The 72,089-nt window shown below is 30.9% G+C and overlaps 1 protein-coding gene and 4 non-coding genes across 5 annotated transcripts; all 5 read right to left on the bottom strand.

Annotated features, from left to right (window-relative positions):
- Positions 1-8,755: 8,755 nt before the first annotated feature.
- Positions 8,756-8,828, bottom strand: TRNAM-CAU (transfer RNA methionine (anticodon CAU)). Its single transcript has one exon. It is a non-coding gene; the product is annotated as a tRNA-Met (tRNA).
- Positions 8,829-13,466: 4,638 nt separating this feature from the next.
- On the bottom strand, positions 13,467-13,539 carry TRNAM-CAU (transfer RNA methionine (anticodon CAU)). The gene has a single exon. It is a non-coding gene; the product is annotated as a tRNA-Met (tRNA).
- Positions 13,540-16,284: 2,745 nt separating this feature from the next.
- On the bottom strand, positions 16,285-16,357 carry TRNAM-CAU (transfer RNA methionine (anticodon CAU)). Its single transcript has one exon. It is a non-coding gene; the product is annotated as a tRNA-Met (tRNA).
- Positions 16,358-19,066: 2,709 nt separating this feature from the next.
- Positions 19,067-19,139, bottom strand: TRNAM-CAU (transfer RNA methionine (anticodon CAU)). The gene has a single exon. It is a non-coding gene; the product is annotated as a tRNA-Met (tRNA).
- Positions 19,140-51,154: 32,015 nt separating this feature from the next.
- On the bottom strand, positions 51,155-71,385 carry LOC121132280 (uncharacterized). Its single transcript, XM_040727646.2, has 4 exons — positions 71,205-71,385; positions 57,200-57,874; positions 52,741-53,824; positions 51,155-52,499 (listed from the first exon to the last, which is right to left on the bottom strand). Exons 1-4 carry the CDS (start codon positions 71,246-71,248, stop codon positions 51,816-51,818), a joined length of 2,487 nt encoding a protein of 828 aa, XP_040583580.1. The 5' UTR covers positions 71,249-71,385; the 3' UTR covers positions 51,155-51,815.
- Positions 71,386-72,089: the final 704 nt, after the last annotated feature.

Below are 72,089 nucleotides of genomic sequence, written 5' to 3'. Positions count from 1 at the left end.
CATAGAGCTCATTCAACAAATTGCAGGTCATTATCCGCCTGGTCAAAGCTGACGATATCGTGATTGTAACCAACATATTGTGACTATTTTAAAAGATTATGAGAATCATGAATATTTTGATTATTTACGAACTTTGCTCATAATCAAAGCATTAGTATTCGCAGCTCAAAATTCTTGAGCGAGAGCGCGCTCACCATTTTAGAACAGCAAAAAATTCGCTTGAATTATCACAAATTTGTATAAAATTTGTATTATTTTTTCTTTTCTGCATCTTATGAGATAACATCGAAAAGTTTGAGAGTTAAAGAATAATTTTAAAAATTACAAGAAAAGACGGTTAAAGTTATGTCTCAAGAAAAGCTCAAATATTTTTTTAATTGCAGGTATTTAAAAATATCATCTTTTGCACAGTACAGTATTCTGTAATTCATGAAAATTCGATTCACTTCTCTAGATGTTTAAGAAAGTTGTGTTGTTTTATTGAAATATAATATTTTATTATATCACAGATTTTGGTGTAGGTTATAACATTAATAGATTTAATACTACGAAAAAATGGCGTCAAATTCAGATAATAAATGGGTCATAACTTCCTTAATATTGAAGCTAGAGACATGATTTTGGTATCAAAATGTATTTTTTACCATTATCTGTTAGATAAAACAGGTTTAAAAAGGAAAAAATGAATTGAATTTTGTTTGTAACATACATATGTATATAAAGAGTTGTCATGTTCAAATACGAGCGAAAAAATGAGCACACCCCATTTTTCATTGAGCGGGAGCACACTCATTGCTTTACAAAACGAGTGGGAGCGCGCTCACAAAATTAGTAACCGAGCGGGACCGCACTCAGGATTTCTTGAGCGGACTAACGCTCTGCTCATAATGTTGTATTTTGAATATTTATTTCTTTAAAAATTAATACATGTTTATATGTTTCTTTTATCTCATGTTATATTTGCTTTTAATTTAGAAAATATAAAGTTAATAGAAAATAGATATGCAAAAAAAATCGACTTACTTTATTTTTTGTTTTTTTTATTTGAAATTGGTTTATTAATATAGGTGAGCAGAAGAAATGCCACAAAACGATGCATTTTGGACAATTGGAAAAACTTTATGAAACAACAATATAGGATTTTTCATTTCCAAAAGATTTTAATTGATAGTTTTTCTAATATTTGCAAAAATGAGCCAGTAATCGAGGCTTATTTTTTCGATGATATTATAATCTATAATTTTTTAGATTTTGTAATCTTTTTTTTTTTTTTTTTTTTGGTAGGCTTGTGGTCCTCTTTAAAATTCCAATAAAGGCTATTGACTCTTTTTTTTCAAATTTCTTCACAAATTTCAGTTTTGCAGTTTTTGATAAAAATAAAAATGGACTTCTTATCCAAAAAAAAAAAAAAAAATGGATACATATATTTGGTATGTTACTTGAATTTATAACACAATTTTTTTTAATTCATAATATTAAGTATATTATAATGATCCCCCACACCGAAGGGGTCTAAACATTAAGAAGGAATAATATTGACCATTGCCAATTTGATTTCTCACTCCTTCCTTGGCCCGCGCCACAAATTTGTTTTCTCATAAATGACGGAGAGTAACGCTAAGGAGTTATAAGTGGACTCAGAGGATCGACATCGGACTCATTTCTGCGTATTTCATTACTAGATACGGAGTGAAATTTGTCTTTATTTCCTTCATACCATAGCTTCTTATAGCTAATTGAATGAAACGTCATGACAGGTCTCTTCTAAAGCATTCTTCAAATAGTCATTGTGACCAAGTTAATTCTCGGTTTTTTTTTTGGTTTTTTTCTTCAACATACCTGTAAATATTATTATTTGATCTATGCATATAAACGGTATTAAGAGCCTAGAAACGCCCTCACTTAAGCCAGCAAGTGTTAGTTAACATGAGATTATACATTTGATGTATTCCTTGCTTCTGCCAAAGCAGACGGAAATCTTGTAAGAAAAACTATCGACATGGTTAAAAATCGCCTAGTTCTGTCTCTTTATTGCCAACAACTCCAAAATATTAAAATACTTGCTTTCTCTTATTGTTAAATTTTTTGCAAGAAGAATCTTTTTGCTTAAAATTCGGTGTAGTGTAATCATATCTCTAATTGCACGTCTATAAGTCAAAGTGATGAAGCCAAGTCTTTTGATTTTGCATTCGTAGTTCTCGTTATCTCCTAATGAAGGAAAAAATGACACAAACCTGACTTGTACCTCTTCTAATGAATCAATCAAATAGTTTCTTGAAGGATTCCAGATCTCAGATCCGTACATTAAAATCGGAAGGGCATAAAGTTTATATAGTTTTACCATAAACAAAGGGTCACATGTTTTGAAGCTTCTTTTAATCATTCACAGGTTTTGATTGGCCTTCTTTATAATGTATCGTAGTTGCCTCTTTAATTTCAAATCACGAGAAATGTAGATTCCTAATTCCAAGTAATAATCTACCACCTAAAGACTTGGGTGGATGAACTCTCTTTTGGAGAAAGGAAGCAGGGCATATTTATTGATATTTTGTTGCAACCAAAAATTGAGATAAATCATTTTAAATGAAGGATTTAAGGTAATTGAATATTCCATGGATGATCGATATTTTAATCATTTAATTTTTCTACATTTTAATACAAATTACTAGACTTGGGAGTTTTGAGCGCGAGATTTATGAAAAATGAGGACTCAAAATATCAAAATTGAGGAATTAATATTTTAAGAATAAACCAGCTTCACAATGATAATTTAATGTAATGTGTGTTGTTTTATATTTAACAAATATTAATTTTATAAATTTTACTATATCGTTTAGAAGACTCTAAATTTTGCAATTTGACAGAAAAGTATTTCTTCTTTGTTGAAAGATTGAAGGGGGATTATTAAATTAGTCAATTATGGATCGAATTTCCCATTCCTCTAATTGGCAATTGTCAGAATCTGGCTCACTCACATATCGATTCAAGTAATCATAGCCCTGATCGCAGTATATGCATAGTTTTACCGCCAAAAAGAGAGCTTAAAGAAGGAAGTTTTTTGCAGATGAATTTTATCTTCAAAAAATAACATCAAAGACTGATCAAAAAGCTGTTGTGTAATCTAACTGGAATACAATTTTTCTTTATTCATTTCATACCAGTTTAGAAAAAAAAAAGAATTTTCACTCAGAAAAGGCCTAAACGTGCAATTTTATTCAAATAAGTCAAAGTGAGCAATTTTTGAGTGATTGAGCAATCACTTAAAAACCCTAATTCTACAAATCCCTAAAGTAAAAGTATTCTGTAGCACATTCTAAAGTTGAGATCTCCACATTAATAATATTGATAAATACATAATAACCATTTAAATTAATAAAAACAAAATGGCATGATAGTAACGATTAATAGTTAATATATATTTTTTTTTGGTTTCTGGAACTGAAAAAGGTCCAAAAATGGTTTTGGTTATAAATTTTATTTTAAATACAAAATTTGGATATTTTAGATGTCTATAGAACGTCCACCTCACCCCTTGAGAACGTTTGGAATTCTAATATACATATTTAAAAATCTTAAGAGCTGTTTAAGAACCAAAGAGCGTCTCTTTATAGTTAGTCAAGCCGAACGAGCCAGTTCTCCAAAAAGAGCTGGATTCCATTTACTAGTAACCAGACAAAGTATTTCTGAAAAGTAAAAAAAATCAAATTTTGATATTCCAAACTTATTTATTTAATAGCTCGTTTGGTGCCGTATGATCTCTTACCTACAATTTGACGTCGTGCTTTACATTTTATCTTATTGTTTTCAAATGGGATTCATTGTTAGCTCTTAATGTTGACAGCAAAGGTTGTAAATAAACAGATTATAAATTTTTTTATAGGCCTTTCGATTTGAAATAGTAATTAAATTTACTATATTACATAATATTAAGAATTTTTTTTTTTAAACATTTGGCAAAATGAAAAAATCTTTAAAATTCCTAATACTGAAATACGATATTTTTTTGTGGTTTTTAATATTTAATAAATACTTTTAAACACCCCCATTACAAAAATATTGAAGGAAATTATGTATTACTCGCTAGAAATTTATTAATTCCTATTTATTAGGAATACAGTGAAATTCACTGTATTTATCATTTACTAACGAGATCCCTATACATCCTGGGATCCCTAATTTAAAAATTGTTTCCTGGGAAATAAAAAAATATTTCATCTTCTGGAGCAAAATATAAACAGCAAATTCCTAATACTAACGCCTTAAAATTTGTTTATCTTCCTTAAACTAAAGAAACCCGAAAGCGAGGGAGAAAGTATTTGTATTATCAACAATTACTTTAATTAATGTCTTTAGAAAATTTTATTTTTCTCATTCAACCCTGTCAAAGTTAAGAAATCCTTAATATAGTCCTTTCAGGGAAATGTTTGGCCCCTCCCACCAAAAAGTATTCAATCCTACATATTTGATCCAACATTTAATGAACCATTTTTCATAAAAATATCTCTATTGAGTAACTTTTACAAAATTGGATTTATATTGTCTGGATTGGCGAATAAAATATTTTGAGGATGAGATGCCTGGGGATATTTCGTAGCTTAGTACGTTGAGAACTGATAACTGATTCAAGATATTTATACTGAAAAAAAGGACATGCGACCAAATTATGTGGCGGAGCAATTTTGGAATTTTTTTTTAGAAATCACAAAAACCAACCCCTTCCCGAAATATTATCATGCTAATGCCCTTGATGTGTGGTTTTCTATATAATAAAGTGTATTTTATTTAAAATACATATTAAAGGCCATATTTATTTCTTTTTGTGTATTGTTTAACATAAAAGTATTTTCTCTTACTTCCATAGGAATGTTTAAAGAAAATATGGCTCTAATACACCCCCAAGCCTTGCTAATACAATGTCAAGTTGAAGGGGGTATGAAAAAGCCACATTTTGTCATTTGCAACGAAGTTTTGTCAGCTGAATCGATGAAGCCAACAAAATTAAATCTTAGAAATGTTAAATGAGTTAAATTTGTATCTCCAATGACCAAATGCAATATACCTAGATTTGTCAAACAGATCCAAGCATTCCAAGAATTTACATGTTGTCGAACTTATTTGCTTTCTTTGTAGAAAAGTATGTTCTACATTAAATTATAAATAGAAGAATACTTTCTGCCCAAAATAAACATGAAGATGAAATTTCAAGATATTTTTCTAATTCATCTGACAGATAATTTGCTTTGCTAGAATCCCATTTACCATCAGAGATGCAGATATTCCAGAAGAATGCATATGATGAGTTCATTAAACTCATTACCTGCAATTCAACAAAACCCGATTTTCCACAAAAGTTAGTTACATAATTTTGGATCAAGAGTTTGCAGTCTTATTCCCCTTCCTTTTCCAACATCATACTTTTGTAAAACAGGATTTTAAACTTCTTAGTTATCAAAAATAAATACGGAAACATACTTTTTGCAGAAGATACACCTTCAAATACTCCTCCAAAGATTATAGGTCTGGTAAAAAAGAAGCAAGAAACCCTTTTTTCTGATATTTCTTGGTTTTCGTAATTTAGAACTTGGGAAATCATATCAAGGGGTCACAGAAACAAAAGGAACGTTTGGGAACTGGTGTATTAGAAGTATACAGTTTTGATAGACAGTAAAGGGTAAAGTCCTTTTATAGGTTAGTTTCATATAATAGTTTATCATTTTCTCAATTTCACTGTTAAAAAAAATGTATTTATTCTTCTAAAATTTGATTTTATAGGCATTGAAGAAGTCCAAAACAACAATTCTGATGTCACAAGAAAACGCCCTATAATTGTACTCAGAGTTGTAAATGCTTTGCATTTTTCAGAGTGTGTTTCATTATTTTGATTGAAAACTATATAATTTCAATGAATAGTTATTTTGCCCTTAGTAGATTTTGTTATCATTATTCTTTCATTTTTGAAGAGAGAACATACAAATATAAAGTGGAGACTTTCAAAAGTGTTTGTGCTCATGAATGACAAATGTAACATTGATGATTTGTTGGAACGTTATAATTGTAAATCTGTGTTGAACTCGGTGTAGAATATAAGATTTACATATGAGTAATTAAAGGATATTTTTTTATCCAAAAAAAACAGAATGGGACTTTTTTTTCTTTTCTGGATGCAACTAATCACAGTATACGTCACGACAATGAACTGCTTTTTTCCAACACCATTTTCAGTTTGACAATATTAGCATTATTATTATTTATTTTCCGGTTGCTTTCTTTTTCAAACATAAAGTTCTTCTAAGTTATCACTTTTTGTATTCACAGCATTATTGAGTTTACATATATCTATAGTTGATAATATTGTAGAGAAAAACGCGTGCAAGGAGGAGGGGAAAAAAAGACATATTATCATTGTTTAAAATACTGATGTGATTATCATCTGCCTGCTTTATTATGATTTTTGAGGGTATAACGAAAGTATTTATTAGCAAAATGTTTAATGAAGATATACTACGTATAATTTATTGACTTCGACGTTTTTTATCCGTTACAGTAGATTTAAAAACGTCACACTCCATGAAATTGTAATTCATTATGAACCTTATTCTCAGAATAATAGCTAATGAAACGACAAAGTAGAGTATTTGAAATATATTTGAAGCTCAAAGTTTAAAAAAGAAGGCTTTAATTAAATATAATCTACATACTAAAAAATAAACCATTAAACATTTAAGTTAAATATACAAAATTAAATAATTAAAATCATATAACTATTAATAATAATAAATTATAAATACAGAATATTGAAATAATAGATTGATCCAGATAATTTTTTCTTGTTTTAACATCGGAATTCAGTTAAATATGTCATAACTTTAGGTTGCAATACACAAGCGAGACGTGGAGTTTAATCAAAAAGATAATCACCCCTCTTCTTCATGTGGAAGTTGCTATATACAATTGTGCACAGGATAGATATATCTCTACCGATGAGATCTAACTAATTATTAATAATAAAGTAAATGTCAAAATCATGAAATTAGACAACAAATATACTAATAAAAAAATGTTATAAATAAATGCATCGTAAAGATTTAGAGCAAAAGCTAATTATGTAGTAATGTCCGGCGATATTACTCCCTATTAAGAGCATCAAAAAGATTTTCCCCGTTATTTAGGTATGCTTATATAACAACATACTATTATCATGATGGATATACACAATTGTTAATTATAATGCAACACCCAATGTAACTACCCTCGTTGTTGTGACCATTTAAGCAGTTGTTTTTGCCTTTATGAGTTTTCTGAACACCATTTCTTGGAGCCCATCAACCATAGCTAAGCCTTTAGTGATAAAAAAGTACTATTTATTGACTATGTAATATTGGAAAACCTAATTATCATACCCAAGTCTTAAAGCGAAGTAAGTAGTCTCAGACAAACTAGTTGCAAACCATCCAAAGCTACTACCCCGTTGTTGTGACCCTTTAAGCAGTTGTTTTTGCCCTTTACTGAGTTGTGTGTATCATAATTCTTGATATGTTTAGCTAAAATAGAATCATATTTTATGGTTAGATTAAAAAAAATTGAATACTTACTGTGAGATAGTACAAAATTCAGAGTTCCATTTCGATATTCGTAAATACTTTTTACTGATAACTTGATCGTCATTTGGTGTGGATGACTCAAAAACATTTTTATATGTATTTCTATATATGACATCAGTACCAACATCCTCCATTAATTTAATGATGGTTCCTTGGGAAGGGATATGTTTACCCTTGTATTTCTCCATAAATTTTTTGAACATAGATGATTAGCAATGGATAAAGTTATATTACATGCAATAAGCATCGTTGTGAGATCAAAGTTAAAGTATGACTTGATGTATTCATCGTCAAATTGATTTTATAGATGATTATCCATACTCTTGTTATGAGATGAGGATAATGAGTGGCGTGTAATTCTAGACAGGGGACTAAAGGCACATTTATATCGACAAATCCGACAAACCATCTGTTTCTCATCCGGTAAGTATTTTCCAAATTCCTGGGCCTCCATTTTCATAAATCCAGACAGAAGGCGACGTCATTTTGGGGATTTTATTCAGTTCTCTATCGACTATCACCATCTCATATTATATTAATATTGAATAATAAAGGCGGAATGATAACGTTCTAGATTGATAGAAGAAGATGTATATTATTTAATCAATGATGCCATAAGTAATTCTTCTCTTCTCCTCGCACGCTTTTGTATTCTTACCAAAATTATCCCCTTACATATATCTCACAGGGAGTGGCGTGTGACCACAAAAACTTTTATTTAGCGTCATAAATGGGATTCAAGTGAATTTTGTAGATTGAAATAGTTTTAATATTTTAATAAACAGATAGTTATCTTTATTGAATCTTTCAACCTTTCCTTCTCATGAAAAAGACTACAAAAATACTGGAAATTAAAAGGTGATTTGCCAGTTCTTTCCAACGCAGAGATCATCCTTGATATGTTTCTGGAAACTGTTCACAGCTAATTAATTAATGTGTTCAATACATATAAGGGTAGTAAGAAAATAAAGTGACAAAAATTGCAAGAATTGCTAATGATTTAGGAATACCATTTAAGAAATCATTATTTTTTTTTCAATATTGAATTGTTACATTCTTACAAATAAAACAGAAACACCTCTTCATATTTTCCTCCCTTTTCATGGAAAATATATCTATCTTAGCCTCAACCAAACTAAATTTAAAAATAAGAATGCCCCGGGTGAGGCTCGAACTCACGGCCTTCAGATTATGAGACTGACGCGCTGCCTACTGCGCTACCGAGGCAGGTATCTTACTACAATTACTTTCTAATTTTTATTTTGTAAAATTAAAGATAAGAAAATATTATTCCTTCGATTTCAGATTAACTCTGAAAATCCTAAGAGCAAAATATAAACAGCAAATTCCTAATACTAACGCCTTAAAATTTGTTTATCTTCCTTAAACTAAAGAAACCCGAAAGTATTGAGGGAGAAAGTATTTGTATTATCAACTATTACTTTAATGTCTCTTTTAGAAAATTTTATTTTTCTCATTCAACCCTGTCAAAGTTAAGAAATCCTTAATATAGTCCTTTCAGGGAAATGTTTGGCCCCTCCCACCCAAAAAGTATTCAATCCTACATATTTGATCCCTTTTGAACCATTTTTCATAAAATATCTCTATTGAGTAACTTTTACAAAAATGGATTTATATTGTCTGGATTGGCGAATAAAATATTTTGAGGATGAGATGCCTGGGGATATTTCGTAGCTTAGTACGTTGAGAACTGATAACTGATTCAAGATATTTATACTGAAAAAAAGGACATGCGACCAAATTATGTGGCGGAGCAATTTTGGAATTTTTTTATTAGAAATCACAAAACCAACCCCTTCCCGAAATAGTATCATGCTAATGCCCTTGATGTGTGGTTTTCTATATAATAAAGTGTCTTTTATTTAAAATACATATTAAAGGCCATATTTATTTCTTTTTGGTGTATTGTTTAACATAAAAGTATTTTCTCTTACTTCCATAGTAATGTTTAAAGAAAATATGGCTCTAATACAATCCCCAAGCCTTGCTAATACAATGTCAAGTTGAAGGGGGTATGAAAAAGCCACATTTTGTCATTTGCAACGAAGTTTTGTCAGCTGAATCGATGAAGCCAACAAAATTAAATCTTAGAAATGTTAAATGAGTTAAATTTGGATCTCCAATGACCAAATGCAATATACCTAGATTTGTCAAACAGATCCAAGCATTCCAAGAATTTACATGTTGTCGAACTTATTTGCTTTCTTTGTAGAAAAGTATGTTCTACATTAAATTATAAATAGAAGAATACTTTCTGCCCAAAATAAAATAAACATGAAGATGAAATTTCAAGATATTTTTCTAATTCATCTGACAGATAATTTGCTTTGCTAGAATCCCATTTACCATCAGAGATGCAGATATTCCAGAAGAATGCATATGATGAGTTCATTAAACTCATTACCTGCAGTTCAACAAAACCCGATTTTCCCCAAAAGTTAGTTACATAATTTTGGATCAAGAGTTTGCAGTCTTATTCCCCTTCCTTTTCCAACATCATACTTTTGTAAAACAGGATTTTAAACTTCTTAGTTATCAAAAATAAATACGGAAACATACTTTTGCAGAAGATACACCTTCAAATACTCCTCCAAAGATTATAGGTCTGGTAAAAAGAAGCAAGAAAACCCTTTTTCTGATATTTCTTGGTTTTCGTAATTTAGAACTTGGGAAATCATATCAAGGGGTCACAGAAACAAAAAGGAACGTTTGGGAACTGGTGTATTAGAAGTATACAGTTTTGATAGACAGTAAAGGGTAAAGTCCTTTTATAGGTCAGTTTCATATATTAGTTTATCATTTTCAAAATTTCACTGTTAAAAAAATGTATTTATTCTTCTAAAATTTGATTTTATAGGCATTGAAGAAGTCCAAAAACAACAATTCTGATGTCACAAGAAAACGCCCTATAATTGTACTCAGAGTTGTAAATGCTTTGCATTTTTCAGAGTGTGTTTCATTATTTTGATTGAAAACTATATAATTTCAATGAATAGTTATTTTGCCCTCAGTAGATTTTGTTATCATTATTCTTTCATTTTTGAAGAGAGAACATACAAATATAAAGTGGAGACTTTCAAAAGTGTTTGTGCTCATGAATGACAAAATGTAACATTGATGATTTGTTGAACGTTATAATTGTAAATCTGTGTTGGACTCGGTGTAGAATATAAGATTTACATATGAGTAATTAAAGGATATTTTTTTATCCAAAAAAAAACAGGATGGGACTTTTTTTTCTTTTCTGGATGCAACTAATCACAGTATACGTCACGACAGCTGAACTGCTTTTTTCCAACACCATTTTCAGTTTGACAATATTAGCATTATTATTATTTATTTTCCGGTTGCTTTCTTTTTCAAACATAAAGTTCTTCTAAGTTATCACTTTTTGTATTCACAGCATTATTGAGTTTACATATATCTATAGTTGATAATATTGTAGAGAAAAATGCGTGCAAGGAGGACAAAAAGACATATGGTATCATTGTTTAAAATACTGATGTGATTATCATCTGCCTGCTTTATTATGATTTTTGAGGGTATAACGAAAGTATTTATTAGCAAAATGTTTAATGAAGATATACTACGTATAATTGACTTCGACCTTTTTATCCGTTACAGTAGATTTAAAAACGTCACACTGCCATGAAATTGTAATTCATTATGAACCTTATTCTCAGAATAATATCTAATGAAACGACAAAGTAGAGTTCATTTGAAATATATTTGAAGCTCAAAGTTTAAAATGTAAGGCTTTAATTAAATATAATCTACATACTAAAAAAAACCATTAAACATTTAAGTTAAATATACAAAAATTAAATAATTAAAATCATATAACTATTAATAATAATAAATTATAAATACAGAATATTGAAATAATAGATTGATCCAGATAATTTTTTCTTGTTTTAACATCGGAATTCAGTTAAATATGTCATAACTTTAGGTTGCAATACACAAGCGAGACGTGGAGTTTAATCAAAAAGATAATCACCCCTCTTCTTCATGTGGAAGTTGCTATATACAATGTGAGGATAGATATATCTCTACCGATTATGAGATCTAACTAATTATTAATAATAAAGTAAATGTCAAAATCATAAAATTAGACAACAAATATACTAATAAAAAATGTTATAAATAAATGCATCGTAAAGATTTAGAGCAAAAGCTAATTATGTAGTAATGTCCGGCGATATTACTCCCTATTAAGAGCATCAAAAGATTTTCCCCGTTATTTAGGTATGCTTATATAACAACATACTATTATCATGATGGATATACACAATTGTTAATTATAATGCAACACCCAATGTAACTACCCTCGTTGTTGTGACCATTTAAGCAGTTGTTTTTGCCTTTAGAGTTTTCTTATTGAACACCATTTCTTGGAGCCCATCAACCATAGCTAAGCCTTTAGTGATAAAAAAAATACTATTTATTGACTATGTAATATTGGAAAACCTAATTATCATACCCAAGTCTTAAAGCGAAGTAAGTAGTCTCAGACAAACTAGTTGCAAACCATCCAAAGCTACTACCCCGTTGTTGTGACCATTTAAGCAGTTGTTTTTGCCCTTTACTGAGTTGTGTATCATAATTCTTGATATGTTTAGCTAAAATAGAATCATATTTTATGGTTAGATTAAAAAAAAAATTGAATACTTACTGTGAGATAGTACAAAATTCAGAGTTCCATTTCTGCGATATTCGTAAATACTTTTACTGATAACTTGATCGTCATTTGGTGTGGATGACTCAAAACATTTTTATATGTATTTCTATATATGACATCAGTACCAACATCCTCCATTAATTTAATGATGGTTCCTTGGGAAAGATATGTTTACCCTTGTATTTCTCCATAAATTTTTTTGAACATAGATGATTAGCAATGGATAAATTATATTACATGCAATAAGCATCGTTGTGAGATCAAAGTTAAAGTATGACTTGATGTATTCATCGTCAAATTGATTTTATAGATGATTATCCATACTCTTGTTATGAGATGAGGATAATGAGTGGCGTGTAATTCTAGACAGGGGACTAAAGGCACATTTATATCGACAAATCCGACAAACCATCTGTTTCTCATCCGGTAAGTATTTTCCAAATTCCTGGGCCTCCATTTTCATAAATCCAGACAGAAGGCGACGTCATTTTGGGATTTTATTCAGTTCTCTATCGACTATCACCATCTCATATTATATTAATATTGAATAATAAAGGCGGGAATGATAACGTTCTAGATTGATAGAAGAAGATGTATATTATTTAATCAATGATGCCATAAGTAATTCTTCTCTTCTCCTCGCACGCTTTTGTATTCTTACCAAAATTATCACCCTTACATATATCTCACAGGGAGTGGCGTGTGACCACAAAAAACTTTTATTTAGCGTCATAAATGGGATTCAAGTGAATTTTGTAGATTGAAATAGTTTTAATATCTTTTAATAAACAGATAGTTATCTTTATTGAATCTTTCAACCTTTCCTTCTCATGAAAAAGACTACAAAAATACTGGAAATTAAAAGGTGATTTGCCAGTTCTTTCCAACGCAGAGTTCATCCTTGATATGTTTCTGGAAACTGTTCACAGCTAATTAATTAATGTGCTCAATACATATAAGGGTAGTAAGAAAAAAAAAGTGACAAAAATTGCAAGAATTGCTAAGGATTAAGGAATACCATTTAAGAAATCATTATTTTTTTTTTCAATATTGAATTGTTACATTCTTACAAATAAAACAGAAACACCTCTTCATATTTTCCTCCCTTTTCATGAAAAATATATCTATTTTAGCCTCAACCAAACTAAATTTAAAAATAAGAATGCCCCGGGTGAGGCTCGAACTCACGGCCTTCAGATTATGAGACTGACGCGCTGCCTACTGCGCTACCGAGGCAGGTATCTTACTCAAATTACTTTCTAATTTTTATTTTGTAAAATTAAAGATAAGAAAATATTATTCCTTCGATTTCAGATTAACTCTGAAGATCCTAAGAGCAAAATATAAACAGCAAATTCCTAATACTAACGCCTTAAAATTTGTTTATCTTCCTTAAACTAAAGAAACCCGAAATCGAGGGAGAAAGTATTTGTATTATCAAAATTACTTTAATGTCTCTTTTAAAAAATTTTATTTTCACTCATTCAACCCTGTCAAAGTTAAGAAATCCTTAATATAGTCCTTTCAGGGAAATGTTTGGCCCCTCCCACCTTCAAAATGAGTATTCAATCCTACATATTTGATCCCTTTTGTGAACCATTTTTCATAAAATATCTCTATTGAGTAACTTTTACAAAAATGGATTTATATTGTCTGGATTGGCGAATAAAATATTTTGAGGATGAGATGCCTGGGGGATATTTCGTAAAAAAACTTAGTACGAGAATCAAAGAGAAAATTATCATCACACCTGAGAACTGATAACTGATTCAAGATATTTATACTGAAAAAATTTGACATGCGACCAAATTATGTGGTTTCGGAGCAATTTTGGAATTTTTTTAGAAATCACAAAAACCAACCCCTTCCCGAAATATTATCATGCTAATGCCCTTGATGTGTGGTTTTCTATATAATAAAGTGTCTTTTATTTAAAATACATATTAAAGGCCATATTTATTTCTTTTTGTGTATTGTTTAACATAAAAGTATTTTCTCTTTGACAGGGAATGTTTAAAGAAAATATGGCTCTAATACACCCCAAGCCTTGCTAATACAATGCCAAGTTGAAGGGGGTATGAAAAAGCCACATTTTGTCATTTGCAACGAAGTTTTGTCAGCTGAATCGATGAAGCCAACAAAATTAAATCTTAGAAATGTTAAATGAGTTAAATTTTTATCTCCAATGACCAAATGCAATATACCTAGATTTGTCAAACAGATCCAAGCATTCCAAGAATTTACATGTTGTCGAACTTATTTGCTTTCTTTGTAGAAAAGTATGTTCTACATTAAATTATAAATAGAAGAATACTTTCTGCCCAAAATAAACATGAAGATGAAATTTCAAGATATTTTTCTAATTCATCTGACAGATAATTTGCTTTGAAAATCCCATTTACCATCAGAGATGCAGATATTCCAGAAGAATGCATATAATGAGTTCATTAAACTTATTACCTGCAATTCAACAAAACCCGATTTTCCACAAAAAAGTTAGTTACATAATTTTGGATCAAGAGTTTGCAGTCTTATTCCCCTTCCTTTTCCAACATCATACTTTTGTAAAACAGGATTTTAAACTTCTTAGTTATCAAAAATAAATACGGAAACATACTTTTTGCAGAAGATACACCTTCAAATACTCCTCCAAAGATTATAGGTCTGGTAAAAAAGAAGCAAGAAAACCCTTTTTTCTGATATTTCTTGGTTTTCGTAATTTAGAACTTGGGAAATCATATCAAGGGGTACACCCGTGTGAAAACAGAAACAAAAAAGGAACGTTTGGGAACTGGTGTATTAGAAGTATACAGTTTTGATAGACAGTAAAGGGTAAAGTCCTTTTATAGGTCAGTTTCATATAATAGTTTATCATTTTCTCAATTTCACTGTTAAAAAAAATGTATTTATTCTTCTAAAATTTGATTTTATAGGCATTGAAGAAGTCCAAAAACAACAATTCTGATGTCACAAGAAAACGCTCTATAATTGTACTCAGAGTTGTAAATGCTTTGCATTTTTCAGAGTGTGTTTCATTATTTTGATTGAAAACTATATAATTTCAATGAATAGTTATTTTGCCCTCAGTAGATTTTGTTATCATTATTCTTTCATGTTTGAAGAGAAACATACAAATATAAAGTGGAGACTTTCAAAAAGTGTTTGTGCTCATGAATGACAAAATGTAACATTGATGATTTGTTGGAACGTTATAATTGTAAATCTGTGTTGGACTCGGTGTAGAATATAAGATTTACATATGAGTAATTAAAGGATATTTTTTTATCCAAAAAAAAACAGGATGGGACTTTTTTTTCTTTTTTCTGGATGCAACTAATCACAGTATACGTCACGACAGCTGAACTGCTTTTTTCCAAAACCATTTTCAGTTTGACAATATTAGCATTATTATTATTTATTTTCCGGTTGCTTTCTTTTTCAAACATAAAGTTCTTCTAAGTTATCACTTTTTGTATTCACAGCATTATTGAGTTTACATATATCTCACAGGGAGTGGCGTGTGACCACAAAAAACTTTTATTTAGCGTCATAAATGGGATTCAAGTGAATTTTGTAGATTGAAATAGTTTTAATATCTTTTAATAAACAGATAGTTATCTTTATTGAATCTTTCAACCTTTCCTTCTCATGAAAAAGACTACAAAAATACTTGAAATTAAAAGGTGATTTGCCAGTTCTTTCCAACGCAGAGTTCATCCTTGATATGTTTCTGGAAACTGTTCACAGCTAATTAATTAATGTGCTCAATACATATAAGGGTAGTAAGAAAAAAAAGTGACAAAAAATTGCAAGAATTGCTAAGGATTAAGGAATACCATTTAAGAAATCATTATTTTTTTTTTCAATATTGAATTGTTACATTCTTACAAATAAAACAGAAACACCTCTTCATATTTTCCTCCCTTTTCATGAAAAATATATCTATTTTAGCCTCAACCAAACTAAATTTAAAAATAAGAATGCCCCGGGTGAGGCTCGAACTCACGGCCTTCAGATTATGAGACTGACGCGCTGCCTACTGCGCTACCGAGGCAGGTATCTTACTAAAATTACTTTCTAATTTTTATTTTGTAAAATTAAAGATAAGAAAATATTATTCCTTCGATTTCAGATTAACTCTGAAGATCCTAAGAGCAAAATATAAACAGCAAATTCCTAATACTAACGCCTTAAAATTTGTTTATCTTCCTTAAACTAAAGAAACCCGAAAGCGAGGGAGAAAGTATTTGTATTATCAACAATTACTTTTTAATTAATGTCTCTTTTAGAAAATTTTATTTTTCTCATTCAACCCTGTCAAAGTTAAGAAATCCTTAATATAGTCCTTTCAGGGAAATGTTTGGCCCCTCCCACCCAAAAAAGTATTCAATCCTACATATTTGATCCCTTTTGTGAACCATTTTTCATAAAATATCTCTATTGAGTAACTTTTACAAAAATGGATTTATATTGTCTGGATTGGCGAATAAAATATTTTGAGGATGAGATGCCTGGGGGATATTTCGTAGCTTAGTACGTTGAGAACTGATAACTGATTCAAGATATTTATACTGAAAAAAAAATTTGGACATGCGACCAAATTATGTGGCGGAGCAATTTTGGAATTTTTTTTTAGAAATCACAAAAACCAACCCCTTCCCGAAATATTATCATGCTAATGCCCTTGATGTGTGGTTTTCTATATAATAAAGTGTCTTTTATTTAAAATACATATTAAAGGCCATATTTATTTCTTTTTTGTGTATTGTTTAACATAAAAGTATTTTCTCTTACTTCCATGGGAATGTTTAAAGAAAATATGGCTCTAATACACCCCCAAGCCTTGCTAATACAATGTCAAGTTGAAGGGGGTATGAAAAAGCCACATTTTGTCATTTGCAACGAAGTTTTGTCAGCTGAATCGATGAAGCCAACAAAATTAAATCTTAGAAATGTTAAATGAGTTAAATTTGTATCTCCAATGACCAAATGCAATATACCTAGATTTGTCAAACAGATCCAAGCATTCCAAGAATTTACATGTTGTCGAACTTATTTGCTTTCTTTGTAGAAAAGTATGTTCTACATTAAATTATAAATAGAAGAATACTTTCTGCCCAAAATAAACATGAAGATGAAATTTCAAGATATTTTTCTAATTCATCTGACAGATAATTTGCTTTGCTAGAATCCCATTTACCATCAGAGATGCAGATATTCCAGAAGAATGCATATGATGAGTTCATTAAACTCATTACCTGCAATTCAACAAAACCCGATTTTCCACAAAAGTTAGTTACATAATTTTGGATCAAGAGTTTGCAGTCTTATTCCCCTTCCTTTTCCAACATCATACTTTTGTAAAACAGGATTTTAAACTTCTTAGTTATCAAAAATAAATACGGAAACATACTTTTTGCAGAAGATACACCTTCAAATACTCCTCCAAAGATTATAGGTCTGGTAAAAAAGAAGCAAGAAAACCCGTTTTTCTGATATTTCTTGGTTTTCGTAATTTAGAACTTGGGAAATCATATCAAGGGGTCACAGAAACAAAAAGGAACGTTTGGGAACTGGTGTATTAGAAGTATACAGTTTTGATAGACAGTAAAGGGTAAAGTCCTTTTATAGGTCAGTTTCATATAATAGTTTATCATTTTCTCAATTTCACTGTTAAAAAAAATGTATTTATTCTTCTAAAATTTGATTTTATAGGCATTGAAGAAGTCCAAAAACAACAATTCTGATGTCACAAGAAAACGCTCTATAATTGTACTCAGAGTTGTAAATGCTTTGCATTTTTCAGAGTGTGTTTCATTATTTTGATTGAAAACTATATAATTTCAATGAATAGTTATTTTGCCCTTAGTAGATTTTGTTATCATTATTCTTTCATGTTTGAAGAGAGAACATACAAATATAAAGTGGAGACTTTCAAGAAGTGTTTGTGCTCATGAATGACAAAATGTAACATTGATGATTTGTTGGAACGTTATAATTGTAAATCTGTGTTGGACTCGGTGTAGAATATAAGATTTACATATGAGTAATTAAAGGATATTTTTTTATCCAAAAAAAAACAGGATGGGACTTTTTTTTCTTTTCTGGATGCAACTAATCACAGTATACGTCACGACAGCTGAACTGCTTTTTTCCAAAACCATTTTCAGTTTGACAATATTAGCATTATTATTATTTATTTTCCGGTTGCTTTCTTTTTCAAACATAAAGTTCTTCTAAGTTATCACTTTTTGTATTCACAGCATTATTGAGTTTACATATATCTCACAGGGAGTGGCGTGTGACCACAAAAAACTTTTATTTAGCGTCATAAATGGGATTCAAGTGAATTTTGTAGATTGAAATAGTTTTAATATCTTTTAATAAACAGATAGTTATCTTTATTGAATCTTTCAACCTTTCCTTCTCATGAAAAAGACTACAAAAATACTGGAAATTAAAAGGTGATTTGCCAGTTCTTTCCAACGCAGAGTTCATCCTTGATATGTTTCTGGAAACTGTTCACAGCTAATTAATTAATGTGCTCAATACATATAAGGGTAGTAAGAAAAAAAGTGACAAAAAATTGCAAGAATTGCTGATGATTTAGGAATACCATTTAAGAAATCATTATTTTTTTTTTTTCAATATTGAATTGTTACATTCTTACAAATAAAACAGAAACACCTCTTCATATTTTCCTCCCTTTTCATGAAAAATATATCTATCTTAGCCTCAACCAAACTAAATTTAAAAATAAGAATGCCCCGGGTGAGGCTCGAACTCACGGCCTTCAGATTATGAGACTGACGCGCTGCCTACTGCGCTACCGAGGCAGGTATCTTTCTAAAATTACTTTCTAATTTTTATTTTGTAAAATTAAAGATAAGAAAATATTATTCCTTCGATTTCAGATTAACTCTGAAAATCCTAAGAGCAAAATATAAACAGCAAATTCCTAATACTAACGCCTTAAAATTTGTTTATCTTCCTTAAACTAAAGAAACCCGAAAGCGAGGGAGAAAGTATTTGTATTATCAACAATTACTTTTTAATTAATGTCTCTTTTAGAAAATTTTATTTTTCTCATTCAACCCTGTCAAAGTTAAGAAATCCTTAATATAGTCCTTTCAGGGAAATGTTTGGCCCCTCCCACCCAAAAAAGTATTCAATCCTACATATTTGATCCCTTTTGTGAACCATTTTTCATAAAATATCTCTATTGAGTAACTTTTACAAAAATGGATTTATATTGTCTGGATTGGCGAATAAAATATTTTGAGGATGAGATGCCTGGGGGATATTTCGTAGCTTAGTACGTTGAGAACTGATAACTGATTCAAGATATTTATACTGAAAAAAGGACATGCGACCAAATTATGTGGCGGAGCAATTTTGGAATTTTTTTTTAGAAATCACAAAAACCAACCCCTTCCCGAAATATTATCATGCTAATGCCCTTGATGTGTGGTTTTCTATATAATAAAGTGTATTTTATTTAAAATACATATTAAAGGCCATATTTATTTCTTTTTGGTGTATTGTTTAACATAAAAGTATTTTCTCTTACTTCCATAGGAATGTTTAAAGAAAATATGGCTCTAATACACCCCCAAGCCTTGCTAATACAATGCCAAGTTGAAGGGGGTATGAAGAAGCCACATTTTGTCATTTGCAACGAAGTTTTGTCAGCTGAATCGATGAAGCCAACAAAATTAAATCTTAGAAATGTTAAATGAGTTAAATTTGTATCTCCAATGACCAAATGCAATATACCTAGATTTGTCAAACAGATCCAAGCATTCCAAGAATTTACATGTTGTCGAACTTATTTGCTTTCGTTGTGGGAAAATATTTTCTCTTACTTCCGAGTCATTTGCCAATAGAAACAAGCACTTCTACAAAAAAGGGCATTATCAACTTGGATTCTCGTTGGTAACAAGTTATCGAACAGAACTTGGCTTAAATTAAATTATTGTCATATTTCTTATAAAACATTAAAATAAAGCGAAAAATACGAAATTACTTTTTCCCCAACTGAATATTAAAAGAAAGTCAAAATATTAAAGTTAAAAAAATACCTCTTACTTGGGGCACCAATCAAGAGCAGAGTCGATACCACATGCCTCCAGTCCCCCTAAAATTGGTTTTAGACACAAGCATGTTCTTTTGTAGCCATTTAACTATTAAATGACTCTCATAATTGAAAAAAAATGTATATTATATGAAAAGTAAATTATTTGATTTTAAATAATAATAAAAAAACTATTGTACCTATTAAATTTCTTAAAATTAATGAAGTTATGCCATAAATTTAAAGTTTTTAAGTTAATATTCACATAAGTCATTTTATTAAAAATTATTGTAGGAAACAAATAGTTTCTAATGAGTAGTTATACATAAAATTAAAGGAACACTCTTAAATTTGAAAAAAAAAACAAGAGTTAAAATATTAAAACATATCGACGACTTTTTAATTCAGTTTAACCTAGTATCAAAGTAAAACTACATATTATCTTATTTTATATTATAACTTAATACTACTAATGACTAATTTCATTTTTTTTATTATTTATTTTTATAAATAATATTGACCCAGAGCATTTTTATATTATAAGATCAAGATATACTTACCCACTATATAATTGTTGATAAAATAATTTTACTTTGAAAATACGCAACATTTCTTTAGATTACACCAAACCTCGACATTTTACAATAGGTTGGGGAAAAAGTGATTGCGTATTTTTCACTTAGTTTCAATGCTTTATAAGATGGGTCATAATCATCCTATTTAAGCCACGTATACCCTGTTTTGTTCAATAACTTGTTGCCAACCAGAATCCAACTTACTAAGACCTTTCTTGTAGAAGCCCATGTCCATTTTGGAAGAAAGCTCAGACAACTAATTTTCATAGGCGTCTATTGAGACCAAATTGTACACAAAGGAAGTTTACCATAGAAATAAACAGATAGAAGTCACTTGGTGCCAGATTCAGACTCTAGGGTTGATTTATGAGAACTTCCCATCCGAGCTCCTGAATCTTCTGGCGTATCACGAGAGATGTTTGTGGCCTGGTGTTGTCTTAATCAAACACAATTCCTTTCCTATTCACTAATGCTTGCTGTTTTTGTTCGATCGCCAGCCTCAAACTGTCGAGTTATTCACAGTAAAGGGTAGAATTTAGTGTTTGGTAATAGAGTAGTAGATTATTCCCTTGTCAATCCCCCCCAAACACACAACATCGCCCATTGAATCCTGTCTTGGCAACAGTATAGGGCGCTTTATTAGCTTTCAACCCCGATTTATTGTTGCTTGACAATGAAGAAAGTGATTCATTTTCCATCATTAGTGTTAATCGGCTTCAGAAATTGATCGATTATGTTTAAAGGAACCAGCAATGAGCTGATGGAAATTTGATCTATGAGTTTTTATTGCATCAACTCCTGTGCCTCCCTAAAATCCGGTTTCTTTTTGTATTCAGCCGTCTGCAAATGTTTCAAATCGGTTTTATGATTGACATTTTGCTCCAGAACGATTAACATGACGGTCTAACTCGATATTTTCCAAGATTCTATCATCATTTTCAATGACAGGTCTGCCAGTGCGTGGTGAATCATTCACTTCCACCACAGCTGCACGACTTTGTTTGAACCACTGTTGTGCATCACTAACCGAAAGAATAGTGGCCTTATAAACATCGCCAATAACTTGGTCGCTAGTGACATGTTTTCAATGTAAAATATAACAAATTTCTCTCTTTGATAGTTCCATTCTCGACGCACTATAATTCACAGCTGAACCAGTCAAGCGCATACTATTCAAAAGCGTTTACAGTATACACAGACACCTTTAAATTACCTAATCGTTGGATCCGATGTGACAAATTATGAACAAGATATACTTAGTTAAAAAGAAGAGAGCGGGAAATACAAAATTACTTTGTCCCCAACCTAATGTGCAAATATTGTTTCGTAATTTATTACTAAATACACACAATGATATCTTTTTTGGCAAATTACAATAAGGAATAACGGACTAAGCTTTAAAACAAATTAAAGAATTGCGCCTGTTAGCTTGACTAGATTCTTGATCATACTGATATCTATTTCCCCAGCCAGATGTTGTTTTTAAATGATACAACAAATAACGTCACTTTATAATTTTCTACAATTTGTCACCTTGTGCCGTAAGCACCTTTTTCCCCCTTGTTAATTCAGTTAACTGGGTGAGTTCATAGGGGAACCCTCAATGAATAAGTTGTTAGGGAGTAGTCATATTTTTCCACTTTATTCGAGAAAAAAAAGTGTCACTATGATCCTTATCTTATAGTTTTCGTTTCGCCACTTATTCTATTACTTTGTGTATGACGACTACCACAATGAAACCTCTCTAACACAAAAATACACCATTTATTTTGCTGTCAGCTGTCGATTACTTTGCCTCATTTTATGCCTCAGAGCTATTTCATGACATATTTTTTATGAGAAAAATAAACCAATTAGTAAGTTATAATATTTTTGCTTTGTTTCCAACAGGCCAGGAATAGAACTTTTGTTAATCCCACGTCGTATTCATATATATATTGGCCATTTATATGAAGAAATTTTGGCTATGATATAGAAATACAAATGTATAGAACGTTACGCTTTTCATACAATATTAAAAGAGCAATATAATAATGGAGGATCGATTAAAATACTATGTAGGATTTTATTAGTATCAAATATATACATAATATGGCAATGATGGTCCGGTAGTTCTCAAGAGATAAATAGCAGTTGAATGATGATTACCTTATTTCACCCCTTTTTTCTGGGTTTTTTTTTCTTTTTGGAGGGAAAAGTTGTGTGATACAACAAAGGTACCAGGACATTGGCAAGAGTTACTCCGATTTCCATACCCAATTCTACTCTTAATCCAACTACACTATTAAGCTTTTAAATATAATTTCTTGTCATACTGGGTCAATATCATGAAAATACCACCTTATAAATAATATACAATTTAGTTAATTGAATGTCTCAGCTTGCAAAGTTTAATTAAATTATAAATATAATGATGTATAGAGTAAATGGCAGAGGAACAAATGAAAAGGGACCCAATGGTTGTCGAAAAAATGGTAGGAAATAAAAAGGTAAAGTGTGGAAGTGGAGAAAATGGCAAGATTCTTGTATAATATTATAATAATTCATGTTGGTCAATCCACAAGAATTAAGGGATTAGCTCTTCTTTTATTCGAACCTCTTTTGCATTTTTTTTATATTGATATATATAAGATATATTTTATAGGTATTATATCATTTTCAAAGAATCGGTCCATTTCTTCCACTTATGCACTTTTTTTCTGACATGTTTACTTAAAGTCAATATAATAAATACACATTCAGAAATGAAAGTGAATATATTGGTTTATGCGCAAGAAGAGTTTGCAATTATTGCCTCCGCCAAAAAAGTTGAACAGAAGTCATTATTTTGTCTCTCTTTGTTAGTTAATTAGTTTTTTTTTCTGTTGGGTTATTTCCATTATATTTAAACAAATGAAATATATCCAAGGTTGATTTATGTAAAAAATATTTAAGAATGGCGTTTATGTAGTGAAAATTATACTTCCAAAAAAATAGTTTTAAAATCGGCATACTGGTTAGTGAGATTTTTTGAAAAATCTTAACCACAAGGTTGTGCTTTATATTGAAAAAGTTTAATCACTAATTTACGAGGTCATACTTATGAAAGAAGTATTGTTTTGCTATCAAACTATATGTTTTTTTGGGGTGAGGAGCTTGAATTTTGGGTTATAATCAGTTTAAAACTAAGGACAAACAATGATTTTCAATATTTTTATGTTAAATTAACATTCAATTTGTATAGTTTTGAAAAAAAGTTGAATAAAAAATTAATAAAAAAAATAAGTAGAATATGGAACTCTTGAAGAAATCCATAATATTTTTTGTTCAAAATTTTGTGCAATCATTCATTTTCAATTTGGGCCCCAAAGATATGCCTTTCGAAACATAAAAACATTAAAAATCGTTGCTTTCTTTTAGCTTTACACTATTTTTATCATCAAATTTATGCTCCCTTCGCCGAAAAACAAATAATTTGATACCAAAATCATACTTATTTTATAAGTATGCCTTCTAAAATCAGTGGTTAATTTTTGTCAATTTGTGATCCGGGGACATGACACAAAAAATCTTGACTATGTTCATTCTTTGGGTCAAAAAATTACAGCTCTGATGTCCCTTAATGATAAGTTTCGCTAACTATCGGAAACCCTTTGATGTTCAAATATAAATCATTATAGTAAGGTTCATCTAATGTTCTTTTCAAAATCTTTTTGTAGAATATGTTTCATTCATTGAAGCTCAGAGAGTGCAAAAGCTCTCATATTACGTTATATAATAATATTTACAACGATTTCTTTGATTATCAATTTTTGGTTTATTATTCATTTAATCAGTATTCGTTCTTTTAAGTCAAAAATACAAAATAATATATATTGAGTATTGATTACACAAATACTTTTTTGCATATATTTAAAAAAGTATAATTATAACAAAAATATACCCATAAAAGTATCAAATTTCATTTGAGAAATCCTTTTAAAGCATCAATCAACTTATAGTCATATACAAGGAAAATTTACCAGGTGATGATGATACATTGATTTTTTGGAATAAACTGAGTATGCAGTTCGTCAACACAAAAGCAATCTTGAACAAGTATCAAGAAATGAAAAAATCTTTAGTCTAATTGTGAACTTTAAAAGTGTATATGATTCCATTTTTAATGGACATATTTTTTTGTATCTTGTCAAGCTTTTTTATCTACTCTCAAATGAGAAAGAAAAGTTTGGAAAATAACGTAATATGCTATCTAGAATACTGTAATTTTTTTTGTTGATTACCTTTGGAGAAGTGGATTTTAGCCTGTGGGCCTCAACCCCAAAATGGAGATGCAACACCAATGCCAAGGGGTCCTTCATTGATTTTGAGCAGAATGTGTATGTTATAAAAACTGTGTAAAACATATTAATAAAAATCACCCCCCTAGCTCATTGATAACGCGCTCGGGAGAGGTTATTCTTTCGAATTCAATGCTTGTACATTTGCGCCCAGGTGATTTCCAGAGACAGAAATATACTTTATGTATACGGATTTCAACAAAAGATTCCTAGTTTAGATATGGTCAATATAATACTATAATGTTTACTTTTACTTAATCAGTGCAACCCCATCTTACCCAATTAAAGGAACATTAAAAAAATAATAATATGATAACCCCTATATATTGAAGAATGTTTTTGAGGAGAGTAGCTTGGCTTTCATAATGTTTCAAATAAATTAATGCTATGAAACTAAATGGAACAGTTACCTAAGTCACTCAATGAAACATCAAAGCCAGTATTGAAGATGTTTGTTTTCTGTTTCGTTTTGGTAGACCCCCCGCTATTGTTGTTATAATCCACCAATTTAGGAAGAGATAAGCCAAATTTGTCAGCCTCTGTCTGTTTTTTTCCTCTTTGAGCCTATATTTTTGTAAGAAAAACGTGTCCATGGGGTCAAGATATTTTCTTTAAAGACGATTCTTCACTCAAAAGCATCAACAGTTCCGTATTAAGCATTGTAGAAGTCTTATTAATTACATCAAATAACATGGTAATTGTAGGAATTTCTTCTCCAATGAAGGATTTAATGAAGTGCAGTAGGTGATTTGACAGAAATTTAACAGATATATCATTAACTAGTTAAAAATACAAATGTAATCAAGATTCATTTCTGAAGAAAATAACATGAGGTTGCTTCTGTGCTTACACACTTTGGTCAATAGCTATTAACCTCTACTTTTTGAAAAGACAATTACAATGAAAATTAAAAACTCTTTTGTATTGGTTTTATCATAAGCATTGCTTTAGGCAAAGACAAAAATGGGGGTCATTTTTAGCAGAATATGTACTTAGTTGGGTTCTTATTTTTTTTTTTTTTTAACATTTAGTTAAATGGAGTTGCAGAGATTAAGTATAAACATTATAGTCTTACATTTACTCCATCGAACCTAGGAATCTTTTGATGAAATCCATATAGGGTAAGCTACCCATCGTCAGACACATCGAAGACGTGTTGATGTTCATATATTTTATATAGACATCGTACGTTATATTTGAGATTTTTTGAAAACAGCACATTGATAAATATGTTCGTAAGAAGTTTTTATCAAAATATTTTTATTCAAAGATAGAATAAAGAGGTTATTAAAGATTTAAAAACACTAACAAAAAATGCCCAAAATTCATACATTCGGACAATTTTCAAATCTATGAATTTAATTTTGGACATTATTCGAATCATATTTCTTAATTTCAGACAACATTAAATAGCAAAAATATAGGACAAAAATATTTATAGGAGTGCAAAGGCTGTTCGAATATTTATCTCTTGGGTGGATAAAATTCAAGATACAACATACATACTCTTGTACGCAGATGAATCCCTGATTATTTGGTAATCCTTCAGATGAAGGATCTCATATTATTTTCTGAGGACGAATAGAGGGAGGAAAAGACACACGGTGGATAAACTAGAAGAATAAATTAGAAAAAGAAGAATCCTCCTTCCTCCTTTTGCCATATTAATATAATTCATAAAGGTTGATGTCTGTGTTTCCAACTCCGTCTCGGAAAGGAATATAATGTACCTTGTTCTGCGAAATGGTGTCATTTATTCTATGAGTACCTCCAATATCCGATTCACTGTGAAAATACTACTCGGAGTCTAACTTTTGCCAAGTATATATGGAGTCTTTTGGAGTCCGAGTCGCTTCACTTCAACTCATGGAACCTCGGGAAATAATCCTTTTGCAAAGATGTGCTATAATTCTGAGGTCTTGTTTGCTCCTATCGTCAACTCCAGAAAGTTAAATCCTCATTTCCAATACGATCCTATATTTCATTGAGACTCTTCCATGTCAAAATGTATATTATTCTGATAATATGTTGGATCAATTAGGAGTAGGAATTGTCACCAACTCTAAGTCCTTCATTTACTTCTACAATTAAGAGTTATCATTTGTATTCGGATAGATAATGTTGATTTTAAAGCCTTTTACATTCTTAAGTTCCATTTGTCAATATTAATTATTAATTACTCCACCACTATCTCCTTTAGACATTTCATTACTTTGTTACAAAATCCAAGTTAATCCTCTGTTTTGAGAAAGGCTTCATTCACTTACTGGAAGATTCATGTTCGATTTGATTCAACTTATTAATAAGCAAGGAAGTCAATGGACTACCTTGCACCTCGATAACTTTATGTATTTAAGTATACAAAAAGGCGTTGAGTTCCTTGAGAATTAAAGAACTAATAAATTACAATTTGCCACTCTGTTATTGCTAAATTCAGTTTCTCATTGATTCAATGATCAAATATTGTTTTCATTATACTTAATTTATAGCTTTATTAATTTATTATTATAGCATACAATTCATAAATGAATTAATTTGACTTCTTCATTGATTAATTAGTTCAAATATACCGCCTTGATGGGGTAATAAACCATTGGGAAAGGTGGAACATAATATTGGATATAGGATCTTCTGCTATCTCATATTTTTCCCTCAAGAAAAGGTATTCATCCAAATATCTTCTAGATTCAATTCCCCACATTGACAATGCTTCAAGGAGAATAGTCGCTTTAATCCAGTTAAACTTCATGTTGGCACGAACACCTGTTAGGGTATCCATGACAATTATTTATGGTTGAAAACAAAATGTTGATAATTTCTGAAGTTGATGAGTTGGAGTGAAGCCACTTGAACTCTGAGAGACTCCATACGATACTGGGATAGTTCTAATGCGGAGAGAGATTTAAATGTCAATCAAATACGTATTGGAGGTATCCATGGAATAAATGACATTATCCTGCTGAGGTGGACCCGTTATATTCCTCGCAAAGATGGAGTTGTATGCACGTATATGATAATGTGAATATCACACACCATAAAATATAGAAGTGTTGAATTTTATCTACAAATTATTAGAGCCTCGAAATATATAGTTTTGTTTCTCCAAAAACTATATCATCAAATTCTATCGATCGATTCGAATTTTTACAGGATTATTTATAAATGTGTGAAGATTACATTACAATCTCTTTTGATATCCTTGGTTGAAGTAACAAAGAATTGTCGTGATTTAACTCTTAAGTAAAACGTCCTACGATGTGTAACTTACTCTACATATAGTATATTTCTTTCTATAGGAATCATCCGGGCGCGAACCTACACGCATTCAGTTGAAGGGAATAACTTTTCCCCAGCGCGTTATTTTATAAAGTTAAAGTGCAGGAATTAAGAGAAATGCTCCAGATGCCCCCCCTTCTCATTAAGAAACTACAGTGTGGGATCACAAGTGGTAGAACCCTTTCTCCCTCATAAGATAATATGGGTACCTACTTTACAAAAAGGTAGAGGTCAACCGATATAGATTTTTTTGAGAGAGAGAAAACAAAATAATGGTCAGTCGATTTTTTAGACTATGAATATTTTGTCTTTAAATAAACTACTATTAACTAAATAATATTCATACTCAAATGAATTCTGCATATTATATAGGTTGGGTTGGACTTGTTCACACTTTTTCAGTCCTTTTGATCATTTTCTCAAAAATTTTCGAACTTTGTTCTCTTTTTCCCCGTTCATTCGATCATTTCTAAAAGTTAAAATAAAAATAAAACATATATAAAAATAATTTAGTTGGAACGATAAAAGTGAATGTTCCCGCGACTAAATGTCAATAAATCCACTAAATTTAGAGCTCATCAATGTATAGTATTACATTTTTTGATATTTTTGAAAATAGCAGTCAAGCTTGGTCTAACGACGTATAACCACCTTAAGCGGCCATATCCAGTTTTCAAAGTAAGAATTGTTACAAAATTAAAAGAACTTGGTTTGAGGGGTCACCTGCAAAATTAAGTTGTTTTTTCAGTTTCTTTTGCCTGATTGCTGATCAGGCTTTTTTTAAGCCCATTTTCTTCCAAGCAGAAGTCATCGTCAACACACAATCAGTCTTCTTAACCAAGACAAGCCATCAAAAAAGGTAATATTTCGGTCAGATTCTCAATCGGCAATTGTTGCTGTTCTAAATCTGTTTACAAAATGTGACACATTTAAGAATTTTTGAGGAATCGAATGAGTTGGTCCATCAGTTTTGACCAGATTACATGTATTATATATAATAATAAGTTGTATGCATGAGTCCTCTAAATGAAAAAAAGAAAAAATCCAAAGTAAAACAAAGCAATTACGTTTAAGTAAAACAGTTAATTTCAATCACTAAACCTTAGATTAAAAATTGATAAATATATGAATAAATTTTCTAAACAAGAGTAAAGATAAATAAGGAATTCAATATAATCTGATTCAATGTTTGAGGAACACATTAGAATGTATTGCAGATAAAATGTAGATTCAAAGTACAAAAGAGAATTTTTATAAATCTATGGGTTTATAATATCCCAATGCACTAACTGAAAGTTAACAACGAATAGGCAGACTATCAAACCAATAAAAATTTATAATCCTTAACAGATAATTACATGCAAAACGATACTTTAAAAATATTAATCCAACTTTCAAAAATCCATTACTATTTACAAAATATAAAATCTTTGGAAAAAAATTTCAAAAGTCCATAGGTGTTCAAAAAAATTTCAAAAATCCACATTTATTCATAGCTATTTTGAAAAAATTATTTTAATTAAATTTCAAAAATCTTTACATAATCTAAATTTTTTTAGAATTTTTTTTTAAAAAGCAAGAGCTCTACAGAAAATAATGTGTTTTTGGGAAAAAAATCTAAAATTAAATTTCAAAAAATCTTTAAAATAAACATAAAAAATTTCAAAATATAAAATATTTGAAATTTAAAATAAACATTCTTTAAAATTTAAAATAAACATTCTTTAAAATTTAAAATAAACATTCTTTAAAATTTAAAATAAACATTCTTTAAAATTTAAAATTTAAAATAAACATTCTTTAAAATTTAAAATAAACTTTAAAATTTAAAATAAACATTCTGTAAAATTTAAAATATTTAATTTTACTTCGAAAATTTTTTAAAAATCCATACTTATTTACAAAAACTAAAATTTTTGCAAAAAAAATTGAAAAATTTTATTAAATTTTTTGAAAACAAATTTCAAATATCACATTTCTATTAAAATAAAAATAAAAATCTTAATTTGGGGGATAGGGGATACAACCCCTCCAGCCCTCTCCCTGTGGACACCCCTGCTAACTGAAGAACACGTACCATTAAGACTATCTTTTGATCAAGTTAGAATCGGCATCAAAACATACATGATATCAAAATTACTGACTTTAAAACAAAGACTCTGCTGTAAGAGGCATGGCTCAAGATACGCCCTTCCAAATCAAAGAAACAGACAATACAAACTATGGCTCACCTGCTAATCCTTTTCCTAATCCCTTTTTTTTTTATTCGTATTCAATACAACGTTCTTACTTTTTCTGTTAACGGTCGGATAATATCTACTATAATATAATATCACAGTAGATAGATATAAAGATGATAATTAATAAAACAGAAAAACTATTTTATTTTTCTTCTTCTTCATTTCTGAACTGAAGTTTAACAATTTCTTCTTCGGTCTAGTCTCAATCACTTATTGCTTGATAAAATCAAGGAAAGTGACATGAAAAGAAAAAAAATTATAAAACAAGATAATATTTATTTGATAGAAGCATGTTACTTCCCAACATGCCTTTCACAAAACCAATAATAAAAAAGTTTTGTTACATTCACGTTTAGAAATTACAATTGTGCTTGAGGTAAACGTTACACAAATTTGCTAAAATTTTGTATTTGAGTTTTAATTACCAAGTTGGAGTAACAAATTAGACTCTGCTAATTTGTATAATGTTGGTGTAACTACATCAACCTAATATAGATCTGATATCAGAACTTTTTTTATATTACACTCACTTTTTTCCTTATAATGTATACAACACGGAGCACTATAAATCTCGATGCAAAATATGTACCTGCAAGATTTCATTAATATGACTACATTGTTATTTATTAGTTCGAAAATAAGAATATGATATACATCAAGGATGTATACACGCTCGATGCTACATGTAAAACTCCCGTGCGATTTCAATAATATGAATACGTGTTATCTCTCTTATCAAAAATGCCTTTTTTTCTCATTCCAACATACCAGTTTATCCAGATTAGTTTTGAGTATATTTTTTAAATTTGAGAAATTTTGAGCTGCAAAGGTCACTAATATTTCCTTTTAGGCACAAAATATCGTATATATATTTTGAACTGTTCTGAAAAATATTTAGAGGTAGCTCAACGCCTTCAATGTCTTGAAATTTTACGATTTAAAAAAAAAATTGTTTTGCCCTGAATATCAACTAAAACTTTGGTATTAAAACAAACTTTAAAACACAAGACATTTTGCTAATCAAATTGACAGTTGAAAATATTTTATAATTTTGTAACTTACGTTTGGCTCTAATTCGTCAGTAAGAGCAAAGATTCCCATAATAATTTTTTTCTATATGTCCATTTGTCTGCTCATAAAAGAAATGATATCCATATTTATAACTAATGTTTCCAAAATCATTAGGAATGTTCAATTTATTATTTGAAGACGACAGAGGTTTAATTACCTTAAGATTTTTTACTGAACTTTTTCCGAAGCCTTAATAACCTAAATTCATCTTATATATCTAAAATCTTTGTTGCTGTTGTCATTAAGAACTAATTTGGTGTAGTTATAGTTAAAAGATCTCATTTTAAAGCAAGATTATTATGGAGTAAGCTGAAGAAATATCACAACGTAAAGAAAATATGACTTTTTTTTCATGATATAATTTTCATTTATTTTCCTAATTGATTATTAATCTAAATTTTGAAGAAAAAAAAAATAATAATAAAAATCTATTAATTTCTACTGTACATATGTTTTTAAATTGAAATTTTAAACGATTATTGTTTCTTGAATAATGGACACATAAGCTTTGATGATTTTCGACCCATCTTTTACGACCAACTCCACGCTCAGTAAGATAATTAACAACTTTTGACTTAACAATTCAAGAAGTTCCTCAGACAAGTACAATAGATGATTGAATAAATTTTTTGATGTTGAGATTAGATATGTCTGATTTAGTGAAGGAATATTTAAGGAGGGATTTGATTAAATTCATATCATTATTATGTGCACTTAAGGCTTGAGTAGGAGACATCCAGGATTGGAGATGCACTCTGACTATAAACGTACAAATATTGCACAATCCACGATCCTGTATGCCTGTGAATTTGAATTGAGATCGAAACCTCCAAATTTTGAGGCAGTATGAAACTTTAGATAGCCATCCAGTGTCGTATATAGTAACTAGGTAACATAAATTTTACAACTCGTATATGCACATCACCAAGGAATATAATTACGAGGTTAAGGAATTCTTTAGAGTTGCGTCAAGGAAGATTTGTTTCCATACATTTATTCGCATAATCAAGGGTTTTTTGTTGCACATCTTCTACAAGACTAGCTATTTCAAGATCTTCAATTCCAGTATTATACTTATATGTAATAATGATTGACCATTTTTCTAGTAATCTTTTGAACATAATAAGACATAAAACGCAGGTCCAAAGTATGACTGAATGCTGTACTTTTGATTCATTCAATAATATTGTCTGTACATGTGAGAGATAAAAGGGTTTTTCCTAGTTTGTTTTTCCTAAGAATTTATTTTAACAAATTAAATCCCTTGAATTTGATTACGTAGTTACCATCATAAAAAATTTGAACTTAATAGCAGTGCTCAGAAATTTTACTTTAAAAGTAAAAGGCTGGAAAAGGTTCAAATTTATCTTAACTTAACATAATTGTTCTATTTGCAGTAATAAATTAACAATTGCTAATAATTTGGAACATATAAATTGTTAATATGGATATTATTTCTTTGAACGAACATCAGATGAACATACAGGAGAAAACACAAATTATGTTAGTCTCTGCTCTTTTGAACAGTTAGTACAAAAAAATTTAGTGCTAAAAAAAAATAACCCATATTTTCGAGAAAAAATTTATTTAGCTTAATTTCTTGTATGATAAAATTTGTTGTAACACAAAGTAATTAGATGCTATTAAGGTTTAAGCAATCTTAAAATTTCAAAATTTTGGAGCCGTTGAGGTTTTCTAAATATTTTTCGAGGTTATTTTGGGTCTAGTAGTGTCCTTTGTTGATTTGCCAATTGCTCTTGATACTCTCAAAAAACCCCTGGTATGTATTTTAATTGCAAAATAATTGCAACTAATGCAAAATATATCTATATATTTTTAAACATGGTTGCTCTTGTCCAGAGCTTAAAGTCCTTAAAACAATAAATCACCAAATAAACTTTAGTTCAGAGGCACATGGGAAATAGAGAACTTAAAAATATATCCTCTAAAAATGTCAAAACCTTGTTTATTGCCCCCATCTTGGCCTAACATCACAGTATTTGTGAATCCATTCATTTCAGAGTCCTAATAAATTCGTTCCTTACATGTTTACAAACATCTGCTTGAATTTGATTGATTTTACACTAGATTCACAGACTGACCTTATAAAATCCGTACTTTAATTAAATATTTAGAAAAAAAACAAAAATAAGATAAAACGAATGGGTATCTAGAAAATTGTACTCTTACACAGTGGCGCCGGAACCATAGGGGCCATTAGCCCACCACTTTTGAAGAATTTTAAAGTTATGACTAATGTTGTGTTGGTCTCTATCTATTCGGTCCAGTCTTAGGACTGGTACTCTCCTGATGACGTCACGATTTTATAACCCCCTCCCCTCCATAAAGCTTCCAAATAAATGCTGGCACCGTTGCACATACCTAACTTAGAATTTAATGCACGACCTTTCCATACTCCAGAAATTTTCAAATGGTGTGCTGTTAGACATTTTATAGAAAGTAATCAATTATTGTATATAAAAACTTCGATTCATAATTTGGCAAAATATATTATTTTAATTTGAGGCACCCTCAAAGATAATAGCTATAGCCATAACGACCCCTTAGAGGAAAAGAGAAGGCATACGGCGCTCATAGTTTCAAAGATAAACGGAAGGAGTTAAACGCCGTTCATCCTCCCTACAATCTCCAAGCCTGATATTGTGTATGCACACTGGATCTTCCTCTCCTTAATGTTCATATTATTGCTTGATATGTCCATGTGTTATATATATATATATATGTATTGTAAACTACTGTTATATTAATAGTAAAAACAGCCTGTCAGTATTGTTGTATACCAGAGTAGTATTGAGTTATATTATGTATTTACTAATAATATTATGTGTTCATTATAAGGGGCCAATTGTATTCTTTCACCATGTCTCTTTCTCCTTGGTCGTTCCTGGATCCCTGGATATAAATAGTTTGTTTCTAACAATCTCCGAAAAACAAAACACCTAACCATAGGTCAACTATTTGCATACTGATTGAAGATCCATGGACAATAAATAACCAATTAACTTGAACTTTCTATGACTCATAACCCATACAATTTAAATTGTTTTTGTCAATGCTCACATAATGCAACAGTGTCTTTTTGAAACCATCGCAGCTGGTTATCAAATCCACACAAATTACCCTTTTATGAGCCTCTACCACGTTTCATTTAATAGTATCAAAAAGTGTTTCATAGCTTGTATCATAATAAACACGATATAAATTTGTCATCAAAGGAATTTCAAAAATGTTGGGAGGGAGTGAATTAATTTCATTTTGTATCGTCTTTTGTTTTGGATATGTAATTAATAAATATAACTAGGAGGCTATTAAATAATAGACGCTGTATCCAATCGTCGAAACGTAAATTAAAATCTTTTCAAAACGTTTAAATACTAGGATGCTTTTAAATATGTAGTATACTATAATAATTGTCAACATTTAAAATATGAATCAGAGGAAAGTACAATACATATGTATATAACATTTTTCAATAAGTCCCGAGGGTTTCTAACAGATGGCGCCACTATTGCCAAATCTATATTTTTTTATGTAGTACCGGTCTTCAAACGAAACATCATCCATTTTTTATGACAACCAAACTATTTGTTTACAAGTTGTAGTGCTTCAAGTTACGCTACTTCTGGTGATTGTAAAAAAAATGGATTCCAACCAATTCATTATTTTTGTACGAACCACTCCTCTAAAAGAACAAAAAAACAAGATACGTGAAAAATATTTAACAAATTTTTAAATCTGATAAAAAAGATAAAAATGTACCTTTCAAACCATGAGGTACACCAGTGTCCAAACGATTTTAAACTACCATAACCTTTGCACTTTTGATCAAAACGAAGCGAAATTCACAAAAATGACTCCTTAACCTAGAAAAATATTAAATAAGTAATACAAAATTTGAACAATCCATTTATGACAAGCATATGAAAGTTAGCATGTTAGTTTATCGAATTCTAAAAAATGACATAGTTTGAAGACGTATTACTTGGAACATAAGATTCTATGAAAAAAACGTGTTTTTTTCATAACTTTGTCGTGATCTACTATTACTCATTCTAATATTTTAAAAATATCTTAAATATAATGAAAAATAATACAATTACGAATTAGTCAAAAACAATTATGCAAAAGGATACATGTATTTAATATCTTATATGGCTTAATAAACCATCGACATTTTTATGAAAAATTCTTAGGACCGCTACCAAGGACAAAACGGACTGGTCTTATGACTAAACTGAACTGAATAAATCCTCTAAATGAATAAAAACGAATCACAAGATTGTTTTAATTGGGAATTTGCAAACTAATAAAAACATGTTATCCGCAAGGTTGGGTGACAGTCTATAGATTTTTTTTTTTTAATATTTGTCTAGATAAAATCGTACATGCTGAAAATAATTTTTACATAGCGACCTCTATGGAGGGAGAAACTGAGGTTTTAGGCTGGAGAAGATCACAGAAGACATTACGTATTTTTCTTGGATCTTTGTTGATCCTTTAGTACATGGATCGACTCCAAGTCAATTTCTGTCCTACCTCACCCCCAATAGTCGCAATTTCAACATCTCTTCATAATTCATTCTAATTTCAAGATCCTTCAATGTGCTTATTGTCCAAATAACTCGAAAGGGTCGACTTCTTTTTCCTCCTATTCCAATAAAATATTATTTGTGTATGTTGTAAGGATTGAATTTCAACTTTCTAAAGTATGGCTTGCGGCAAACCTATATGGTGTACCCCCTCCCCCCCCCCATAGTATGTACCAGCAACCCCTCGAACAAACCAATTTCATTCCCATGAATAGTGTGGAATTCTTGCATAGGTATTGCTTTTAGAATATCTTCATTTACTACGATATTCAATCCTCCAACATTTTATTTACATATGCTCGTAATAGAATATATATAATGGGTTTTTATACCCATGTTTTATTTTTGTCAAAGATGGAGAAACATTTTTTTTTTTTTTTTTTTTTCTTTGTGGAGGGGGTAGAGAATGAAAGAAGATGAATATCTAAATCCATCAAGTGATGTTACAAAAGCTTTCAAGTGTTGTAAAATTGACATGTAAAGAAAGATCTTTATTTTTTTCCATGTTGTATTATTATGAGGGAGTTGTTGTCTTTTCATTTTCTGTGTTTTAGAGTTGATAGTTTTTTTTAGTTCTAAAGCATATTGTTATCTTTAGGAAATGAATCTAAACATTCATTTATATCGCATTGTTTACCTCAGTACATACTATTTCAAGTATTAAAAATGTAAAAGAAGGAAAATTTCTTCCTTTGAGACCTCCTTAATTGACGCACGATAATTTACAACTGAACCAGCCAAGTGCAATACTGTCCAAAAATCATGCGTAGTATACACTCCCACCTTCACAACGCCTTATAGTATATTTCAATGTGACCAATAATGCGCAAGATATATTTAGCTAACAAAAGGTGGGAAATATGAAATTACTTTTTCCCCAATCTAATATATTCAGACAAAAGAAAAATAAAGAAATACGGTTCCAATAGAAGAAGTTATCTTCAATAATAATATCATCAGACATGATGGATTATTTATATTGGACAATACTCATGGATTGACGAACAAACAATTTAAGACAATAGAAATAATAATGAAAGAAAAAACTTGGATGTAATTAAAATATGTTGACTTTTTCACGCAATATCGTTCAAAAAACAATAAGGAATGGGACATTTGTAGAGCGCAAGGACTATAAAATTGTAATATTTCTCTATATATATATATCATCCCTAAAAAGGACGAGAGTCAAAAGATGAACGTAGTTCACTTAGTCGATTTTAAACCTATCAGAAATCAAGGTAATATTTTCCCCTCATTGATACTTAAGTTACCTTTTTTCTTAGAGCTTCTTTTGTACAAGCTTGTTAGAAATTGAAGATCGTCAATTATAAAGTTCCGCCCACCCCTCCAATGTGTTGATTATAAGGACGACAATTATATCACACTTTTGGTTATTTATGAAAATCAATATGGTACAATTTGAAAAATATTTTGGAGGACATCATCTACTATCAGTCATGACTAGGGAGTAGGAAATAAACAAGGCCATTGCTACAAATTACTCCGATATTCCTCCCCAATTTTATATTTAATTTATGTAAGGTCTTACAATTATTACTCCGCAACAAATCATGAAGGTTATCCTATATTATGAGCATACATGAATGTTCAATCAGGTTTTGAGTATAATTGAATCTATTTAGGAAAGGAATTTCACGAATCAGGAATTAAATAATAATGACAATTACTAAGGAAAAGAAAATTTATTTTTGGATGACCATTTCCAAATAAAATGGCCAGCTAAAAATTCAAACGATTTACATCACTACTTATGGTTGTAGTAATACATACATAGATATGTCAACATATAAATGAGTATTAGTGCAGAAAAAACATTATAAATATATTTAAATTAATTTATATTTATTTATTTTATTACGTATTTATAAATCAATTAACATCAAAAATAAGCCAAGATCCTTTTCTCAGAGGGAGATGGTAATACCACGAGAACTTATTAAAAAATGAACAAAAAAGAAGAAAGAGAACACGCATCAACCGTTTTTTCTTTTCTAATTACTATACTTAGTTATTTCTTTATACACTTCCCCAGTAACATACACAATCAAAGGCATTTGTAGGGTTTGTCTTACTGGAAGGGTCCTGGGAGTTGCGAATATTAACATGGTTTTATTTTTATTTTATATATGCCAAATTTGACAAATACATTCTTCAAAAAAAATTTTAAAACTTGTAGATATTTAAAAAAAAAAAGTCTCAATTTGAGCCTTTTTTTTTTAAATTGATTTTTTTAGACAAGACGATAATGAAATATAACAAACAAGATTTCACTATTTAAGAGGGGTTGCAACCCCTTCCCCACCCCTACAGATGCCTCTGATAGTATTTGGACACAAAAAGGATGAAGCTATGATTAATATATTATATAACCTTTATTAGTTAAATGAACAATCTGTAGAGCGGAAATTATTAGAGGATTGTTTTATAAGTGGAGGGAGGGGGGGGGGGCAAATCGTCATGAATGAAGGATTTTAGGAGAAGCGAGCCTGGCAATTGGTTTTTTTGGTAATTTTGATGGAAATCTTTTTTCTTTTGCTTATAAATACGGACAAACAATTTTTTTCTGAACTGTACATTTAAAATTTGATAGAAAAGACTAAATTTCAACAAATTTATCCCAAGAGAAATTGATGTTAATACCTTTTTTCCTGAAATTTCTGACATTTAATAATTTTTAGAGAGGATGAATTTTTTTATTATATAACTATAAAAATTCTGCAAAAAAGGTGGTGGTCCCTTAGCTCCTATGGTTTGGGCGCAACTGGCGCTAACCTCTGTCTTAAAACATTTTCATTATGAGTTATGCATCTTAATTTTTTTCAAAGTTATGGTCGATTATACCAAGTATTCATTATATATAATTAGCCAATCACGCATCATTCTCTCGAATTATTGTAATTTATGATGCTCTTTACTTAGGTAATAGTTGTTAAATAGTAGATTGAGACGATACGCTAATCCCACGATTCAATACGAACCACGATACACCCTTCATGCAGCACAGTTCGGTCCGGTATAATAGTAAATTGGTTTTTTAATAAAGTTAATGTTGTTTTCAAGTTTTTTGATATTAACATTCTTTAATAATTTATTTTCTCTACTAATAAATTATTCTAGAATATAATGAACGTGTCTAAAAAACAAAAGTTGACATATAATATAAACGGGCTATATAATACTATTATCCATGAATGACACATGTCAAAAATGGCTGAGGTACAGACTGGGGACGTCTTGTATTTTTACAAACAAGTCCCGGGAAGATCCTAAGGACAGAAATGGTTATTTTTGCCATAAAGAATTGGAGACCTATTTCATTTATTCTACTAATGTTTAAAAATTACCCAGATCTTTAGAATGATGGAAGAACACGTCTGGAGAAATTTTCATGTGAGATTGAATCCCTTGGATTGTCTCATCCTAACATCATCACTATATAAGGATAGGTGGAAGATTGAGTGGTTCATCTCCGAAATACAATGTTGGATAACCGGAGTGAATCACAAGAACTAACAGATCCCTTTGTGGCTCTAAGGCTCATCTCTAAGGCAATAACAATCCTCAATTCCTTCTCCATCGATGGAAGCTATTTATACACAACGTTTTAGAATTTTTGTAAATGATTATTTGTCAGAACTAGCTCAAGGTTCTCAAATCATGATATGATTTATTTATCAGATCTCCGGATTTACCATTTTTCTTTTTACCTGATATTCATTAAACATGCAGCTGTCGTTTCTTCTTTGAATTCTTTTTTTTAAATCAGAATATTATAATAATGTTTCCATTGTTTTATGGGTGCATTATTTTAAATCTGTACAATTGGGTTTTTGTCAACCGGGATTCATTTTATCCTTTTCTAAGTCATTATCTCTTTTTCCATTTCTTTTGACTCAGATTTGTAGGTACCATACCAATATTTAAGGAGGAGCAATAAATACTTACAGAGTGCGACGTGGAAATTTTCCACGATCAAGAAGCAAAAACATTTTTTAGCAAAGTATAATGAAAAACTTTATTTAAGAAACTTTTAGTAATCTATCTGGGTAAGAATTATTCAATATTACCGCCTCCAGCCTTTAACGCAGCCTCCACGCAAGGTCAGAACATGGCATGTTGGTACATTACTTCTTGATGCTGACCTTGAGCTCCTGCACATTTCTGTGTGATGTCTTTCCAACCTTACTTTCTAAGACGCTCCACACGCTGGAGTCCAGGGGATTGAGATCAGGACTGGAAGAGGGCTGGAAGGTCTTGTCCCAGAAGTAGTAAAGTGCTCCTTGAAGAAGTTCTGTGTCTTTGAGGTCGTAGAGCTGGGGGTAACGTCTTGGGTCCACACATAGTTTTTCTCAGTATACATAATTTTTGAAAAAAAATTTCAAAATATTAAATTTTTTCTGTAAAAATTGAAAAATCTACAGCTGTTCAAAAGAAATTAAATTTTTTAGCAAAAGATTTCAAAAATTAAGTTTCAATTATAAAATTTAAAAAAAAACAAATACAAAATTTTTGGGACAAAAATTTTAAATACTAAATTTTTTTGGACAAAAAATTCAAATACTAAATTTTTGGGACAAAATTTCAAATAATTTATTTATTTGGGCAAAAACTTAAAAATCTTTTTGCATCTGGCAAGACAAATTTGAAAAATTAAATTATTTGCCAACAAATTTAAAAACTAAATTTTCTGCAAAAAACATTTGAAAAATTAAATTTTTTGCAATACAAATTTGAAAAATTAATTTTTTTGCAAACCAAATTTGAAAAAATATTCGAATATTATATTTTCTATTAAAAAACATAAATCCCTTAAATATCTAATCATTTTTGTATTAAAAAAAGACCACGAGGAGAATGTAAGAGCGAAACCATTTTTAATATCAGCTGTTTATGATATTGTTTGGTATTTAGCATTGGTGAATGACTGCTATAAAGTGGAGAACCTCCTACATTCAAAATTGCATTTGTGATATTAAATAAATAATATACATATATATATAATATGTATAAATAAATTGGTATACAATTATTTTATTATGTATTTTTAAAACCATTCACATCAAAGATGGGCGAGCTTTATTCTTTCAGAAGGTGATATTAACAACTAGAATATCTAAAAACGAATGAACAAAAGAGAAGAAATTGCACACACAACATCTTTTTTCCATTCAAAAATTTATAAAGGTTGTTTTTCAAAACAAACATGTCAACTCTATTAAACATAGATTGCTTCAGTTCATGTTAACTCTTGTTTTCTTCCACTTTATCATATATATCAGGGGGCAGCAAAGTTTTTTTTACTGCGGGCCGGATAAATGGAAGAATGACGAGTGAAGGCCACATAATCATTCTGTTTTGTTAGTTTTAACAATGACAAAATTCATTTTGAGCAAACTTTTTTCGTAAAGAAGTTTCTTTGAGTTTGTAAACCACATTTCATGGACTCTTAATTCTCAGAGTGTAACGTTCCAGAAAACTTTAAGCATATCTTTTGCTTCTTTGTGTGACGAAGATTGTACTCTTTCAAAACTGCAACACTTTTGTTACATATTTAGCAACTAGCTTTCTGGTCCTTTGTTTCCACAAAGAAATACTTTGCTCCGCACTTTTCTTGAAAAACACGACGCTCGGTGTTACTTTTCGCTTTTTTAGTAGCCATAATGAAGAGCGAAGGAAACAGGTTCTGAAAATGAAAAAAACGGGAAAGAAAGATAGTTGTGGGATACCCAAACGGAGATGGAGAAAATGAGTGTACCTCCTGCTGGTACCTCATGTGCACTGAATATATATTTCCTGAAATGCAAAAAACAAAAAAAAGATACTCTATGGTTATTTAAAAGATAATACGCATCAAACAGACTACAACGACAGTAAATGTAAGTCAGAAATCAATGAATATCTTCTTGTTTTCCCTACAACATAGTCAAATTTAAATTTTATCACAAAGTTTCGTTTTCTATACGTTTTATAAAGCAAATTCAAGTACCTTCAGTGGACCAGATGAACGGACGTGGAGGGCTGGATCTGGCCTAGAGGCCGTTGTTTGGTGGCCCCTGATATACATAAAAGAATTTGAAAAGGAAGAAAAAAAAAGAAAAAAATATTTGTAAATAGCATAAATCCCCCCAACAACATGTACTTAGGCTGATAACAATCTCTTCAAGAAAAACTTAATCGCTCTACATATTGTTTATGTCTGTAATATACGTAGTATCTACCACCTATAAAAAAACACAAAGATGAACAGATAAAATGATCAAGCTCGAAGGTCAGTAGACATTATCACCTTTCGGTTTCTGGTCAGGAGATAATCATAAGGATACCCAAGTATTTAAATTATATCGTCATTGGTAGTCAAGTTAAAGAATGTACAAAAAATGTAAAGATGATCTCTGATTATTTAATAATATTAAAAGTACATTGAATTGCGTTTGACTTAATTATAATCGTAACCTATTTCAAATTTACTTACAAATTTGAAGACCCTTCCGTAGTCAAATAATCCAGGCATTTCTGCAGTGATATGCAAATACATAAATAAATGGATTTATTCAATATTCTAAATAGACACTGGATGTTCGAAAGTATTACCATTTTATTAAAATGCGAGTTTAAGAAATTTTGTTGACATTTGTTTGTAATTATTCGGTTCGAAATTGAAGTCTGCTGTGTATGTCAGATTAAATACTTTAAATTGGAAAATGGAAGGCAAAGAATACACGGATTTGGTCTCTCCAACATCATGCCTATGATCTCAATCAGCAATCCCGCAGTCTGGAGGATCAGGAAACAATTTGAAACTGGAGATAACATTAAAAAACACCTCTAAAGTGGTTGACCATCCAAAATAACTGCAAAAGCTGCCCGAGATGCCTTTAACGCCAATCCAAGAATGAAAATGACTGAGCTGGACAAGGAATAAGCTATTGTCATACCTACAGTGTCGTAAAAATTGCAATGGTAAGTCCCTAAGGTTTCAAAAACGCAAAAAAACCACTTGTCTTCATAAACACATCATGGATAATCTTAAACATCATGGAAGAAGATCCAGTTTCTTCATTGATCAAAAAATATTCACGGATGATCCTTTTATTAACAGACAGAATGATTTATATTGTGTAACCTTCATGAACCCAAAAAAAACTCATTCCCAAGAGAGAAACCAGTTTCCTTATCCTGCAGACTGTCTGGTTGCTTACTCAGAGTATGTTTATAATGTTGGTGTGACCACTTTTCTTTTGGCTTCCATTTTCCACTTAAGAGTATTTAATCTAACTTAAAAAAGTAACCTCACTTCAAAACTATTGCTACCAAAAATTCGAACCGGATATTTAACAAAAAACTATTTACAAAACCTCTTCAATTTTCATTTCAATAACATTAGAATACTTTTAGAAACCCTGGTATATGCCCCAAATATGTCGGTTCCAATGCAATTAGGTATACTTGGCCAACTGCAGTTATTTATTTATCACTGTTATGCAAATTTTGAGAGGTTAAAAGTCTTTTGTTACAATGTTCTTATGAGCAATGTTTTATAACACATAATTAGCTGTTATTTCACTACAAAACATTGTTTTAATCGTCTTACTGAGGAAAAAGTGCGGCCAGGCCAAATTGCACGTCTGGACAAAATACTTCTGGCCGCCAAATATCCTAAACCTCAACCCCTTAGACTATTCCTTCTAGATGCACGTGTAGTCCAAGCTCTGCAGGAGACCCCACAACAGCAACTGCGCCCTGAAGACTTCCATCAACAAGGTCTGGTCTTCCATGAGTGCCGAGTACATAAAAAGGGTCTGAAGCAGTTTTAACCAACGCCTGGAGCTCACCATCAATTCAGAGGCCGGATACATTGACTTTAACATGTTCTTTAGGGTTCAATTAATAATTAATAGTTAATAAACTTGTTTTCTAATTCACCCACGATCCTGTGATGGACTTCAAAAATGTGTGTGTTATAATGGATAAATGATAACAATTGGCCCGGTGCAATATAAACTTGAATATTTTAAACATATATTTCTTAACCTTGTAACTGTTTAAGATCGTGAATACAAGTTCTGTAGTATAACATGTAGGTATTAATCAAGGGATTGCTTCCCTCAGTTGAATTCCTTGTCACTGGTATATACAATGTACTGATTGAAACATTTCCTATTTTGCATATCCTTCATCTAACCTCCTTAAGCTCAAAAATAAAAGAATAAAAGATGCCTTTTCATAATCCATAGATGTATTTTTTTTTCCTTTTCTTTATAAGTGAACTATTTCACGCCAATTGATTATGCGGTTAGGGACACCCCATTGAGATGAGAACAATTGCTCTGTTGATGAGGTAGGAGAAGCCTTTTCCAGCTTCTTTCATACAAATAATAGGGACACAGCACTACATTTATATGTACACACAGACGTCATGCTCTATGATCCGTTTTTATCCTTCTTTGCAAGAATATGAATGAACAACTTTATAAAAGTCACAATCAAGGGAAAAATAATAAAGTTCCCAGTATACGAGAGTCGAGAAATTCCGAAGCAGGGGCAATGAACGTCATATTTTATGTATGTAAAAAGTATGTTTAAATATTACTGTGATCACTAAAGCAAAGATTTTCTTTCATATTTTCGTTCATTATTAATAAAATATTACTAGAGGGGAAAGGGCCCTTTAATATCTACCTACAATAAAAATTATTTATGATCGTACTGTGATGAAAACTAGTGAAAGCAGTCAAACTTTATAACTCTATCATAGTCACTGAATTAATTCATAGTCAGAATTTACAGATTTTTGAAATTAGAATTAGGGTCCCTTTCTAAGAATAAAATAATTCATTTTCATTTGTATGAAAATCGGAATAAAAATTGAGAATTTCTTAAATTCAATGTAAGTAACTGACTATTCTTTTCTTTTTTTTAAACTATTATTATCCTTCCACATGTACAAAATTCCCACAAAAGATCAATAATTTAAATTATAAAAACAAATCTATCTCAAAGTATGTAAAAACTTTTATCAAAAATTCCAAAGTTATTAAAATGGTGGGGTAAAAATCCCCTATACCAACTAAAATATAAAATGTGTCCAGTTTAAAAGTCCAATGTTTCAATAAATCCTGTGAGTCTTTTGTTTAGACCTGCAGGAAGAGGAGTCCTTTTTGTTCCACATCCGTAAATAATCGTTACTGTCTTTGAAACTATTGCTTCGACTTTAAAATCATTCTCTTCTCTCAATTTAAGAGCAATGAACCAGACTGATGCCTTTAGAGTTATGTTTAACCTGTTGCTAATTATATTCTCCACCATCAACAATAGAGGTCTTACTCAATTACAGAAATAAAATATGTGGAAGGAAAATTCTAGTGCTTCTCTACAGAAAAAACATCCACGTTCTGTTTTATTTGACTTGCTGGTGTATATCGAGGATGTCGCCAGCCTGTACCAAAACCACTTCTGTGACCATGTTGTAAAGGGGTTTTGAGTGTATTATTCATAGATTGATGGCTTCCTCTTCCATTTTAAGTTTCTTCCAGCGTTTTGACACCAACAAGGCTGATTGTGATTTTATTTTTATTTCGCTCATAATTTTGTTTTTTTTTTCTTTCCACTGAACACATTCCTATAAAGAAAATATTTTTGCTCTAAAATTTATGAAAAATAAAGGGATGTCATAGACTATGAGTGGTTGTGTGTTTTCTCAAAATCTGCTCAGTAATTGGTACAATAAATCAGATTGAACAATTTTAGCAAGCCTGATTACATGATGGTCTAACCTTGTATTTCTATTAAGCTTGATTAACCCAAAAGATGATATTTACGAAATGGGGTGTTTTTTTTTTTTTTTTGGTATTCGGTTGTCAGCTGTCAATTCCCTTTTCTCACTTGATACGTCATAGATATTTTATAAATTATTCTTTTTGATAAATAAAGGAAGATATTAGTTATAATAATATATTAATGCTCCATTTCTATAAATGAATCGGTCTAAAAAAAAAAACTAAAAAGACTGAGGTCCTATTAATCCGCATATTATAAAATGTTTCATTACTGGACAGGTCCTTATTGGTCTTTTATGGAAACTACAATGAGGTAGCTACTAATTATGTCCTTTCAGCGGCTCAATATAACACCTAAACAAACATACAAAATACCTTAAGTTTGAAGATGGAGGTGTGTGGCTAAAACCTTCCATTATACGTTCTATTTATAATGAAGTATTTTCTTTATTTTTATTTCATTCAATCCTGGGTAGAAGTGAAGAATATAAAAAGATAGCTAGGAACATAGGGCATACTTATCGGTCCTCAGGACCGTTGAAAGCTAAAAAAGATTGGACCGATCAAATAACAAATGACTTAAAAAGTGTGTGGGATGACTGAAGAAGAAACAGACAAATGACCCGAAATTATCGGGTTGTTAGCTAAATAAGTCAAACTTATATTTATCTCTGAAGTACTCCCAGATTATAATTGTCATTATATAAGTATTTCACGATATTACAATTCTTCATAGTATTTTATTGGATACTGTATAAAATATTGCTTCAAAATATTTCATTAAAAGCCTAGCAACACATTTATATGGTGTCTGGAAAAAATGGTGGAGGAAAAGATCCCATCGAGAAAAATTAAGTATAATTGACAAAGTGGAAAAAATGGCAAGATTCTTTAAAACTGATCTAATACCTGTCATTAATATAATATTAAACATTAAAATTAAAGAAAAACACGATAGTGCAGAAGTTCGAATGAAAGAAGTGGTAATCTAATAATTCTCTGTTATCAATTATAATAATATTAGACATGATGAATTATTCATATTGAACAAAACTCATGGATTGACGAGCAACCATACACTTACATAGAAAAATATAAGGCACCTACAATTTTGAAGCGCCCAAAACCATCCCATAGAGTTGGCATTAACCATACGTACTACAATTAACTAAATTAGATAATTATACTATGAATTACAAATAATTTTTTGAAACTGTTTCTGTCGTTATTCAAATGTTTTCAAAAAATTTTAATAAATAAATTGATCGATGGAATTAAACATATACAAAGTAATTTATATTAATATTTATTCTACAAGTTAATGGCCTTGGAGTCGGATCTTTACTCTAAATTGAAGTGAAGGAATGGTTATAGCTTTAATATCCATATTGTATAAGGACCACAATGAAAAACGTAGTTATATATTCAAATATGATTCTATCGTTTAAAAAAATACAAAACATTATTTGTCAAACTACCAATTGCTTTCTTTTTAGAGGACAGGTTGAGTGATACAATACAGCTACCAACGTGATGTATTACTTTATCTCTAACGTGTAAACTCTACAATACGCACGTACACGTGGCAAAACATGTATAAGCTTCTTGGACGATTAATGTACCTTTACATTAATGAAATAATTATACATTCTTACCTCTTTTATCAACACACAATAGAATGAGTAAAAATAAATTTGATAAATCTTGTCTACACCCCTTATTTTTAAAGCTTCTCAAACGATATATTATTATTTATCTTTTGAGTCTTTCGGAACAAGCGCACTTAATTAGACGAAGTAAGGCACTACCTATTATAAACAGTCTTTAATTATCATACGAAAAAGAGTCCTTTACACAAAAGAGATTCATGTCCTATAATTGAACTTCTCACTTAGACATAATAACATTTTTCCTTACGACCAATGAGCCATTGATCTAGAAGATATGTACCCTTGATACATATAAATATTAGGAATTGATTTATGTCAGCCATTAAAATCGTGTGAAGTCAATATAAATTATGGATAACTCTTAGAAACTCGTTAAGAGTAGAAAAAGAGATATATTTAACGATCCCTATAGAAAACTACCACAAATGGATACTTTATGTGAAGGATTAAATTATGGGCTTCTACTGCCTGCGATAAATGTACCTATGATTTCGTATCATGCGCCATAATTATAGTTCTTTTACGAAAGGAAATTGAATTTGTGTGCAGGCATCTTGTGAGCTAACAAGGGATATAAAATATATGTATTTGCAGTCGGTGATATAATTGTGTATATTATGTTGTTAAATACTGTTAACCAGTCCCGATATGAAAAGGGGGATACCTTTCAGGAACTTGCCTTCTAGGCCCGGCACTTTAACGTAATGAATTAAACATACTACAATGCAAATTAAATGTACATGAGATGAGCGGTATTTTGTTAGAGGTTTAGCAAAATGATTTCCAAAAATGTGGAGGAAATATTTTCAAATTTTTTTTATGACAAGAAGAAAAACTTAATTCTAAAGATTTGCCGAAAATGTCATTTTGAATGAAAAAAAAACTAACTTAAAAAAGTAATAACTTTAAAAGATAGAAAAAAAAAAAGATGTAATAGTGAACATCCTCTCCCCGATAATTGACAAAGTCAGCACCCCCAACAGGAGTATTATTTATTTATGATTTATTAATTGTTAGTTTGAATGATGATGTTTCATTACGCATCCAAACGACAGCTAAAACAAAAGCAAGTTGTTTTTCTATCTCATGTATCTAATTATAAAAATATTGGAGCCACCCCAAAAGGGTAACGCATATGAGATCCCTTCTACTCCAGGTTCAGTACTGTAAAGGCTGCAAAGACCGTTGGTATCCGGACTACCAACAAAATCAACCAGTCCAATACAACTTTTGCAGCAACAATATGGCTGAAGGAGAATTCCTGCTGTATCTTTCATCTAAATTTGTAATCCCTCTTAGCTACCATCATGACAACGTGGCACGCCTTCATCGTCAAGAGCTGGCAATCTGTTTGCCGACGTGTCGAGGCTGTTATGGCTTGTGAAGAGGGACTAAATGAATAAAAAATATAGCTAAATATAGTATTTGAACAAAATACTTTGGAGTTGTATTTTCTTTATTCCATAAAAACCACGTTTTTTTGTAATTTAGTCATGCTACTAAAAGTTTTGGGACGGCAAAATTTTTGACACCAAGATATTTATGACGCAAAGTAGCTCAATGAACAAGTCAGTCGTGATAAATGGTTCTCTTGAACTCTATTGTGCGTAAGCTCGATTAATGGTCCCTCCTAGAGAAAGAAATGTACATGATGTATAATATATGGACTTCAAAGACGATTACTAGGTAGGATGGAGTAAATTTAACACTATAAATTGGGATTATACTGAATCAGTGCATCGTCACTTCACAAATTAAATGAACATTAAAAAATGATTCTAGATCAAAGTAACTTTGTAATTCGACGTTGTCTCATTCCAACATTAAAATAATAGAGATGTGAAAACTGCTGTGTTTACAAATTTTAATACTTTTCTCATGATAGCACCATCGGAAATGGGGGACATTTTGACACCATCCAAACAAATGTAATAAAACAAAAATTATACTTACTATACATTCAAAGACGTGAAAACATGTAGTACTACATTGATATCAGTTGGGCTCGAGTGTACTTAGAACGTTCTCCTTTCTACATTTTACCTATTTGTAAGTTAAATATCTTATCAAACCCATTTGAATAAAGATTAAAATTAGTTTGTTGCTGTTGACCCTTCATAGAGCGTTTTAGGTGACGTCAATATAAATAGACTGCACCACATACGTGGCTCAACCTTACATTGTATCACGCCATTGATAAAAAGGCTCGAGATCATTTGACAGTTAACGAAATCAGTCAATCTTACCAACAAGTATTATTGTTTTAATTACTCGAAAACTATCATTCTCTGAGTATTTCTCCACAAGTTTTTATATGAATTAAATATTTGTATATATATTTCCGTGCCCGGCCCTACAAAAAATTAGCATCGAGGACAATTGATCGTATTTTGTTCAAACTTCATGATGACAAATATCTTTACATATTTGTTTGTTCTATCCCCCAAGGGAGCATTTTCAAGTGTGAATAATATTATTGCAATATAGGATGAAGAGAGGGGAGGAACAAATAGCTTAGGGGCTCTTAAAATATGGTTCAATATTCTTCACCCTCGGATAGGCCAGTGTAGCGGGGGTAGTGTGAGATCTTTAAAAACCACCGCCAATTTATCAAAGAAACGCCTCTAACACCACAAACTAGTTCAAAGTCTTGAGTTGGCCGGATTCCCTTGCATTGAGCAGGGTACTTGAGGGTACCTCTGCATCCTTAAAACCCCCCGCCAAAGCATCACATCGATCCAAGGACCTCCTCTTATACCAAAAAATAGTTGGAAGCCCTTGGATTGGGGGTGGAATCTTCATAGTGTTAAAACCAAGTGACATGGACCGAATCAACAACATGTTTCCCATTTGCTAAAAAATTTAATATTTTATAGACTATGTTAGTTCCATGTAACCTCCTGTAGTATTACTTCTGCAAGCACACAATGTCAGCTGTTAACTATTATGCAGGCTAAATATAACTTTAGTACCCGTGATTTTACAAACTTTGTGAATATCATGGTACACTCACAAAATCCGAGGTGGTTTTCCTAGACCCAAATATTTCACGAGCTACTTTAAATCATTCTCATTAAACTGTATATTCTTTCAAGTGAAAATTGTTTCATTTTGATATTTTGGGTGCTCATTTTTCAAAATTTGGGCACTCTTTTTATTGTCGACTCATCACTAATATCTATGTAGGTATGCAAATAAAGGAAACAAAACGATTAGTAGTATTATGCCTGTCTCCTGTACTTTTATTTCGGTAATTAGACATAAAAACATAAGGGTACCCTCATGAAAACATAGGACTACATACATTAAATAGAAATTGTGCAAGACTTAGGGTGAAGAGGGACTGAAGGAAAGAATAAGAAAAAAAACCACACTAATATGTATATTCTTATAGAAGGAAGTTACGATAATAAAATAAATTTACAAACTAAATAGTAGATACAGAAAACTTATATTATGAATATATAGTAAGTTTGAATTATATCACAGGCAGATATGAGATTAGATTGTTACCATGTAGGTAGTAGGTACTATCTATGTTGAGGATCTTGAAAGAGAGATGAATAATAGGGACGAAGAAAAAGGTACTCGTAGTTGAAAACAATAATACATATTATATTAATCCTTCGAATTTGTTGCTCATTTCATTATTTTACAAGTTTTATGTGAGTATATCCATAAATCTCATACTGTAGTTGTGCTTTAACTAGAGAACAATAAACGTGAACATCTCTATTTGATTGAAGTCATAGGAGGAGGAGGAGGAGGAGCTCCTTGCAGCATCTGCAGGAACGGTTTGAAAAAAACGTATATGTATGTCATATACATATATATATTGTGTGAATCTGTCACAAATCAATGGAGATAATTTGTTTATTCAAGTCTCAATTTTTCGAACGCAGTTTTTCATATGGGCCATGAGAAAAGTTTCCAATTTATACCCACGCCCACAGTCCCTGCATGAAAATGGTCCTCCTCGACTTTTCATGGATTCATTGGTTGTTGTTTTAGTGGAGGAAGAGGACTCGATGGACGGTGAAGGATGAAGGATAAGGGGAGGAGAGGAAGAGCTCGTCGTTTGCCATAGTACTTGCGAATTAAGGACTGGAGATGCTATGTACAGAGTAGAGTTCCCCAAAAGCCCGGTTTTGGAGGTGTCTGATGCAAGGAGAAAGACACTTCCTCCTCCTTGTTGATGTTGGGTCGTCGTGCTATTTGATGAGTTAGATAGAGAGTAGACGGTTGGGAAGGTTTGGAGTGATGTTATATTGTTCTCTGTTTGGTTATAGATGAGGGTGGTTTGGGATGTAGATGTGGTTCGAGAGGAGGGTTTTGTAGGGAGGGAGGATGATTTTTTAGGAAGGGGTGGACCATCCACTTTTTCATGATATCTTTTATTATGTTCCTTGAGCCGATGGAGTGATACAAAGGCACAATCGCAGGTATTGCATGGATAGGGCCTCTCACCCGTGTGCTGGCATAAATGACGAACGAGAGAGTTTTTGTGGCGGAACTGCATTGTGCACATATGGCACTCAAATTGCTTCTCTTCCTTGTGCACCTAGTGTAAAGAAAAATTATAAATTCAGTGAAGGTTCTTTGTATTAGTAAAAAATATGGGGGAGGGCGGGAATTAATGGACAAGAATACAATGTAGTAGACAAGAAAAGAAAAAATAAAGTCCAATTATTATGTGTGAGAATGAATTCGAAATGAGTTCTTCAACTCCAATTATAGTTTGGAGAGCTACAATTAATTTACTTTACATAATATAGTTATATAAATAAAAAGATCATGATTACCCTCATATGAATTTGAATATCTGTGACTTCGGCATCACAGACTCGGCATTCATATTCCTTCACCCCTGTATGAAGTCGCCGATCATGACGAAGCATTTTCGCAAGTGAATAAAATCGAAGCGGACAGTCTGGGCATTTATAATACTTTGCATCTGGGAGATGACAGGAAATGTGTCTCTCCATACGAGAAGTCTTTCGCGTCCAAAAGCCACAGCCCTTCTCCTGACAATAAATCCAATCATCGTGGTCCTTTGCTTCATTTTTAAATACAGTCTTTTCCTGGCTTGGAACACATTCTAGAGAAGCCGGAGGAGGAGGAGATTTTGAGACGGGCGATTGTTCGTCACCGCCCATGGGCTGGAGATCAATATTAGTCAGAAGATCATCGACATGAGGTATAGGTTCGTCAAAGAGAGAGGCAATGGATGCTTGAAGGATATCTGCAGTTGTGCTGTGATGATGGTTTATAATATTATTATTATTATTATTACTGATGGATTTACGAAAGTCTTCAATGTTTAATTCTTGAGTATGAGTAGCGGATGATGCATCAATAATGGGAATGGAAGTATGAGAGAGGAGAGGAGTAGAGTTTCCGTAGGAAAGTTTTTTGTCTAGATCATGGGGAACTGATGAAATTTGAGACGATAAAACAGAGCTGTTCAAATAAATAGGGGAAGAGAAACTTTGTCTATATTTGTTTTTGTCCTTTGGAGGATGGGATGGTAAAGAAGAGGAATGATTTTTGTCAACAAATAAGTCATCCACCCTATTGTCATTTGTATGAGGCTGTCCCTCCATCATTTCTTCGTCATCACTACTACTATACGAGTCCAAATCTCCATCCACATCAGAGGAGGTGACCTCTGATTTGCTGTAAGGATTCGTCTTTCGTCGTTTGACATACTTTATACGCCGATATGATCTCTGTGAAGGGGACTTCCGCTCAACTAGCGATGCCGGAGACTTGCTTTGTTGTACCACAATGGGCTCTACAACACCAATAGTGCGGCCCTTGGATGAACGTCCAAACGGTTCGATCCTTCGGTCCAAGGAAGATGAATCCTCATCCACACTTTCACAACTAAATCAATGAGAGAAATGTAATTGGGTAGTAATTAAATTGGGTTATAACTGAAATAAATACATGAAGATGTAAATAAATGATAATGAAAGGTGGAACCTCAGATTTCAAATTTTATTTCACTCTTTTTCTCTTTTTAAATACATACATTTGTTCACTGGTTATCTTTAATTAATTAGATAAAAGAGAAGTCTTCATTTGAGATAAAAAGTTTTTGAATGGAAAGTAGAGAAAAAAAAATGTAAATTAAAACAAGGATGAGTCGTGATTATCTACATGTTAAACTAGGGTGGAGCTAATTTTTCAAATGTTTAAAATATTAAGGCCTCAAAAGATCCATTTAGTCTATAAATATAATTGGCTAATTTTAAACTATTTTGAAGAGTATTTAGAGGTAGCTTAGCGTGTTGAAATTTGACACGTTTTGGAGGAAAAAATGTATTCATCTATTTGCTACAAATTATAGCTTTGTTGTGCAAAATAACAAATTTATAATAAGGATGTACCTGCACTACACAGTTTGAAACACCTCAGATTTTGCATAACCCAGTGTTTGGAATTATTTTATTCCCCTCATATTGCGTTTATATATATTATTATGTTAACAAACTATATCTCGAGATAAGTAAGAATTTTTGAAGTTGTAGATGAGTTTGTTCATACTATGTCTATATATATTCGTAAGATAGAAGTGAAAAAATTTCGTAGGGGAGAGTGTCTTGTAATTATTTGGTTTGATACCAATACTTAAAACCTTTATATATTTTACAAACTTGAAAATTAAAAGTGTTGCCGAATAAATAATAAATAAATTTTGAATGCTTAAATTTTACAGTATAGAAATGACCGGATTAAAAATCTAAATACCCGAATAAGATTACATTTGACAGTTATTTTAGAAGTATCTTATTTGGCATACATTATTTTAAATAATTAATGATGAAAAAAATGTTTTTATTGTCCTAATTGTACTTTAAAAAAACAAAGGAAAATTAGTCAATAGTGGACTTTGAAAAATAATTTTCACATTTGACGGGTTTTAGTTCTAAAAAAGTCTCCATATAATGAGGATTTGATTTGCCTCCAAAAACGCGAATCAGCGTGGATTCCCTGGGTACAAAATTTATATAAACAATAGTTTATAAGTTTTAAGGAGAATTCCGTAAGAATTTGTCCAAAGGAAAAATAAGTTTATTGACTTAAACTGTAACATATCACCTATCTATCTGTGGTTCTCAAATGGGGGTACGTGTACCCCTTGGGGTACTTGGAGGCACTCCTAAGGGTACTTGAGGTGATAAAAAAATATTTTACAAGTTGTACATTAAAGAAATTTTGTTTTTTACTAAAAAAATTATATTTGCATTTTTGTTAGCAAATATTTTAATATTTGAAATTTAAATTAATATTCCGTGAATAGGTATGGATTTTTACATATTAATCTCAGAAAAATTTTACATTTAAATTTTTTTTCAAAAATTTTGTGATTGAAATTTTTGTCCAAAAATTTAATCTTTGGTGAATAGCTGTGTATTTTGATTTTTTTTGGAGAATCGATATAAAGTTTTGAAATTTTTTATAAAAATTAATTTTTGTGAATAACTAAAAAATTTTTTTTTTTTTTTACAAAAAATCATTTTGTTGAGAATACCTGAGGATTTTTGAAATTTTAAGTTTAGAAATTTTTGTCCTTAAAATTATGATTTTTTTTCAATGTAATCGAAAAACCAAGCCCTCTTACAAAATACAAAGCGGCAGTCACCTCTATAACTGAAACTAAAAAAAATTTGTGCTGGTAACTTGTAACTTGGGGTACTTGGATTTAATAAATATTTTAAAAGGGGTACATCACTACAAAAAGGTTGAGAATCCCTGCTTTAGAGCATAACTTCCATCAATTTAACTACTCCATACCGAAATTTTTCAATAGGCCTATTGTTTACTCAGAAAAACAAAACAAAAAAGTGATCATTTGGATGACCTTGACCTTGGTGGTGTTTTAAGGAACTTTATTTAAGGGAAGATACTTATTTAGGAAAATTTTATAAGATAAGAAAGTAATTAATCTACAAGAAAAATAAAATAACAAGAAAAATTCAAAACTAATCAGTCTTAAATAAAAATCCAAATTTATACTTTTTGTTTATCTGAGTAATATATGTAATAACCATTTTTTGTATGTATCCATGGAATTAACAAACCGACAAATAGGTCAAAAGCTATAATTACTAATTACATTTTTCTCTAAAAAAATGTAAAATTTTTAAGCTTTAAATATTTTAAAAGTGCTTTAAAATCAGCCAATGATATCGATATCGATTTTGAGACCTTAAAAACCTCATATTTCAAACATTTAAAAATTAGCTCCACCTTAATCTACACTAATGAGTATCTACAGACGTTGGTTGAACAAAAAATTCAATTGAGGATTTCACGCAGTAAGAATTACATCCAAATAAAAAAAACATACATGAATTCCAACAGACGGAAATTATCGTTTTTCTCCATAGTTATTGTATAATGTATGGGAAATCGGGGATTGTAACTGCAATTTTCCCTCTTGGGCATATTAGGAAGTGATATGGATATATGAGTTTTTTTGTGGCAAGGATCAAAACAATATGTAACTTTTGACACCGATATAATTAATAATAGTTTAGCAATAACATTCAATTTTGATATATTGACAATTTCTTTAGTCAACACTAAAATTGCTTATTTCACTAATTATTACTTTGAAGGTTTTTTTTGTTCTTTTTTAACTATCCAGTGTGTTTCATTTTATCCTCCATCTACTCATTGACTTTAAATACAAATATATGACCGAATACTTAACCAATTAACAACATTTCACTCTTCAATAACCCCACAAATAATAATATTTTCATAGGTTATAAAGATTTTATAAATCTAATTCAGTAATTTCAGAAGAAACCAATGTGTAATTACTACAAGGTTGAGTATTCAGAAAATGAGGCACAGCTCAAGATTGGGTACTGTATGAAGTTACCCCTCTCAAAGAGATGTAAACTCATACAACACTCATGGATGATTATTTCACAAAAGTGTTGGAGCACAGCCTGTAGAAACTGCTTCGAAATTTTGAAAAACGTAAACTTGCCCCATGCGCCAACTAGTTCTCCTCTTCCCCACATTGTAGAATACACATGTATACTATTTATGACAGTATATTAAGAACAAAAGGGGGGTGCAAATTTATACGAGTGAATGAGCAATGTTACGATTTGATGGAACAAAAGATGAAAAAAACAAAAACTGATTCAAGCATGAAATCATTTTTTTTCTTTTCCTTTTTTCTTTCGTTTCAAAGATAAGGAGAAGAAAATCGTCAAACTTTTAAAATAGGGATCTTACCGACAACGATCCTCTTCTCTTCGAAAAGTACCACAGTCTGAGCAGAGAAAGAGTCCTTCCTCATCATGAAGAAAGACGTCTTCCTCCTCCAAGGCATATAATAATGATCTATTATTATTAATATTCCCAGAGGAGGTTGAAGGGAGAGATCCATAGCCCGAGTCCATAGAAAGGGGACTTCCACCACAGCTATTGATGTGCCCTTTGGATGAATTGTATCGGATACGACTAAGTAGGGGTGAAGGACCAGAGGAATGATGATCCCTTCGTCTTTTCCTTCGTTTCTGTTTCCTTGCTTCTCCCCCAGAGAAATAAAAAGGATATTTGGAAGAATTGGAAGGGAATGAACGACTGATTATCCTTTTGCTTCTTCGTTCCTCTATTTCAGCATCACCCTTCTCTATTTCTCCTCCTTTCCTCTTTCCAATAACTCCTTCTTCCACCTTTCGAACGCGGCTTAGATTATTAGGAAGAGGATGTGAGGTGTGAAAGTCCGTCGTCAAACGCTCTCCCTGATTACGATGAGACATTAATACTAATTGAACCTTTGTCATTCCGTTTCGGTCATCTGGGTCTATTAAGTTGGACTTGTTGCTGTCGTTATAGTCATCATCACAGATGGAGGCGGTGGAAGACGGAGAGGATGAGACCACGACTTGACGCATTTTTTGTCTCCTATTAATTGAAAAAAATATATACTATAATAATAAATTATCCAATAATTGTTTTAAGAATGATGATTATTATTTTTCTAAATTTTTATTATAACACTTGGCGTTGTCGACAGTCAACGCACATGACATGGTATTATTGATAATGATATGTTAGAGGTACCGTCAGCCTTTTTCTTCCTATCTAATTTAGCGTGATATTGGATGATTTGAGAGTTTTATTATTTTATGAGAAAAGAATTCCCTTTTCAATTGTCAATTCAATGAACAAGGCTAGGGTTATCATATACTTATTATCATCAAGCCACATGTATTCGAACATTTTTAGAGTTCTTTGTGGCAGATTTTGAGGGCATAAAAGGTCACAAATCAAATATTGAGAGAACCAAAAGTTGTTTGAAATCTTACCACCTTTTGATTTTTATGTTAAAAAAAAATGATGACTTTTTTAATATAATATATTTTGGTCTCTCCCGGCCTTCCTAGCGTTATTCTGATTTACAAAGATGGGTTCATTAGATTGATATTGAACCACTCTAATATTCTTAATTTAATATATTTTTTGGTTTATTAGTACAAATGAAAAACAAAGAGGTCAGAAAACAAATTTATATTATTGGTATTTAAGGATTTTTTATTTTTTTTAAAGTGGTAAATTTTAATTAACCAAGTTAACATGTCGAGTATTCACTTTAGAATGATTAGTTCACCCCTTTGCTAGTTTATTCCCCAAAAGGAAACTGTAATATATAGTGGCACAGTTATTATTAAGATATTAATAGAATTTGGAAGAGGTGTGAACATTGTCAAAATTGTAATTTTAATTTTCAAAATTAATTAATTAATTAGCATGCTATCAAGATTATTAATTGTGCTAGTTCGGATTTCGACAATTTTTCCATTTCCAATTATATTGCAATTAGTTTGTGCGGTTTTATGAAGGGTAACATTGGGCCTGGACATTTTCAGTAGGCCCCATATTAGATTGTAGATATTTTTGAAAAAATTAAATTTATTTAAAAATAAAAATTTTTATTTTTTTAAAGTTAAAAAAATACTTTTTAAAAGTGTTTAAAATGTGTTTTCTTTCAAAAAAAAAAAAAAAAAAAAAAAAAAATATTACCTAAATATTTTACCAATAAAAATATAAATAAATGTCCCCACGACAATAATAAAATAGTCCCCTGTAGAATCGATTTTGTTTAGGGTCTGCACTTTAAGGTTTAAAAAATAAAGACACTACACAAAATTATTTTCCACAAAAATCTCGGATTCGAAATAGTTCTATTTAAAAAAATAATAATAAATTTATTAAATAAAAAAAATCAATTTATCATTTTTGTAGGATTTTTTAAGGATTTTATTTATTTTTTACAAAAAGGAAGAAACAGATTTTATGTAATTTTTTTTTTCAAAATACCCATAAAAAAAAATCCTATGGACGCCACTGTTGCGGTAGTATATTTTACTTCATCACTTAGTCATAACATTCTGATGTTTTAAATAAATTTAGCTCCCATAAGTATACATTAGAATACATTTCTTGTATATATTCTCATATTTGGGCACAAAAGCTCGCAAGCTGACCCCCAACCCCACACATTATAGAACGACTTAGCCCTAAGCCCGATAATTTCACACCAGATCCACCTCCAATCATTACCCATAGATTCATCTAAGAGCTCTGAAGTCAACAGTCAGGTCCTTGAACAAAAAATTGGTTGTCAAATTTGAAATGTCTTTTATTTGGGGGGGGGGGACCAGTGCTTGATATCAAAATTAAAAATAATTTTTTTTCTCAAAAAATAAACTTTATTTATATGTCTTTCATTAAAAAAAAATGGTTATTCATTTTTTTTCTACACATAACAATCCAAAATTCAAACCCCTTCCTCACTGTCTCTGGTACTAGTAGTTTTTTGGAGTGTTAAGTCAACTTTAGGATTTATGTATGTAGGTGAAAAAGGAGACGAATACACGATATTTGCATTCTCATAGAAGTGAAAACACCCACTCGTACATTTTGGGTTTCTTGTATCCATTTCAGGGATGAAAAAGAAAAAAAAATATGTATTATTTTGTAAATGAAAAAAACAAGAAATAAAGAGTGTATCAAATAACAACAAGACCCTAATATATTTAGAATGAAAAAGAATTTACTCTCACTAGCTCTCTGACATAAATACCTTGAGTGTATTAAATTACATAATTACCCCAGGTAAGTATCATCTCATCACTCATAAGAATAATATTTCTTTTTCTCTTTAAGCATAAAGTATAACAATACTTACAAAAATACATGATGCTATCGCATAGACAGTCCACATATATCAAGGAAATGACCCCAAGCACGGTGGTCTGTCCAGTAAGTGTCTCTCTTTTATTTTGTCTTTATTCTTCAATCTGATAGTTTTTAACAAATTCAAAGATGTCACAATGGTACACAGAGTAAGTCCTTACCATAGATAAATTAATAAATATGACTCCAAAAATTTGGATGGTTATGCCATAGGTAAGACAATTTGTTCATGACGTGTAATTGAGCAAATTCAATTCGGGTATATTATCAATTTAGTAAAGAGTTAGGTCACGAACTTAGAGTATCATGACAAAGTTACAAAAACATGATTTTTATACAAACAAGAATAGAAAACTAGAAATCTATATACGTTTAATGACTATATTTAGCTATATTGGGGATTCAATATGCCCTCAGTCACAAGCAATAACATCTTTCAAATGCCGGCGAACAGATTGAAAGCTATTGACGATGAAGGCCGTGTCCATGGGGTACTACGCCATCATGATGATAGCTCAGTACGAATCCAAATTTGGATAAGAGGTGCGCATACTTTTTTCTTCAAGACATCCCAAATTGTAAAGTCCATGGGTTTGAGATCAAGGCTAGAGGAGGCAGGCCAGAAGTCTGGCATATAGGTTATCCACGATAAATTGGAACTACTTTAAACTTCATCCAGATCCATAATGTGGACATTCGGGGTTAAATCATACTAATATAAAAGGTTGCGTGAACAATACACTATAACTTCCACCACAATTGTTTTGACAACAAACAATAGTCATCATGGAACAAGCAAGGAGAGACGCCATCCTCGAATTGGCTCGCGGGGGACACAAGCCCTCTGCTATCTACAAGCTGCTTAACTACCACAAGACCATGGTGTACCGGGTCTTTAATACCTGGAAGGTTGAGGGGAAGGTCTGCCGCAAGGGCCACAACATGAGAAGTGACCGAATCCGTGGACACCCTGTATATTTGTCATATAAGTTTTGATTCTTCTTGAATGTCTGGGACTGCAATATACTTATTGATGTAGTAACAAGTCCAAATGGAGATACCAACGGTCTATGCAGCCTTCTAGGCGCTGATACAAGTACAGAGGAAATTGTATATACGTTGCTTACTTGCTCCAACATTTTTTTCACGTACAGACATGGGATATTTTTCTCCAAATATTCGACATGTCTTTTTTTCCGTCCTTATATTGGCCATTCAAAATTATGAAAAAATCTAGTAATTGGTTTTTTTTTTTAAATATTTAGTACATTTATTTTAGTCTCGAACTCGAGAATTTATATCTCCAAAAAAACAAATATCCTCTGGGAAACTATTCATTCGAATGAAGTTGATATCAAAAAAGGGAAGAAAAAGTTGAATTTTTGCTGATTATTTTCTTCAATTTTCTTATATGCAAACTATTTTATTCAGTAAAAAATTAGTATTTGAGAGAATATTGACTATAAGTCAATATTTATTGTATCCAGATTTGACTTGATAAATAATAAAAAAACCAAAATCATTCAACCGTCAATTGTTAATTTTTTTTTAGAACTGTTTGGACATGAATTTCCGGATTTTTTTGCTCTTCTTTTTGATAAAAAAAATTGTCCTCAAACTCTCTTTCTAAAGGAAAAAAATGACGTGGGACTAGATCAAGATCAATTATTTTTGTAGACTGAATATTACTACAAGACCCAAGAAGAACTAAAAATGGCTTAGCACTTTCAGACCAAAACCCAACACTACTGAATATATTAACTCGATGCCTTCAAGATGGTGTCCCTTTGTCCAATGATACAATCTATGACGTCAGAAAAAAACGTTTTATTAGTATTTCATAGGTAGACTCACATTCACATGACTGTAAAAAAACCAGCTGTGTATTTGGGTCTTTAGCCACAGACTACATACATATACTGTTTTTCCTTCGTTGAACATACATAGTTGTGTGTGTATATATCCTCGTAAATCATATTAAATTACATACTTTGGTCTGTGTGTGTGTTTATTTCTCTCTCTATTCGTCTCCAGGTTTTATGAATCGTTGTTGGCTTTTTTCTATTTTTATTATTATTATGAAGTGCCGTCTATCATGCCACAATTCTCTCTTCTCTCCAATCCAACAAGAATAATGAATTATAAAAAATTAATAAATTATATCAAATTGACTAAGTAGTTGAACACTATGATTTGGTAGATGTTCCTTTGTAGGGTAGTAGGACGGATAATTGAGGGCCTTGACGTGTTGGGATAGTTTCATGTCTACCATATATGAATGTATTGAAGGTATATGTAGTTCGTCTTCCCCCCTTTTTTGAGAGAGATCCTTATCATATAATAATCTGTTCAACTCAGCCTGAATATTATTATTTTAAAGTTGTCAAAAGTACCTCTTAGATGTATGGTGAGTTAAACAATATTATTATGAACTAGATACTTAGAGACATCTTTAAGTATCTTGATTATAAGACGGTTAGTCAGCAAGGATTTTCAGTTGTCATTGAAAAATTTGTAGCATCAAGAAGGACGTCATTAGGACCTCAAATACAGGAATATAATTATATAGAATAATTATAAAACATAAATACTGCGTGGTCCATTGAAATCTGAATACTTATTAATTCAATAATTAATGAAGGTTGAGTGTTTGTAATTAATTGATATTTCGATATCTTAAAGCATAAGCAATAAGTTAGAAAACATACCAAACTTGAGCTCTTTAGCTTAAGTACAAGTAGAGAAAATGACTCCTGAACATGATCAATGAATTTCTGTTTGCGTACTCTAAGCAGTTGGGAATCTCCAGGACCACTTTCTACGCTATTAACAAGTCCAAAACGATGATGAAGAAGAATGGCTCAGTCAAAAAGGTCAAATTGCACCTGGAAGTTTAAAGAAAAAAGCCCAGGTCAATCCTCTCAAATCCATGACGGCCTCTGAAAGAGATCTCCGGATTGAACAACAGACTGTCCAGAAAGCTATCCGAAAATTGGATGGAAAGAGCCTCGTGAGGGTGGATACGCCACTTTTGATAAACGCAATGAAAGAAACCCATCTTTTTCGATGCAAGACTATTTTTAATGAGTTTTTTTGTGTTAGTTGGCACTATTTTGACACTTTTGACCCCTTATAGCCTTGATGTCAACCCCTTCGGCTACACCTTTTGGGTACATGTCGAGGGAAAGGCCTTCAGTATCGACAGATCTTATGCTAACCCCCCGCAGTCTCCGTCATCCAAACACTGAGGCCCTCATAGCAACTGTTAGCCAACACTTGATCGCCAGGACCTAGGACCATATACGCAGCGTATGCTAGGCCTTGTGGTCTGGATAGAGATGCTAACGATCTCTGTTGCTTTTTCAACACTGACATCAGGACACGCGTTGTCTTTTTGGTTGTTATTCGACATTTTTACACTTAGAGACAATACTTATTCATTGACTATATTAAAAGTTGTCAATAGACCCTTCTCTAGTAGTATATTTAATATATTATGTGTATACTTTTTTATTTCAACGTAGACAATTTATTAACGGTTTTTAATTTTATTTTGTTCCTAAAAAAAGTTATTTCTTTTTATGTAGAACATATGACCCCAAAACATACAATCAAGCTCATTTTAATTTCTTTTTCTTCCTCATCACCAACTTATACATATACATATGTACCTATAAGAAAGTCAAAGCTGATCTTCCTGCACCATTTATTCTTTGGAATTCCAGGGCTTTGTTGTTTGTGGGGTGCTGATGGGTTGTTTTTTAAGTTAGTCTTATAGGCATATATATTAAAAGTATACATACATCATGTGAAGCGACCAAACAATGGGTTTTTAATTAGACTTTTTCTTCATCAGACTTCATACCTAGGTATATAGTATAAGGTATTCGAAGCAGTAGTTCGCTCGTCCATCCGTAAGTCTTTGAAGTTCATTTTATCATGACTACTTTTTTTTTAAATAATAAATCACAATGGACTTGTAATTTATTTGTGTATTCATTTAAGTAGCTTTTTGATGTTCTTCCAAATGTGGATTACAAAAAAAAAAAATGAATTCAATCAGAAATAATGTGATATAGACGACAAATGTTTCAATAATATGTTGATTATTCCATTTTGAAGTTCCTTTTATGAGACTGATATGCAACGGAAGTTATCAGTCTTCTCCCAATCCTCTTATCGTTCATTGAAAAACGTCCCAAACTTTAAAACACACCCTACAATAGCTCATTTTCACTAATATTATCCAAAAGTATCTCAGCCTAGAAATACAAAATCTTTACGTATCTTTCAAGAACGAGATACTTTATTATTACTACTTTAGGCCTAACTAAAGTATTCATTGTATAAATATTGAATCCTAGACATGGCGTACACAAAAGTTTACAGTGTATTTTGTCGTCAGGTGTCAATTTTCCTGCTTTTTTTTCCTTTTCGTTGAATTTGAATAAGTTCTTGTTAAAATGTTAGCAATGATTGATTAATTATGTTTATAGTTGGTAGGAATTGATTAACTACCAACTGATTTCTTATATATTTATTTTTGTATGAAAGGTTGTATGCTTCACTCAAGATACAAATTTGTTACAGACGACTTTGCAAAAACAGGAAAAATACCCAAAATCAGTTGTTAATTGGTCAAATTTACCTAACTTTCTCTAGTTACTAGCTTAGCAAGAGCAAATTTTAATTCAATCAATCAAAGATCGGAACACTGATTAGGGGAAAATAAGGAGAAACATCGACAGTTGATACAAAATACATTGTAGCCTTTTATGTTAGTGCAGTAACGCAATGGTAGATGGTTTAAATTAATTTTTTTATGACGTCACCAGCTCACCTTTATAACAGCACACAGAGTTACTGGACAAAGACTAAAATATACAGTATATTATAGAACGACGTAGCTCAATGGACAACGTACTCGGGAAAAAATATTATCTGAACTCAATGTGCGTAGGTTCGCTCTCGAGTTTTTCCCAGAAAAGGAAATATACTTTATGTATATGTACTTCAAAGAAGATTCCTAAATCAGATGGAGTAAATGTGATATTATAATGTTCATCAGTGTGAATCTGACCAGTTAAAGGAATACTAAAAAAATATATATGTATTAAGTGTATTTTGTTGTCAGCTGTCGTGGATTCTTGATGTTTTTTTCTAATCAGTGTTCTGAACGTTGATTGATAAGCCCATTCTACCCTCACTTCAAATTTGGTTTATTTAGTCCAAAAAATGGCCGACATTAACTGAAAACACTCACAAATAATTAATTCATTCTTTGTATTCATAGGCTGTTTTGGTCTAACAGATCAACTTCGAAGTAAAATAAGTCTGAAGATCTCTATCAAATATATTATGTATGTACATAAGAAATACAGAGGAGCGAAGGGGATTGCTCCAATTTCTGAATAACTAATGAGGAAAAAATCAAAGCAATAGGAGGTGTTGAATGAAATTATCCACAGGAAGAGACTCGTTAAAGATATTATTGCATGGTCAGAAGTGTTGAATATAAGTACGTATGTCTCTATTTCTACGAATAAATATTTTAACAGGGGGAGGATTCAAAGACTCCCTTCTCATTAGCATACATATATAATATTTCAACAAGAAATAATCTTTCTTGAACAACTCTATTTGGAAATATTTCAATTACATTAAAATATATTTTTTCGAGAAAATGGGAGAAAAAAAAAGGAATAATCAAATCATTACATGGAAGGGCGGAATTAATTTGAGGGGCTCAGATGGATAGATAATATTTGTGTTGTTTTATAGCTCTCTTGGTATGCATGTATACTGTACATATTTTTCCTTATAAGTACATGATATAGAGTGTGCTAAACTTCATTAATAATATTATCTGTTCGAATAGGAAATATATTTTCTTTAATTCATTAAAGGTGTCCACCATATCGGGTATATTTTAGTATCTCTCTTGAAGATAATGGTGAGGCGTTAATTGATTTATTTATATAGTAGATATGTACCTCTAAGACTCAGTGGTTCTCAACCCAAGGAACCCTTATACTCTACGGTGCATCGTCAAGGACTCAGTGAGTGATTAAATAAAAAATAAAAATTTGCTCAGTCTCAAGCCTTTGCTCACTATTCCAAGGCAGGTATTTAAATATTTTCATCGAGACCAATTGTAGGAGAAATGCCAAGATCTATGGATATTGACGTTACGTTACATGCAACAATGATTGATAACTTTAATTCCATCATATTAATTATATTTTTAAAATTTAATTATCTAAAGTTTTAAGATTTTACACCTTATTGATTCGTTTTCTACTCGTTATTATTTTGCCTAATTTTAAGAACAGCTAAATAAAGTATTAGAAAGAACGGTGGAACATGTTTGAATTGGCAGTCTTACTAACCCAAACTTGAGCAGAGGAATGCCATCAACCATACAAAGATAGGCTTAAAATACTTTCTATAAAAGTTATCTTATATAAATATTTGCAGATATTATTAAAGGTTAAGAAAAAAATAAAATATATCTGATTCAAAGGTTGTGTTAAATTCTATTGATATTTTGTAAATTATTAATGTTTTCTTGGGATTTTAGGGAGGACTCTAAGGATATTATTGAATTCTGAGTGGTATCCCAGAATGTGAGTCTATCAAGTCCATACTTATTACGTCTGGCAACACAATGGATCTAAAAAAAAGTTCAATTGTCTGCATAAATTAGAAATTCTTGGGGAGTTATATCATTTTGAAAAATATTTTATTTAAAAAGTATTTGTTTATACAATTTTTGACAGTTTGATACTGTCCACTTTTGACGCCAGTAATGAAGAACCCCATTTCCTCCGTTGCAAGACTCTTTTGAATGAGTTTTGAATAAGCATTTTGAATTCTTTTGACAATTTATTACCCCACAGCCCTAATGCCAACACCCTCGACCACATCTTTTGGGTGAATGTCAGGAGGAGGGGCTGTAGTGTTCCTCATTAAAACACCAAGGTCCTGAAAGCCACTGCAGCCTGTACTGGGACGCTTTGGATACTATCATTGCCGCTAAGGGCGGCTACATTAATGATATATAGAGCTCCGATACACATCTATTTACAGTCTTAATTTTGTTAAAATTATATTGTTAATTAATAAATTATATCTTATCGAAATTTAAAATTCAAAGTGTACAAATTTTGATGGACCCCTCGGTAAATAACATTCTCCTCCCTAGTCTTTAAAACAAAAGTCAAATTGTAAACACTACTTTATAGGAGATTATCTGAGCCACCCCCAGACCCCTCCGATATATGAACAATTTGACTTTCAACTCATAAAAAATAAAGGGTACATTTCTATTCTTATACCTACGTTTTTGGTTTTCCTCTAAAATTTGATTAAAGGCAGATACACTGTTTTGTCAGACAAGGGCAGTACAGGGCCCTAAAGGTGTTAAATTTTTTCTTGAGTTCATTACAAACTAAATTTTGAGTGAACTCAATCAAGTTATAAGTCTTATCTATACGGTTCAAGTGTCAAGTCTTTGATTGTGAGATCAAGTCGAATCATAAGTCTTCAAAACAAGGAGTTGTGTCATAGTAAAGTTACACATCTTGAGTCCAAGCCCCTACCTCTGTAAGTTATGTTTAAAACCTTTGGTGGAAAATATCTTATAAGTCGTTCGATAATAATCAATGCTATAGGTGGTTTCATAGTTAACAAAAAAAATGTTTGAGAGTCACTAGTCTATATCTTCATCATCATAGCATGAGTAAAGTTCATTTGGAAACCTCTATGATTGGTTTTGTTGCGGGAATGGATCTGATACGCATTATTATCAGGGATGAGGAATAATAAGGAGAGACCCAATGAATCGACCTCACGTGACAGATGATTTTAATCATATGAAACAGCCATTAAAATTCATTAAAATTCAGTTGACAAAAAAAAGTTGAAAAGTATTTTACGACGACCAAACAGGGATTGAGATTATAGTACTTAATTTTCAAAGGTCAAAATAATTATTTATTGCACGAGATGATAGTTAACGGAATACGGTTTATGTACAATTTTGTACGCTTAGGCAAGATTGTAAACCGTACTCTCTGGTGAACGATTCTCATTAAAGGGAAATGAAGAATAATTGTGACTGAATAAATCTTGTGGCTCATTTGTAACCATTGTACCATTAGGTAGATATGTTGAGTAATAAAATGATTTTTGTTAGAGATAACTGAAACTTGAGAGGATCGTATCAAATATTCCTCCTTAATAGAAAAATAGAACTCATATAATAAGGTCTTTTTTTTTCTCTCTCTCTTCCTATTGACAAAACAGTACGATACTTTAATTATGCGATTATTTATTATGATTAATTAATCATATTGTTGATTAGTAAATCTGTGAGAGTGATTGATATTGAATTCAGCTGAGAAAAATTAATTATCAATCCTTTTTTATATATACATATTAAGGTTCTGTACAAGTTATAACCAAAAAATCATAGAATATAGATCGTTTTCACGTGTCGTTAGCATAGTTGACGTCGGCCATTTTGGGGGCCTAAATAACAAGATATTTTTCTCTAATTATCCTAATTTTCTCTTCCCCAATCGATCAAAAAAATTGTACAAATGAAAGTATTTTTAGGGATATTAAAATAGATATTTCATCAAATAGTATTCAATGTGGATGTTAGGTATTTTGTTTTATTATTCATAAAGCCATTTGATGGAGTTTAATCAAGATTGTAAAGCAAATTTGTCTATTTAATAAAGGAAAAGTATCAATTTTGAGCCAGTGAAATGGTTTTTCCTTCAATTATCACGCAGTTTATGACGTTAGTAAGAATGTTATACACTTGTGATGTGGCTCAGTCAATAATTGAATGTTCTTTTGATGACCATGGTAAAAATTTTGACTATTTAGATGAAAATTAAAAAATAATTATTATGCACCTTATAAAGTTCAAACACACAAAGTGATCTTGCTCGTCAATACATAGTCACTAAGTAATTTTTATCGATCATAATGTAACAATAGTTAAATCTCTTTTAATCAAAATATACTTTTTTTTTTAAATTACTTTTTAAAAATTGTTAAGCTCTGCAACTGACTGAATTGATTAAAATAACTAAAAGCAATTTATTTACTCTTAAACAATTACACATAATTTAACCGTAGAGAGTACAATGACTAATATAATCATTGATCAAATATGAACATCCTCAGCAATCCCAATGCTCCACCACTTAACAATTAGATAAACCTAAAACCTTAGGTTTGTATTTGGATGGATGAAGATGTTAGATATAAATGATAAAATCTATATACAAAAAAAAAAAAAAATAGATATATACACAGTATAGTGTTTCAAACAGATGCATCAAATGTTTGACACAAAAATACAACATCCATAGAACAAAAATTGAATTAACACATTTCATATATATTGTAGACTGTATGTGTATAGGATATTCAGTTGGAGTTGGAATGAGGATTTGCTTTTGTTTCAAATTTGGTTTGAATTTGATGGATAAATAATATACTCTTTAAAATAGAGGTGGTATGATTGTATGTAAGCTAATAAGGGATCTTAAACAAGTCCTTCTCTAAAAAGAAACTGAAGAGGAAACCCCTTAAAATATCTTTGTATTACGTCATTTCTTCACAAATTTTGCACACATTGAGTTATTTATCCACTCAGAATCTCAACTCTCAAAAGAGAATTGAATAATTTGTAGAAAAAACATATGGTAGCTAGCCTTTTGCATTTGTCTTGTTGCCAACTGTCAATTAATATTTAGATATAAACTATTCTACACATATTATTGATAATTTTATTCATATAAGAATCAATGACTAAGTATGAATTAAATGACACAAATACTAAAAAAGATCCTTGAGTTATATAAATTAATATATATAAAACTAATAATCCTACGAGTCAGCTGCCTTGGAACATACTTTCGTCATACAAAAGTCAACTCATGAAAAAGCAGCTGAAAGGAAAATGCATTATGATACCTTTGTTTATTTCAAAAAGCTAGGCGTATGTCAATTTTATTTAATCATTGTTAGGAATTGAGCACATCTCTTTAGCAAGAGGTTATTCAAATTGAAGCATAAATGTTCAGAGCTCTGATAAGGAGAAAGAAGCAGAAAATTCGACAGCTGATAACCAAACATATTCCTAATTCCAGGTGTATTTTATACTTGATTGCGCGTTTATTAAACTCAGACCCTTGGTGCCCACTTGGAGTCTTAACGTTCTGTTGGATTACCCATATTTCATTGTGTAAAAGATCCGAAAATATGTTTGAACTTTGGATTTTTTTTTATTTAAGGACGGTAAGAATTGAGAGAAAGACGAAATACAAATTGTTATGGTGAATAAGTTTTAAAACTAGCAAATTATTCGACAGGGTAATTGTATGAGTAGAAAATTCGAAGCATTGGATAATACTCATTTGAACAAAAAGGTTCAAAATAGTTTGAATAATGTCGATAGATCAAATATTAAGGATGTACTGGTTACAAAATTTTGCATTTTCCCCAGTCAAACAAAGCCTAATGTCCAATAGAGAACGAACAAAATTACTTCAAAAGCCGTTTCATACAACATCCCTTGCTCAATGAAGCCATCATAAAAACAGCTAGTGACGTCATCATCAATCAATCTTCACCCATTTTTATTAGAATATTTATATGTTTGAGTTATTTCTAAATTAAGATTACGGGAGGAAATATTTCTGTCAAACTCGTCTATTACCATTGCAAACAAATACATCAAAATGAGCTAAGCACTCCGGATTCAAATTATTTTAGTGTCCTTTTTGTCAGGTATACCTTTTGCCTTTCGTCATTGTTCTGAACAATAACCCGGAGAAATGCGCATACCTCAAAATAAGAGCAAAGTAAACCACCAAAGCCTCTCTCTTAAAGCTTATTTATAGAATAATTAATGAAGCTCTCAAATTGAGAGGGGATTTCAGTCCTTCTACAACGATATAACGACCAAGGAATATATATGAACAAAATATGAATAAATAAAGAAAAGCCTTACCTCTTTGGATAATGAATCCCATAGATATTATCTAACTGATTCATTACAACTCAAATATAATATAATTATAGATCATCACCAAACAAAGTACAAATGAATCCCAGTCGGATCTCCCAGGATTGAATCACTTTACTAGACTGCTGCGCTCACTGTAGCAATATATATAAAATAGAATATTGTCAGATCCCTCTTTTTTCCTCTTTCCACTTTATTAACACCGCGTATTTTTCATAGCAGACTCATGACGTTAAATCCGTCCAATGAGAGACCTCATAGCTCCTGCTATAAAAGTACCTTTTATTGGGCGGTAAAATGACGTCATAATCAATTTGATGGAATGATATTTGTAAATAAATAAAAAGACTAGGATACTTGGTACTCGTATGCCTGAAAATATTGTTATATATTGAAGGTATATTATGAACTCAATAATGTGTTTTTGAGCCTCTAGAATTTCCTATGTATGTATGTAATCCGATTATGAAGAAGCCACTAATCTTTTTTTAATAAAGTCGTGTCTTTTCTGATATTATAATATCATGTTGTTACTTTATGACGTCACTAAATAGTCAGGAGTAAGCAATAGGGTTGGTTTCGGCCTGAAAGAAATTTCAAAAATCCATAGCTATTTTCAAAAAATTTAAAATCAAAACTATCTTCAAAAAATGAAATTTTTTGGGAAAAATTCAATTATTAATTTTAAAAATTCTTAAAAAATAATAATTTATTTTTAAAAAATGTCAAAAACAAAATTGTTCACAAAAAATGAGTTGTTTTTTTAAATTTCAATTATTTAATTTATTTTTTTAATTTCAAAATCCATAGCTATTCTTAAAAAATGAAATTGCTTGGAAAAAAATTTTGAACTCAAAATTATTCACAAAA

This window comes from Lepeophtheirus salmonis, chromosome 2, assembly GCF_016086655.4.
Source record: "Lepeophtheirus salmonis chromosome 2, UVic_Lsal_1.4, whole genome shotgun sequence".
NCBI lineage: Eukaryota > Metazoa > Arthropoda > Copepoda > Siphonostomatoida > Caligidae > Lepeophtheirus > Lepeophtheirus salmonis.
Note: the sequence above shows the minus strand (reverse complement) of the source record. Positions and strands in the feature narration are given on the sequence as shown.

Coding starts and splice junctions, on each gene's coding strand:
- LOC121132280 (XM_040727646.2), bottom strand. CDS start 71,248: ATGAATCAGTTAGATAATATCTATGGGATTCATTATCCAAAGAG. Junction 57,875..71,204: donor GGGATTCATTATCCAAAGAG/GTAAGGCTTTTC, acceptor TTCAATTAATAG/GAGACAAAAAATGCGTCAAG. Junction 52,500..52,740: donor ATATTCAAATTCATATGAGG/GTAATCATGATC, acceptor TCTTTACACTAG/GTGCACAAGGAAGAGAAGCA.